This window comes from Lampetra planeri, chromosome 21 (assembly GCF_965212315.1).
Source record: "Lampetra planeri chromosome 21, kcLamPlan1.2.h2, whole genome shotgun sequence".
NCBI lineage: Eukaryota > Metazoa > Chordata > Hyperoartia > Petromyzontiformes > Petromyzontidae > Lampetra > Lampetra planeri.
The window spans coordinates 12,215,645-12,276,592 of NC_136127.1; the positions used below are offsets into that span (position 1 = coordinate 12,215,645).

The following is a 60,948-nucleotide window of genomic DNA, read 5'->3' on the forward strand; positions in this document are numbered from 1 at the left end:
TTAATTGTTCCATGCCGTATAAACTATACATGATATACGCGTGCATGATCAGAATCCTTATCAGAATCATATTCTTTATTTAGACTGGAAGAATCCGATGAGCTATGAAGCTCTTTTTCACAGATGTCCATGCACACACGCCGATGACCAGATAATCATGAATCCGCCCGATCTCGTCACACATCGGAAGCTCAGCAGGTGTCGAGCCTGGATAGTGTTTGGATGGGTGGCCACCATCCCGGGGCTGAGTGGTGGGCAGCAGCAACATCCATTGTTGCACTGCACTTCTGTGGTCCCACTTGTATACTGCCCGACTTCAATTCACCGGACCGTACTGACCAGTGTGGTGAAGTATGGTCACACAAACCTCACGATCTGCAAAATATTTGTAAAAAATACATATATATAAGCAAATACTTTAATTTAACAGTTAAAACAAGGCAGTTGAGGGTGAGTCGTGACGTCTGATCTCGCGCAGCGCATGGCCGTCCGTGCGCAACGCACAAACCAAACGGAACAACGTGAAAGGTAGAGGTGCAGCCCTGCAGCTGCTTGCTTACACCACCGCTAGCGAGTAGGTGGGCCTCGGCTCGAGGAAGCTCCATGCAGGGATCTGCTGAAGAGGGCATTTCCCGCCCTCCTCTTCCACACTGCTCAGACGCCTCGGGAGAGGTGGGCGCACTCACACTTTACCCCACCGCACGGTGCCCCCCCCCCCCCCCCCCCCCCCCCAGTGTACTTCTGGGTCGACAGAGGCTGGGGGGCGGGGCTGGGGGGTGTAATTTAAGAAACTTGCCCAATGCGCATGTACACACGACAACAACCCCCCCCCCCACGATTTTTCTAACAACATTTAAACGTAATGCCATAATGACAAAAGGCCGAAGTAATTGCCCGTGTGGCATTGGCCATGGTGCACAATGCCCCTTTGCCTTGGGGAGGGCCCCGGGTGCATCTTTGTCCATAATAAGGTCAGAGCCAGCGGTTGACCCTTCTCGAGAGACGCCTGCCCGGCCTCCCTGGACCACGGTGCCCTGCCAGCCCCCCCCCCCCCCCCCCCCCCCACTGCCGCCGCAGGCTCCCTTCCCCAGGGCTCCCTCTGCGCCGGCCATCCAGCGCTTGGTGCCGAGATCGCTGGCGCGGGTCACAGTTCAGAGCGCTGACAACAGCGTGGATCCCCATGCAGCCTCAAAGGGGGCACCGCATTCGTGGGCAAAGCGAGGAGCGCATCGAATATCTATCTGCGGCTCAAATGCAATTGTCGCCCTTCGCCCGCACCTCCTATTAGCACGGTTGGCTACGCACGGTGAGAAAAAGGTTCAACACACGTCCGTACAAATCGTGACAAACAGAACAAGCGAATTAACGTACGCAAGTTAAATTCTCTCTCGTGTCTCTCTTGTTTACATCTCTCTTCTCTTGTCTCACTGCATGTTTCTCTTCTGTTATCTCGCTCAGATTATCTCAATTAGAAGTAGAGGGAGGGGCGGCTCCCCGTGTGCCAGCACCATCACTGTGGTGTAATGATCAGCAAACTCGACTTGCGATACAGAGGTTGCCGTCTGCAGTTGAATCAATGGCACAGAGTTCTTACCCCCCCCCCCCCGCTCGCATCCTCTCTGTCCACCCAGCATTGCCAATGGGTATGTACACCGCAGTCGATCGGCAGCAGTTCGTGTGTGGTGGGCGAAAGTGTGGGTACTCCCATCTCTTCCGTGACATATGGCCTGCGGCATCTCGAGAAGGTCAACCATCCTCCAGAGTCGTGGTCCCCAACCTTTCTGGACCCGCGGAGCAATAAAAACCCGCAATCACCACGCAACAACAACAACAACATCAACAACAACAACACGCGTCTTCGAACGTTTCACTGTGTACTCCAAAAGCGCTAAAACTGTCTTTACAAATCCACGAAAGCGCTTAACTCGCTTTGTAGTGACTCCTGCGGATCGTCGTGCGATGGCCAATCAAAAATATACCGAGTCCAGTGAGAATAATCTCAGTGAATAAAATCTCAGTGTGAAGAATCTTCCTGAGAAGAAACTCAGTGAAGATAATCTCAGCGAGAAGAATCTCAGTGAGAAGAATCTCAGTGAAGATAATCTCACTGAGAAGAATCTTCGAGAGAAGAAACTCAGTGAAGATAATCTCAGCGAGAAGAATCTCAGTGAGAAGAATCTCAGTGAAGATAATCTCACTGAGAAGAATCTTCGAGAGAAGAAACTCAGTGAAGATAATCTCAGCGAGAAGAATCTCAGTGAGAAGAATCTCAGTGAAGATAATCTCACTGAGAAGAATCTTCGAGAGAAGAAACTCAGTGAAGATAATCTCAGCGAGAAGAATCTCAGTGAGAAGAATCTCAGTGAAGATAATGTCACTGAGAAGAATCTTCGTGAGAAGAAACTCAGTGAAGATAATCTCAGTGAAGATAATCTCCGTGAGAAGAATCTCAGTGAAGATAATCTCACTGAGAAGAATCTTCCTGAGAAGAAACTCAGTGAAGATAATCTCAGCGAGAAGAATCTCAGTGAGAATAATCTCAGTGAATAAAATCTCAGTGTGAAGAATCTTCCTGAGAAGAAACTCAGTGAAGATAATCTCAGCGAGAAGAATCTCAGTGAGAAGAATCTCAGTGAAGATAATCTCACTGAGAAGAATCTTCCTGAGAAGAAACTCAGTGAAGATAATCTCAGCGAGAAGAATCTCAGTGAGAAGAATCTCAGTGAATAAAATCTCAGTGTGAAGAATCTTCCTGAGAAGAAACTCAGTGAAGATAATCTCAGCGAGAAGAATCTCAGTGAGAAGAATCTCAGTGAAGATAATCTCACTGAGAAGAATCTTCGAGAGAAGAAACTCAGTGAAGATAATCTCAGCGAGAAGAATCTCAGTGAGAAGAATCTCAGTGAAGATAATCTCACTGAGAAGAATCTTCGAGAGAAGAAACTCAGTGAAGATAATCTCAGCGAGAAGAATCTCAGTGAGAAGAATCTCAGTGAAGATAATCTCACTGAGAAGAATCTTCGAGAGAAGAAACTCAGTGAAGATAATCTCAGCGAGAAGAATCTCAGTGAGAAGAATCTCAGTGAAGATAATGTCACTGAGAAGAATCTTCGTGAGAAGAAACTCAGTGAAGATAATCTCAGTGAAGATAATCTCCGTGAGAAGAATCTCAGTGAAGATAATCTCACTGAGAAGAATCTTCCTGAGAAGAAACTCAGTGAAGATAATCTCAGCGAGAAGAATCTCAGTGAGAATAATCTCAGTGAATAAAATCTCAGTGTGAAGAATCTTCCTGAGAAGAAACTCAGTGAAGATAATCTCAGCGAGAAGAATCTCAGTGAGAAGAATCTCAGTGAAGATAATCTCACTGAGAAGAATCTTCCTGAGAAGAAACTCAGTGAAGATAATCTCAGCGAGAAGAATCTCAGTGAGAAGAATCTCAGTGAATAAAATCTCAGTGTGAAGAATCTTCCTGAGAAGAAACTCAGTGAAGATAATCTCAGCGAGAAGAATCTCAGCGAGAAGAATCTCAGTGAAGATAATGTCACTGAGAAGAATCTTCGTGAGAAGAAACTCAGTGAAGATAATCTCAGTGAAGATAATCTCCGTGAGAAGAATCTCAGTGAAGATAATCTCACTGAGAAGAATATTCGTGAGAAGAAACTCAGTGAAGATAATCTCAGTGAAGATAATCTCCGTGAGAAGAATCTCAGTGAAGATAATCTCACTGAGAAGAATATTCGTGAGAAGAAACTCAGTGAAGATAATCTCAGTGAAGATAATCTCCGTGAGAAGAATCTCAGTGAAGATAATCTCACTGAGAAGAATCTTCGAGAGAAGAAACTCAGTGAAGATAATCTCAGCGAGAAGAATCTCAGTGAGAAGAATCTCAGTGAAGATAATCTCACTGAGAAGAATATTCGTGAGAAGAAACTCAGTGAAGATAATCTCAGCGAGAAGAATCTCAGCGAGAAGAATCTCAGCGAGAAGAATCTGGATAATAAGAATCTGGATAAGAAGAATCTCTATGAGAAGAATCTCAGTGTCTACAGCCAGTTCCACGGGGCGCTTCCCACGGCCGTGAACCGCGGCTCTCGACAACGAACTCATTGCATCCGTCAATAACACCGTGGTCTTGTGAGAGGAGACATAATCGGCGACGTTTCGGACAATGCCCCTTTTTCAGCTCTCTCGAGCTGCCCCAGCAGTCGAGTGTGAGTGAGCACTTGGAGGGCTGCGTCTTTGGCTTTTACCTTCCTGACAGCTTTCCACGCCGGCCTCTCAATGCCCCCCTCCTCCCCCAGCCCTCACTCCCCAGCCCCCACCCCAGCAGCCCGCGCCATCGGGGATCTGATTACGGAATTGCGATCGGAGACGCGGCTCGGGCACACGTTGCCAAGCCCCGCGTACTGTGATCACAGTAATTGGCGGAGGAATAATTGGGACTCTTAACGCAATTTGACGACTCGTTTCTGGTGTAAAAGGCGCACGCCCGCGCGCATGTGTGTGTGTATATATAGATAGGGAGATGGATATTGGAAAGCAATAATTAGTGGCATTTTCACGACCAAAATATGTGCAACAGAAAGTAATAAAACACGTTGCAGTTGTGTGATGATCACACACGGACCTAGAAAACAGAACGTCGTTTTACTTTCATTAAACAGCAATTCCTCCTGCGAAGCGGACACTTGTTAATGAATTATTTAAATTAAAATAAAGTGGCGTGGATAGAGGAAAATTAGTTTTCGGTAAATGTATAGCCTTTATAATGAAGTTAACTACTCGGGAAAACGTCTCCGATTAAGCTGGCTCCTCGAGAGTGACGAGTTGATGGTCTCAATCCTGTCACCAATGGCTGTACACGTGAAATACGTGACATGGTGTATGTTATTATTGCTATGAAGCTTAATTACTAGGGAATTACTCTTTTTAAATGGTGTTGCCAAGTTGTTTTTTCCAGTAGGGGGCAATGTAGGCTGCGTAATCCCAATGGAGTTATTTGCGGGTCAAATTCCAGCATTTGGATGTTGTACCGTGTGGGGGGACTTTTTTTTGCTTTGGTAGGAAACAGGAGGACCTGGTGAAACCCCACGCAGAACAGGGGGAGAACACACAAACTCCACACAGAAAGGAGCCCGAATCGGGAATGGAACCCAGGCTCTTCTGGTGCTGCGTGGCACCAGTGGCACCACTGGTGCTGTGGGCACCAGTGGCGCCACTGCGCTGCCACACTGGAAGCCCGAAGCAGGCAGGGGCGAGTGCGTAGCGAACCGGATGGTCATCCATAATACAGGTTTGTTTATTGGGGGTTAGATCGCGTAAATATATAAATGTGTCGTTAAACCCGCCACCACCCAACACAGCCATTGTGTAAGGTTTGTCCCGTAAACAGAACGTGGCCAATTCGTTCCGAGTACAGCACACCGGTGTGTTGGAGAGCCAAAGCCACAACATTTACAATCTAAGTACGACGTTTCGCCAGTAATTACAACTAGCTTCATCAGGCGACAGCCAGATTTGTGCTGTACTAGTAACGAATTGTGTGCTGTACTAGTAAGGAATTGGCATGCTCTGTTTACGTGACAAACCTTCCTAATCGGCTGTGTCCTGTGGTGGCGGGTTTAACGACACATTTATATATTTATGCGATCTAACCCAAAAAAAATCTGTATTATGGATGATATTGGTTACGAAAGCCTACGTGGTAAACGGACGGTCATGTTTACATTTCGGCAAACAATCTCATCTCCTACATTCCATTCACTCCTCTGTAGATAATAATAACAATACTCATCATCATCAACTCGTTGTCAGTCTGCTTCTGCGCGAAAGCCCCCCCACGCTTTGTCGGTCATGAGAATTGTATGACCATACTTCACCATACTGGTTGGTGTAGTCGGGGCACCCAGGACCGGTTCAGATATCGTTACGCTACCCACTGCTCTCCATCCCACTGCAACCGCCTCCTGAGCAACAATTTGCCAAGCGCATTAGCCTCTGATGCTCAGATGTTTGGTGGTGGAGATGCAGGGTAATTCTTCTTTAGGTAGAGGGGCATTGACACTAGGATGTCTCAGTGATCCTACACACACACGCACGTACAATACATACACTATGTGCATACATACATACACACACATATACATACATACGCCCAAGAACAGACGCTCTGACTCGCAATCCATATCCCCGTCTCACATCCACACCCTTCTCACTTCTAATCCTCCACCCCTCTCCCCTCCCGCCACCACCTGAATTTCAAATGCGAATTCACTCACCGCACCTCGCTCATCATTGCCGAAACGTTTCATGAGACGAGTACGGGGGGGAGAGGGGGGGGGGGAAGTGGCTGAACCACGACGATTCCTGCACTGCGCTCGGGAGCCAGCAACTTGAATCGCATTCCTGGCCACGACGAACATCGCCCCCCCACCCCCCACCCCCCTACACCAATGCGCCAGGTGGAGTATGGCCATACAACTGCCACGACCGACACGGCGTGGAAGAGGGCATCGTCCATCAGTGGACGACGATGAGCTCAGCCTCCTCGCTGCAGTCAGCACAGATGGCCCCCGCTTGGTCGAGGATTAGGTGTCGTGGTGTCGTGGTGTCGTGGTGGTGGCGGTGGTGGTGATGGGCCCTCGTCACTTATTCCAGGGCTTCTTAATCTGCTATCGTGAGACAAAAGCACAATGCCGGCCGGGCTGAGCCGAACCGGTGCTTGGTCGTCACCCAGCCCGCACTGGTGAAGTACCGTCAAACAATCCCCCAGCAGAGGATTAACAGCGGTGGCTGTAAATGTGCATTGTTGTTGTAGTTGTACAAATGTATTCAATGTCCACGCGCCTGCGCTGCTCGGCGTGCGCTGCCGCTAACTCGCCGACGCTTGAAACTCCTCGCAGCCCTCGCGCGTGTACGGCGGGGGTCCGTCTCAACGTCGCAGCGACGTCCGGTACGACGTTCGCGCGCTCGCGGAGGAGCGCCGCGACCCGGCATGCGCCACCTTCTTCTCGCCCGCGCCGCTGCCCTTCCTCGCTTGAGCCGCGCGTCACTGCAGACGAGGGATGGGTGCAGCTTGGAGATGGCAGCGGGGGGTGGTGAGAGTGTGTGTGGGGGGGGGGGGGTCGTAGTGGTTTGTGCGCTGCGCGATGAACCACGCTCGCCGAGGTCGATTCCCGCTCAAGGTCACAAACACCGGTGACGATTATCTGAACGGGTCTTGGGCCTTCCCTAGGTCTACTCAGCCTCAAATGAGTATCTGGTCCGGTATGTAAACATTTCCCCTGGGGAGACAAAAGCGCCCGGGTGTAGTCCTGGCCACCCAACCCCTCGTGTGCCGTCCCAGCCTTTATAGGTAGTCGCTAACAGAACTTGCCCCAAACGCCTGTTGAGGCTATACGGGGGATCTTTGTCTTTGTTGTTGCGTATAGGTTAGCGCTCTGCGCTCCAAACCCGGCGAGCCGCGTTCATACCCAGCTCAGGGCGAATATAAATCAGTGTTGTCCTTCCCCCGCACCTCCGACAAGCACGGTCGGCTACGTACGATGCGAAATAAATTCAACATACATACATTCAGAATATCTGCACCAATCCTGGACCATTCCTGGACCTCCCTTAGGTCAACTCAGCCTTAAATAAGTGTCTGATGCCATGGCGAGACAAAGGCATCCGTGCGTGGTCCTGGCCTCACCAACCTCCTCGTACGTCGTGCCGTCCTTGGTAGACGCCACTGGCTAACGGCGCTTGTCCCAAATTGTCCGTGCGGCCTACCCGGGACAGCTTTGCCTTTGCGAGTGGGTGGGAGAGAGCGGCGCGTGTGTGCGAGGATGCAAACGGCGTCGTCTCGCCGGCACCACGAATGGCGAGCGAGTCAGGGCAAGTTAACAAGATAGACAACACTAACGAAGGATAACGAATCTCACCGAGAGGCCGCGTGACTGGGCGATGACCCTACGGAAAGGGAGAGTGAGAGAGGCAGAGGGAGGAGGCGAGCGAGCGGGCGGGAGAGAGAACGCGAGAGAGTGGAGGACAAGACATGGCCAGGGGGCACCAACGAGCATTTGTCAGTCTCATAACGGCGGAACAATGGACGCTGCTGATGACTGGAGGGGGGGGGGGGTGCACAGCGGAGGCTGGGGGGGGTGACGCGGGGAGAGGAGCGCGAATGAAGCGCGCTGGGGGTTTCGCCTCCGCGCGTGAGTGTTGTGCGTGCGCGTGTACGTGGGGAGCGGTGGCGCAGCGGTTAGCGTGCACGGCGCGACGGAATCGGCGACCCCGAGATTTATTCCCACTCACAACAGTGGCGAATGATCTGAACCGGTCCTGGGCATCCCCTTGGGTTGGCTCGGCCGCAAATAAGTACCCTGGTGCGGTGGACAAATGCGGCTGGGCGTGGTTCTGACCTCCCACTCCCTCGTGTGCCGTGTCGGCCTTCATCAGGTGCTCGCCAACAGCACCTATTCAAGGCTATACGGGGGAGCTTTGTATTTCTCATTGTGCGCGCGTGTGTGTGTGTGCGTGTGTGCGTGCGTGTGTGTGTGCGTGTGTGTGTGCGTGTGCGTGGGGATCTGTTAGGTCGATGCGTTTAATGAGTGAGCACCGTGAGGTGTGGATACATCGCCTGCGCACATTGACGGCGAGTAATTAATAATAGTCGTAATAGTAATTTCCGCTCGTTATTATTGTCGAATTATTGCGAGTGGAAACCTGGTGGGCAACGTGACGGCGGTGGGAGCGGCGGTGGTGTGGTTAGCGGGCTGCACTACGAACACCGGAGATCCGAGTTCGATTCCGGTCATAATGCTTTAAAAGGCCCACTCCGCATTACTTTATTTTTGCAGGAACTAATACGTGTATATATTCCATCAAGGTCCTTAACATCTTCTGATCTACAACTGCTCAGCACTGCCAGGTCTAGGTTGCGCGCTTTTGGCGATCAGGCTTTTCTTAGCGTGGCACCCAAGCATTGGAACGATTTGCCGCTTGAAATCAGGAAATCAGAGTCGGTAGATAGATTGAAGTCTGGCTTGAAAACCCATCTCTTTAAAGCGGCCTTGCCCATTTAGTTTGGTCGGTTGCCCCTGGCTCTGTTTTTGTTTCCTGCTTTCCACGCGTTGCGCATTGATATCCTAGGATGGAATACGCATTACAATATAATTTTTTATTATAATTATGATTATAACCGTTCACCAACTCATCCCGAACATGGTGAAGTATGGTCAAATGACTGACACGGCATGGGGAGGCCTTCATCCAGCAGTGAATTAATAAAGGGCCGCAAAATTACGATTCATCACAATCATCGTCCCTTCCGACAACTTAGCAGTAAACCATGATGCTGAAATAGATTTTTTTAAATATATTTTTTCGTATGTAAGTTGAACTTCTTTCGCACCGTACGTAGCCAACCGTGCTAATCGGAGGTGCGGGGTAAGGACGACAAACTGCACACATAAACGTGGCCATGCTATTATTATTATTATAATTTCACGATACGATGATAACTGACGTCTTATAGAAAGGACATTGGTATGGGTAGAGACAGAGAGAGATACCGTTAGCGTGAGACAAACCGCACGCGTAACAGGTTGGTTTAAAACAAATCAAAACACTCCGTACGGGTGTCTCCGTTGCCGCAAATTTCGTGCCCATTAAATTACGTTACTCTAATTAACATACATTTAAGAGTGCATCCTGCTACATACGTGTGTGTGTATTTATCCCCCCCCCCATTTCGTCATAAACGCACGCTAATTTCATTAAACAAATGTCTCTGCGTAACGTTTGGTCGTCAAGTCAGCCTCCTCGCCTTACGCAACATCCACGCAAGTGCGCGTGGAACGGAACGCATTCATCACCATTATGCAAGCGCCAAAGCATCGGCGTTTGCATCATATCCCGAACATAGATCGGCGCTCCGTAATTGACTGTCAGGGAGGCCAAGGAAAGATCGTGACGGACGCGACGATTGGGGTTAACAGCTGATGCTTCGCACCTCCTGCCACGTGACGCCGCGCGCACGTGTCTCACGGGATCTCCGGACTGCCCCCCGCTGCACTGCACCCTTGGGTGAGGGCCAGGGGTTGCACCCAGACTCCCAGAATACTATACTGTACGGTCAGTACAAGGACTGTGCACGTCTGTGGGTCACCACAGGACTCGAATTGGTGGCAGTCGCAGTGGTAACGAGAGGTAGCACTGGCAGTGTTCCTGGAAGCCACGGGCAGCAATGCCACATGGGCCCCCCACCCCCCATATTCCACCATTCACAGGCCCGCTGTGGGGTCCCCTTTTGTGCGAGGCCCCGGGGCAAATTGCCCATGTTGTCCTCCTCCTCCTCGCCTCTCCTCTGGGCAGCCCTCTATACTGGGTGTGGAGTGTGTGCCAGGCACAGGAACAATATCCCTGGGTCGATGGTGCGCCCAAGTAGGTGGGCACGTAGCCACACGTGTGCCGTAGGTGGGTGGGTGGGTGCCAGGCGGTGCATACATTTATCGGTCCGTCGACTAGGGCCGAGCCGGCTCAAACAAGAGTTCCTCTCTGGTCCACCAACTTCGCCCTCCTACCGGGAGGTGACAGGGGACCTCCCGCTCCGCTTCTCCGGCGCGGCGTGGACGACACGAGCGGCGAGCATTGCCGCGGTTGTCTGGGCCAGCGACACGGAGACCATTCCCTTATCCGGCACCGCAGCGCAGACAGTCCTCTCTATATGCCTCTTCTCGCTGTGGCTGTGGATACTCGTCACGTGTTCTACTCCAGTCTACAACAGCGAGCTGGCACCAACAATTGTGCGGTGAGAAATTGATACTTGCGCGCGTCCCGTACAGACAGAACCCGTCACCGGCATTTATTTCAAGACGGTGGCGCTGTGACGGTCCAACTTCACAGAACCCTGGGACAACTTGGGGCAAATTTTGGGTTAAACTGACAAAGGTCTTTGGTGTGCCATGTAATTGACCATACTTTTATATTCCACATGGATATTGCCGACTCGATTACTATTTTGGGTTGGGCCACTTGTTAATAGTCTGGCCCAAAAATGTTTCGTGACAGCCTCGGCCACCAGCGGTAAGTTGAACAAATTCTCCAAAAAACAAATCTGTCAAATGTGTATCCCACGCGTAATTTAAAACTACGTCAAACACCATCGTCAGGGACAATCACCATCAGGGCAAGTGTCCAGACAGTCGCAATACAGATGCAGGAAGACGCAAGGACATTGCTGTCCAACTATAAAAGTGGAATTGTGTGTGTGTGTGTTCTTTAAAGCTCCCTCGTCGGGGCAGAGGGCACGGGTTTGGGAATCGTGGACCTCGCGCCTTCGCGGTTTGGAATCGCCGAGGAGCCCCGTGTCTAATATTAAAGCGTTTCTATTTTAGGGGGGGTTTGGTTTAAAAAAAAAAAGGTACAAATACAGCCGTCCCGGCAAGCGACGGGCAAGCGAGTGGCTGTGGCGTGTCATGCGATGATCAGACCTTCAACCTTCCACACGCAGCCAGCCCACGAGGGGCCCAATCAAGCCCCGCTGACAGGCCAAATTACATTAGACTCCTTGTAGCTAGCGCAAATTACGCTGGCTGGGACGCTCCTCTGAGAGTGATTAGGGAGCGGGAGGAGAGCATGAGTGCAGGCGGTTCTTCTAATTATCACCGGATTGGCGAGGGATGAAGAGAGAGAGAGAGGTGGGTTGAGAGGGAGAACACGGGAGAGGGGGGTGGGGGAGGTAAGAGAGCGAGGGACGGTGGGCCGGGAAGAGAGCGTGCGATGCGAAGAGAGGGGGGCGAGACAGGAGTTGATGCACAGGAGGGACGGTCTGGAGAGACTCCCCCTCATGTGCCAGGCCTAATTAGTTACCTGTTTACCTGCCGTCGTATGTGCTTGGACCTTGCGTTGCACAACACTGGCCGGGTCGCCTGCCACTCCCAATGTGACACGGCCGCTCCTGATGGGACCCGTCGCCTCGCAGGAATAGCTCGCGACGAGCGGGGCCACACAGCCCTGCGCTCGACGTGGTGTGCCGGGGAGATCGTCGTCGTTGCGTGAGACCGGGAGGAGGAGGAGGGGGAAGTTGTTTTCGTTTTGCCGGCGATGATTTTTGGGGGTTTTGCCTTTAGCGCGGCCCTCTGTTGAGACGCGAGCCACGTGGTCGGAGTGGAATCACGACACAACGCCGCTTGGGTACACGTCACGTCGGGTGTAGATGCGCCCCGCATGGCAAAACGTACACACTTTATTCCATGATGTGTGTGTACATATATTGTTATTGTTTTTTATGTATTCCAGGGATTAAGCAAGTCATAGGCAGAGGGAACGCGTGAAGGCCTCGAGCCTGGACCCGGCCTGGAGTGGGGAAGTCGTCGGGGCAACGCGGCGATTTTAAGGTTTTTATTTTGTGTGCGAGCGTCAACTCCCGGAGTGATGCGACGTCGTGTTGTGTTCAAAACACGTTCGTAAAATCTTGAGTCGAGGACGTTTGTGGAATCTTAATTAAAAAAATAGAGGTGTAGCCCCGCAATTTCTTGCTCACGCCACTGCTGTCAGATGGCCAAACAACCAGAGGGAGCTCTCTAGAGACCCCGTAGACTCGTGGAGGATGTTTTGGCCTACTGTAGTCTGACGTTGGCCAGATGTCTGCCAAGAGATGGGTGTACCCACACTTTACCCCACCAAGTCGATCTACCGATCGACTGTGGTGGAACCCATTTCTCCTGCTGGGTGGACAAAGATGAAGGGGATTTAGGAAACTCGCTCCATTAATTCAGCCGCGCCGGGAGATCGAATCCGGTGCGCTCACCGTTCCACCCACCGTGGCAGCCTCCCGCGACAATTTCACGAATATTCGTCACGCGGCGGCGTGAAAACGCCTGGCAGGTGACGCGGGGTCAAACCGCGACCTCGCGGAGAGAGGACCGAGAGGGCACTCCGTGGCCGTCCCTGCGTCACGGCCACCCGTCCCCTCTCCCGTAACACGGCCGCGCTGATCGACTTTACCGAATAAAACCAAAGAGTATGGATTATTGCAGTCACGAAAACATCAAATCTAGAACGGAAGGATCCCATCGCAAATCTGGCAGATCAGTGCCGTGACCCAGTGTGTTGGGAGGCGGGTATCGTGCAGAGCTCTACCTCCGAGGTCCCTTTCATGAAGTGACCTCTGGTCACACACGGTAAAGGGGTCAGCGCTTTCCCACCCGCTCCGCTCGTCGCACGACGGTCGATTAAGTGTAGGACCAAATTTAATGTGATGGTTTTTTTTGGTATCCAGTCATTGGTGACCGGGCTGAAACTCACTGCACTCAACTCGCTGCACTTGAGAACCGGTTTAATGGCAGGTGGCACGAACCTCGATTAAAATCCCGGATCTCGGTGGTGCCGGCTCAGCGCTCTGACCTCTGACCCACCCAACCACCTCTACGTTCACGCAGCCCCTGCGATGCCATGTTTAGCGATGCGAACTTAAATTTAACGGTTATCGCGATAACTTTGTAACTGTGTTTCGCATTTATCCGTCTTTGTTTTTGTGCCCTGATGCACTTCAAGTTCGGGTAAAAGAGCGCTTCATTGTCATTCAACTCCCACTCGCTCAACAGCGGTCCTTGTCCCGAGCAAGGTGTCAGAAAACGATGGCCTCATCGTATCGCCATGACGTAAATTATTCCAGAAAACGTGTCACAAAGCGCTCGTTCAATGAGCTTCATCCGTTTCGATTTATTTTGATCACGATTGTGAAATTACATTTTTGTAGTTTCATAAACATTTTGTCAGGAAATGTAATCTTAATGAGCAACGGTCATCGGGACGTAACGATATTTTTCAAATCGGACGATGCTTTTATTGTGCATCCTGCGACGTGCTGCATACACGTCGTAGTGTCGCCCGATCCCGGCGAAGACCGTTTCACGATGAATGTTGCCTAGCAGACTCCGCAAATAATTAAATTCCAACACTTTTTTTATGATGAGAAAGCCCATCACAGCAGGAGATCGCGTGCAGGCTGGAAACAAATGTAAATAACAACACGCAGAGGTGTAGATGATAGAGTAGATGGGCGAGTGAGTGAGCGGGTGTGTGGGTGAGTGTGTAAATTTACAAATACACAAAATGGTGTGTTGCTCACAAACAGCAGGAGGGCAACGCATGAGTCCCAATTCACGTGGCTTGCGTGCATGTCACGCAACCACCCACATTGCATGTACAACGCTGTCAGCCTTGTCCAAACCACTAGCTCATGAGCTGATCGTGTGGCCGCGTTGTTGACTCTCGCGCTGAAGGAAAGGAAAAAAAACCTACGGGGCGGTTGGTATGGAGACCCGGAGCGATGGGCGCAGGCGAGAGCCGTGCTGCCTGACGTCACTCTACCTGTGGAGCGCCGAGCGGAGCCGAGGTGGAAGCTCATTTCTAAATTAGGCGACGAAAATAAATACACCCGAGTGTTTGCTCGGGGAGGCTGAGGAGCGATGGAGACGTTTACTGTACGCGAGTGAGAGAGCGAGCGAGCGAGGGAGGAAGGGAGTGAGCATCGAGCCTCTAATTGAGGTGTCGCCAGAGTGGCGATTACGCCCATTTGCCCCTCGAAGAGAACGCACCCGCAATCTGCTTGCGTGCCCACGTGTTTGACGAATACCACCCCACCCCTCCATTGTGAGTGATTTGTTGGCATTGTGAATTATGATCGTATTGTGTGCGCACTTTCGCGCACGCAGCGCAGGCTTTGCTGCGCTGCGAACCCGGCCACATCGGTTCGATTCAGTATTGGGTGGTCCTGAGCCTCCCCTAGGTCAACTTAGCCTCAAATGACAATCTGGTGTCTTGGGCAGACAAAAGCAGCTGGGCGTGGTGCTGGTGACACCACCCCATCATGCGCTGTCCAGCCTTGATAGGTGCTCGCTAACAACACTTTGTGTGCGTGTGGGGACCAGATGCGTAGCGATTAGCGCTACCAACCTTGTGACACAATTTCAATTCCCACATACTCAGCCATGGCCAACATCAGCGGTAGATCTCTAAACCGGTCCTGGTCCTCAGTTTGACTTGGCCATTAATGAGTACAGTATCTGGTGCGGTGTTTAAGCATCGGTACTGTGGGGTTCTGGCCACACCACCCCTTCGTGTACCGTACCGGCCTTCATAACTGCTCGCTAACAGCACTTGCCCCTACAGTCTTTTAAGGCTACACGGTGGGATAATTTTATTTTGTGCGCATACACACGTGTGTGTGTGTGTGTGCGCATGGGTCTGTGGCCATATGTGCAGGGTGCCTGGCCCGCTGCTTAAAATAATTAAGGGCCTTCGTGGAGGTGGGCAGGTTCAGAAGTCAGAGCTATTCCCGGTTCAACTTTTTACACGGATCTTCTCTGGTCCCTAGACTGTTTAACATATTTTTTTCATCAAGTCGTTTTAGATCTTTTCAATGGGGGGCTGGTTGATGCCCGGGTGCGGTCAAGAGATGGCTCCCTACTGGTCAACCATGTTATGTTATGCTAATGGTTCGTAATTGCTGCTTACTTTGAGAATGAGTTGGAGCCTCTGCTGCTGAATTTGGAGCATGCCACTAAGTGGTGGGGCTTTAATGTCAACAAGAAACTCCAGGATTCCTCGGCCACAGTTAAGCCCTCTCTTCTTTGTTCTTGCAAAACGTAGGCTACTTTGGTTGGAGGCACCAAAGTAACGCCTGCACCAGTTTGAAGCATTCAGGCTGGGCCTGCCTGTGATCCATTACACACAACACCTGGGTCTGTCCTGTGACCGCCTGTCAGCATCGAGCCTTCGACGCTTCACGTGGCCTCCAAGTGCACCTAGCGTGGCACAGGCCATGCGGTGATGTCATTACCATAGTGGTGAATGGCGGCTTTTGTTGTTTCCTTTTGTGTGTGTGTATGCGCGGGTGTATTGTGTGGTGCCTCGCATCTCCTGCCCACCTTCATAGGTGTTTGCTAACAGCACTTGCCGAAACAGTCTGTTAAAGGCGATACAGGAGAGCTTCGTCTTTGTTTATTGTTCATGGCAGCAGAGAATGTATTTACCATGATTCTACACACACACATATGTACCAGCTGCGCATTCACGTGCCTAATTATGCCACATTTTTATCGTCATCTATGACTAAGGGCAACGAAGGAGGGGGAACCTACGCAGCTAATGATTCTGAAATGTCATAAAAATATTTAAATTAAAGATGTAAAAAACACATTGTTCAAGCGAAGACAAAACACATTTGCATTGCTTTCCGCACGGCATCCAAAGCAAGCCTTGTTTGTCTGCGTATCGCATCGCATGCCAGGGAGAGAAGGAGAGAAAAAAAAGCTATTCGCACCTTCCGGAGAGGTGTCAAATCATCAGAAGGTGAGATGTCCCAGAGTGCGGTAGACACGGATAACATCACGTCTGCCTAATGGTTGGAGGCACCAGAAGAACGGCGGCCCGCTCCGCCGGGCACCAGCGCCGGGGAAGCCGGGTGCCGTCCCTCTCCCACGTGGCGCTCGGAGCCGCTGGCTCCCAGCCACCTCACCAGCGCCGCCGCCACCGCGAGTCTCCGAGTAGCGGCTTCCGACCGTCAGCGCCGAGCCGCTCTGCGGGTTTCGCGTGAGAGCCGCCAAACCCCCCCAACTCCCCCCATTGCCGCCGCCAGGCCTGGACGAAGGCTTGGGTCGTCACGCGGCAGCCAAGAGTGGCTGTCGTGGACAGATGTTACAGTTGGCTGCAGGACGCGGTGGTGACACGAGGTGTGAGCTTGTGAGGGATACGAGGTCTGTGTCGTTGGGGGGTGGGGGGGCGCGGGGGGGGGTGCGGTGGCCAGAAATGGAATTTTTCCATCGCCATCTTCGTCAGTTGTCGTCCATGATCGTGATCCTTGTTTGGAACTTTGTCGTTGGATCATCGTCAACGTTAAAATGACTGATTTGACACCGGTAACCCAAGTTCATTTCTGCGGCTACTGTCAGTGGCGAGTGATATCTCCACCGCTCCTGTGGCTCCCCCAAAGGCGAACCTGAAACTTCCAAAGCTGGGTGGGTGGTGGTCCAAAAATGCCAATATTTTTATGAATGGGTGTCTCAAGGGGTAGGCAATCACCCCCCCCCCCCCCCCTTCTATAACCCACACTGATGAGCGTAATGAGGTATGGTCAAACAACCACCCCCATGATCGACACGGCATGGGGAGGCCTTTATCCAGCAATGTGTTGACAATGGGCCGTAATCATTATTATACATATTGATACAGTGCAAATACTCCGTGTAATTTGGTAATATTAGCAGGCGGAAAAAACAACTGAACCACCACTCCACCCCCGCTATCGTAGCCGATTCACTTTCCTGAGCATTTGCCTTAATTAGTTGAGATTAACTGCTGAAACGGGAGCTCATACTCCCCAAATGTTTAATTTGCGGAAGAGAGCGGGGATTTGTCTCCTGCTGAGGATGGCTTCCCACCGCCGTCTCCGTCGGGCAGCATGGCGTTACCAAACTTGTGCACGTGCCAGCCAATACGTTCACAAGAAAAACCCTCGGAAGTTCTGTCCTTCGTTACTAAATTTTTGCCGCATTTTGTGCGACAGCAAAAGTGGAGTAAAATGCGCACGCGCAGCACGACGCCGCAGCGTATCTCACTCGCCCGCGACTGGGATATATGCGGATAGGTGAAACGGTCAGATATGTTACGGCATCGTGCACAAATACTGCACTGCGTCTGGGTGGTTAATTGGTCAGGGCGGGCATGTGACGGTCGGATATGCGACATACTGAACCACCGCCAAAAAATATCTCCTCTTAAACGTAACACCTTCCCCTTCTTTAGCACGAAATGTATTCAAACTTTGGCAAGGGTGCGCAAGTGTCTCCGCAGATCTCTGTCTCCCTGAGCTGGCGTTGAAGCCATGGCAGGGAGCGGTGCAGTGGAGCTCCCACTGGAGGAGACGATCGCACGCACGCAACACCGGCGTGATGCGGAACGCCGGCTCGGGAGAGACCCGCTGCTGCTGACGGTGATTTGGCGTGCGTCCCTGAGCACGCGGCCGTGGCTTTGGCCGCCCTAAACCTCTGCGTGACCCCCAAAATGTTGAGCCCTCCGGCAGGGGTGAATGGTCGCGGCCAAGAGTTTGCGTTGGGGCCATGAGCTAGCGGGCGGAAATTAACCGCCGTCTCACCCCACAACCGGCCCGAGCTGTCAGTTCGGGGGTCTCTGCCTTCTTGAGATTTGGTGTTTGGTGCCAAGAAGGGTAAAATAAATATATATTCACCAAACGCCACAAAACAGGATTACATAGGTGATTGCTGGCCCCCGTAAACATTTGTCCCTTGCCCTCACTTGGCAACAAGTCTCCGCAGCGTTTTACGAGCGATCGTTTGCGGTTGTAGGGGGATGGTTCGCCACCCGAGCGATCGGACACGCGCGCCCGCGAGCGTTTCGCTCCGGCGGGCGGGCGTTGAGTTAAATTGCAAATAACGGCCACTTAGAAATGCACGGAGCGCGCGAGATACTGTTCCGCACGCGCCAAGTAAACAAAAGACGACTGCGTCGTACGATCCAGCTCGACTTTTTCCCAAAGCGAGAAACGTTACTAAGCACACGGATGTAAGGCGCGCTCCGAGGGCACAACCGCACAAAGATGCAAGCAAACGCAAAAGCTCTGCCTCGGACGAATGTGAGATAAGAGTGGTGGGGTGACTGGGTGGTACTGGGAGCCAGGTCCATTGTAAATTGATCGAAGAAAATGGGGCGAGTTGATAAAAAAGCAATGTCCTAATGCCACCCATTCAACCTATTATTACATTTTCACCCGTTTAACCTGTTGTTAACTAAGCGGGGAAAGGGTGGATGGGAAGGGGATGAGGTGGGGGGGGGGTCCTGAAATCCATCCAGGGAAGTGAGACGAGGCTCGAAGGTAAGGCTCCCTCCCATACCTTCACAAAATTGTCCTTCCGTTTTGGTTTGGCACTTTTAAACGTGCTTTGTGTGATGGACAACCCGATGAATTTACGTTTAAACCTATTTTTGAGGCAACTTTAAGCGTATAAAATTGTATGCATTGTATGTCTTTGTGTGGTGAGCGGTAGAGGCGTGTGTGTGTTTTGCACAGGGCTTCAGCGTGAGACTGGCCAGGCGTGGTGAGCAAGAGGAAGCCATCTTCTTGGTTCTTTCGGTAAAGTCACGCAGAAGGGAAGTAATAAAATAATAGAAATAAAACATAATAAAATAAAATAATTCTCACGACGTTTCGGCTACAACGCAAGCAGCCGTCTTCAGGTGAAGAATGAGACACTACCAAGCTAGGAGCTTATATTTACACTAACATCTGCTGCTGTAACTTCTTCTAATGCGAAACGAATTCTTTCTAGAACTAGCTTAGCTCTTATCTCAGAGAAAATCCTCTTCATATGCACATTCTTTTTTTGTTAAGGCGCTCTTCCACCTCCAACCCAGCTTATATATACGCTCCTAGCTTGGTAGTGTCTCATTCTTCACCTAAAGACGGCTGCTTGCGTTGTAGCCGAAACGTCGTGAGAATTATTTTATTTTATTATGTTTTATTTTTATTATTTTATTACTTCCCTTCTACGTGACTTTACCGAAAGAACCAAGAAGATGAATCCCTGCGGTCACGAAAGCTTTAAATCGAAAAGAGGAAGCCAATTAGAGCGAACCCGCATGCCAGGATGCGTTACACAAAGGACAGTGAGATTGTGAAACTACCTGCAGCTACGGTTAATTAATTGACGACGACTTTAATCCACGACGCTGCGCAGCTTTTCGCTCGGGTCGTGCCGCGCGTTCCACCGATTTCCGACGTTTCGCCTCTCATGCCAGCAGCTTTAATGAAATCCATTATTATGATAACTTCTCTAAATATGTGAACCTGAAACCAAATGAACTTCACGGAATAGCACGTTAAAAATATCACAATTGAGTCCTGTTGCACAAGAAATATATTCGACTAAACATTGTACAATTGATGTGAAATGTAAATAACAATATACAGTCACGTGTCCATCCACTACTAGATGAAAGCTTCCCAATGCGGGTGTTGGTCGTGTGGGTTAATTGACCATACTTCACTAGACCGGTTCAGACATCATTCGCCACTGAGGCCTGATAATCATTGCATAAGCGCTAACCGCTGTGCCACCACTCCACCTGTGTGATCTCTATCTTTACCATATTTACATATACCTTGCAGTGTATCCTGGATTACAGAGGGATGATTCTAATCGTTTGACATTGTTCAGAAACAGCAACATTGACAGCAGCGCAATGGGCACACCTTTTTCAATGCAGGAAAGGTAATTCGTTCATTTCATTAGCATCACCATCACTGTCATTACTCCTCTATTTTCTTGCATAGATTTTGATGAATTGTCAGTGTCAGCTCAACTCTTGGTGTGCGCGTGTGTGCCGGCGTGTGTGTGTGTGTGTGTGGTATCGCCTTTTGTGTAGCCATCAGAACTGCGGAGACAAAAGTGGCCAGGCATGGACCTGGTCACCCAACCCCACGTGTGACATGCCGGCCTTCATAGGTGCTCACTAACAGCACTTGCCCCAACACTCTGTTAAAGGCGATTTGGGGGGGATCTTTGTCCTTTACATATGCCTCGAAGTGAATGCATGCTTGTGTATACATGGTCACGTGCACGTGTGTCAAGGCTCCTACACGTGTGTATACACGCTCGCACACGCGTGTGTATACACGCTCGCACACGCGTGTGTATACACGCTCACACACGCGTGTGTATACACGCTCGCGCGCATCGGTAAACCCGCGTGCGTGTATGTACAAGCTCGCGTGCTGCGCGCACCGTGCGCCGACGAGACGGCGGAGGCTCGGCTCCACGCGCGCGTCGCACCTAATTGGCCTCCCCGACTCGGACGCCGTTTCCCGGCCGTGCTCCCAGCTCCGCCTGCGATCGCCGCTGACGGCCGCCGCTCTGCTCGGTCTCCACCGCCGCCGCCACGGCACGAGGTTACGAGCCCCCATCCCACCCCTCCCGCTCCGGCCCATCAAAGCGAGACGTTCGTCACCACTCGCACTCGGCGTGCGCGCGCGCCGGATAATCCACGTCGCCAAATTTGTCGCGTCCTCTGCCTCCGCTCGTCAAAGGGGTCGAAGTATTGAGGAGGCGACGGTCGCAGTTCCTGGTGGAGTCTCGCTCGTTCCCTGCAAGTTGTTTGTTTTCACAGATGAGTGTCTGCTACGTCCGCGTTGGTTGTTTGTGGTTATTGTTGTCGTCGTCCGTCGCCATGCTCGTTTGTGAATTAGAATCTTTCTAGATTTGAAGTTTTCGTGACTGCAAGGATTCATACTCGTAGTTTTTTCGGTAAAGTCACTTAGGTAAAAAATGAAATTATTATTTTATTTTTATTAATTTTTATTTCATTTTTTACCTACGTGACTTTACCGAAAAAACGAAGAGCAATTAGAATCTTTGTTGACGGTCCGGGTCATAATTTCTCGGTACAGATGTCGTGGTTTACTCGCGTATCCTAGTGGCTTCCTTGGGCGGCTCGTGCTAACAATACCATTCCGCTTCTAATTATGATAATATTAATACGTTTTGTTGTTTAATATATCCATGCAAAGGTTATCCTAATTGCATACGGATTCATTTATCAGATTATTATTTGTTTAATGTCAATAACAATTCCTACCTTCCTGCTGAGCGAATCAAAACAATACTTTTTGCACGTGGAGAGCGTAAACTTGCGCTGTACCGCATTCCGATGTGCCGTCTTGTCGCGCCGCGTGCTGTGGGGCGCGGTGTCCGACATTTCGCTCCCCGTGCCGGGACGTGGTGCCGCCGAACGGCACGCGGTACATCCCTACAAACGATTTGAGAGAGCTGCTATAAGTTGGGAGTTTAATTCGTTACGGAATCCTTGCCAGCGGTTCTATCACTTGTGGTGTCATTGTCTGTAAATACCCGCACCGAAAGACAAAGCCCCGACGATGATTCAAAATTGATTGTTGGGTTAGGCCACGTCATGATCCGGCCACATTTTATGTTGTAAGCCCCTCCACCACCCAACATCGCCAAATGAAAGTGTCAACTGCACACGCAGTTAAGACAAAACATTTACCGGGAACCAATCGGTAAACTTGAAATTGATCGTTGTTCAGCTCACCAACGAGCGAGCTGACACAATCGTTTGTGGCTTGTCGTTTGTTGCACACTGGCGCTCTGCGTGACAGTTTAATTGGTTTGGCTGTGTCCGGTGGTGGAGGGTCTCACGAAACAGATTCGGCCCAAATCATTACGTGGTGGCCTAACCCAAAAAAATATTATAAATCGTGTTATTGGCTGTGAATGCCTACGTGTTAAGTTTACCTTCCAGCCACATAAATAGATAAAGGGTAGTAATCATCTGTGTGCTTCAAAGTTGGACATTGTCAGCATCATCGAAATCCCACATTGGCTGTGCTCTCTCTGTTTTGTCAACGCCCTGCAGGTGCGTGGTGATGTCACAGCAGTGAGGGCCCTCTCCATGATGACGGTCCCACGATGGTGGCTCGGTGAGACATCGTCAGGAGCACGGCGGTGCAGTTGATGGCGCGGGTGATGGCGCGGGTGATGGTGCAGGTGACGTCAAAGTGATGGTGCAAGTGATGGCGGAGGTGGTGGTGCAGGTTGGTGACACAGGTGTTCTACAAGTGATAGTGCATGTAATGGTTCAGGTGGTGACGCAGTTGACGGCGCAGGCCGTGGTTGCGGCAGCTACTCGCTTGGACCCAGCCGCAGCTTCCTGTCGGCGGCGGCGGCAGAGGAGATCGCAGTGAGCCGAGTGGCTTGGGCTGTTAATTCTAGATTTGAAGCTTTCGTGACTGCAAGGATTCATATTCTTAGGTTTTTTCGGTAAAGTCACGTAGGTAAAAAATTAATAAAAGTACTTGATACAGCAAGCGTGCTGTGACGGTTCCACCTGAAGACGGATGCTTGTGTTGCCTCCGAAACGTCGTGATTTTAATTTTATTTTTATTTTTTATTAATTTTAATTTTTTACCTACGTGACTTTACCGAAAGAACCTAAGAATATGGCTTGGGATGCCCGGGGAAGCCTCCGCGGTGCGACGAGGAGGTGCTCCAGATGAGAACGCCACGACGGTCGCGCAGAAAATGCACCGCTCGCTTCTGCTCTTCGCCAGGAGGTGCAAATCAGAAATCCCACAGGCTCGTTCGAATAAACCGACTTGACTCGTACGGAGACGGGCAAAAATACATTCACATTGCACGTTAGCCGAGCGATGCAGTGCAGATGCAAAACTACCAATCGCTGGGAGATGCGTGCTATGGATGTATGTTAATTGGGGGTGCGTCGCGCGTGTCGAACAGAGACACAGTGTGAGTTCTAAAGACGCTCTGCCTCTCGCTTCCTCGCTCTGTTTCCCCCTCTCCCTCTAAGCCTCTGTCTCCCTCCCTGCTGCCCTCTGTCTCCCTCCCTGCTGCCCTCTCTCTCGCCACGGTCAGCGGTGGCGGTGGACTGGGAGTTGGGGCCGTGGCTGCTTCTCTCTGTTAACCTGTCCCCTCTCTCTCTTCAGAGTGAGCAGCGACGGGGGAGCTGGCCTGGGTGAACGGCTGCGGATGAACAGCTACAGGTCAGCCGCTACGAGTGAACAGCTGTGGACGAGCGGGCCTGGGTGAGCAGCGACGGGTAAGTTGAGGCGGGTTAACTACAGTGGGTGAGCTGCTGTGGGTTTAGTGGGGGCAGGTGAGTTGTTGCGAGTGAGTGGGGACGGGTGAGACGTAGCGGGTGAGCGGCTGCAGGTGAGTGGGGGTAGGTGAGCCGTAGCGGGTGAGTGTGGGCTGGGGCCAGGTGATGGGTGGAGCGCTCTAATCAACCCCCCAGGGGTACCAGAAGCCCCCTCCCCGAGGGAGCGCCGGGCTCTGTGCTCGCGACGGCTCCACGCCGCTCGCCCCGCGCCGCATCCGTCGCCCGCGGAGAGAGAGGAGGCAGCCTTGGCCGCGAGTTTTATTAAGGGAGAGGGAGAGATGGCGGGGAGAGGTGTAACAGGTCTTGCGATCTGACAAGGACCTGGCTATTTAAAAGCGGTAAGCCCATTGTAGGTGACGTGCGTGTGCGTCATCGTGAGGAAGAGTAGCGGTGGCGCTCCGGCGTAAGCTCGGGGCCCCAAGCAGCTCAAGGAGGCACCGTATTCATGGGGATAATTGCTGCTGCGTACCAGTTAACTCCGTCGGCTCAAATTCGGACCTCAATTAACGTAACACGCCAATTAAAACGTTCATTGGGATTTGAACTCGAGCCGATATTTGACGCGCCCCGACGATTGTCATGAATCCGGGGCCCTTTGAGCCGTTTGGGGCCCGAAGCTTTTGCGTGGTGCCTCGTGCCGCCGCTGGCCAGTCGGCCTGCTCGCTGCGGATGTGTTTACTTCTCCTGCTGAGACGGACTTAACTACATTATTCGCTTCCCCTTTAAAGGAATTAACGTTTCTTTAAAGTGTTTGCGGGCTACCTGGTGTTTGCGTAATTAGTTTCCTATAGCCCCTTTCCTCCTGCTGCTTTTGTGTATATATTGTTTTTCTCCTCTTCCAGTCTGCGGAAATGGAACAGCCGGGAGTGAGGAACACGCGAGGGGCATGCGTGTGTGGGGAGCGGCGGTGTAGCACTACGCTGCGCTGCAAAGCCGGCGACCCGAGTTGGATTCCCACGCACGGCCAACACCAGTGACGAATAGCTGAACTGGTCCTGGGCCTCCGCTAGGTCGACTCGGCCTTAAATAAGTACCTGATGCGATGTGTAAACATCAGCACTGGGGAGACAAAGGCGGCTGGGTATTGTGCCGGCCACCATTCCTTTCGTGTGCCGTGCCGACCTTCATAGGTCTTCGCTAACAGCACTTGTCCTTGCAGCCTGTTAAAGCTACACGGGGGATCTTTGTTGCGAGCGTCAACTCGGCCGCTCGTGCAGTCGCCCACTTCACATCCCACCCGCTCCCTCGCCTTCACCTCTCCGGGCCCGCTAAACGAGAGGAGGGCATTTGGCCTACTCTTCCACGTTGACCGGACATGTTGGAAGGTGTCGGCGTACCCACGCCTTACCCCACCACACGCGCGGCCTGCCGAACGGCTCGCTGTGACGAACCCACTTGCACTGCGGGGGGTACATCGGGGTCACGGGGGGGGGGGGATTCCAGACGCCCGCACCGTCGGTTCAGCCGCCGTGCGGTGAGATGGAATCGAACCCGTGACCTCTGTGCTAAGCAGGCGGCTTCTAAAGAGGACTACGCCTTGGATAGCCGAGCCAGACTGCGTGAGAGCCACCGGTTTAACCATTACGCGTTTAACGGCATTGTCCTGGGACTCTCATCAGCTGGGCTGAGGAGATGAGAGATGAACTTCTCACAGTGGGGGGCGTGGGGGGGGGGTCAAGCGGCGGAGACGAGAGCTTGGAGGGCGCTCAGTGGACCTCAGTCGCCCCTCCCCACTCATTTCCTACTCTAAGCTCGTTTCACGGAACGAATTGACCTCGTTTTTTTTTCCACCACGGGGAGCGGCGACGCGGTGATTGGCACACCCTTGCGCCGTGAACCCCCGATGACCAGAGCGTGAGTCTTGGCCACGGCGGACATCAGTGGGGAGTGATGCCCGGACCAGTCCCCGGCATCCCCTCCGAGATCAACCCGCACCGACCCCGCGTGGCGAAGTACGTCGTGGCGTGGGGCGACTTCATCCAGCAGTGAATTGACAAAAGGGGTGACTGTTATTTCGGATTCTTATTATTATTAAGACCCCATATATACACAGAGAGAGGTGAATACATTGGCCCGAGGTTGATTCTCTCCTAGGGCAGCGGGAGCAGTGGAGGGTAGCGAACCCGCGCCTCGTCCGGCCCACGTCCCGGCACGCAGCAGCGCGGCTATCGGGTGCCGCGCGGGCGGAGTGGCTTCACCGGGGCCCGTGGGCCAAAGGGGCCCAGGTGCTGGGCTACAAAGAGAGGGGATGTCGCACGGGGGGGGGGGGGGGCGGTGGGGGAGGGACTCCCCATTGGCACCACCGGTTACCCGCGCCAGCCACGCTGCACCACGCCGCTGGGCCCGGCTACCCGGCGGTGCGGCGAGAGAGAGAGAGAGAGAGTTGCTCCCCCGTCCCGGCGCCCTCTGGGCTCCGGGCACCGGGAACAAATTACGATTACGGTAATGCCGCGTGGCAGGGCTAAGTGGGGCTGCTAATTACGCTTTGGCAAACAAGGGAGGCACGGCGGCGCTGGTGAGCGGCGGCGCGGTGCGCGGGCCCTCCCTGTGAGATGCTCTGCTGCGCAAACACTGATTAAAGTGACGCCTCTTGCCAATCGGCGGGAGGGTCGCTCGTTCTCCTCTGCTGCTCCCACGGTCTGAAACTTCCTTTGCGCCAGCCGTAGGGGCAGCAGGGTGGCGTAGCGGTGGCGCTCGTGCATCGCAGCAGCCCGGGTTTGATTCCTGACTGGGGTGTCTCTCTGTGTGGAGGTTGAGTGTTCTCCCCCTGTTCTGCATGGATTTCTTCCAGGTTCTCTGGTTTCTTTCCAGAGCTAAAAGCCCCACACAATGTAACCAAACATCCCATTGTTTAAGCAAAATCACTCGCAAATTACTCAGTTGGGTTCACACAGCGGCATCATCGCCCCCCGTACTGCGAAAACTTGGCAGGACCCTCCTGAAAAAGAGTCTTGAGATTCTCTCCTAGGTAAAGCTTTGCTCGGTAAACAAGAGAAATAACTAATAATAATTATTCACGGTGTCGACTCACTGTCCCTGTTCAGGTCCAGCCCCAAGACTTTCATGTCCTGCGCCTGTGACTGGCGTGGTTCTCTACAGCGTCTTAAAACCCATATATTTAAACTTGTCTATATAAACCCAAATATATAAACCTCGCTATATTAAACTGGCTATATAAACCTGGTATATTAACCCGGCATCATAAACCCGAATTGTATTCTGTGACCCCTGGAAGGGATAATGATTCCACAAGCTGTAAGCTTCCTTGCCACGGTTTGATAAAGCAGAACGCAACTCTCAGAATCTTTATTTATATTATAGGAGGAGGAATCCGATGAGTTATGCTAATTTTCACAGATGTCCAGTGGAGGGGCAAGTCAGCCAGTTCCATTTACAACCGGATTAACTGAACGGCCCAGTGCAATGCAGTTAGACTTCATGAAGTGGCTAAATCCTCTATACCGTACCCAATGTTGCATATGTCTTGTGTTCGTACATGTCTGTGTTTTTGAATGGATCATCATTATCATCATGACCACCACTATCAGCTATAATCTATCCACTGCTGGATGAAGGCCTCGCTCAGCCGTCACAGGCTCCCTCCCTCCCACGTGGTTTCCATGGCTGGTTGGCCAGGCTAATCGGTGCCCCGTGCTGCTGATGAGCGATGCGTGCATTGTGAGTGGCGACAGTGTCCAGAATTACAATAAAAATAGGGAAACGGGTAGAGCAACCTCGGTCCGAACCTTTGTCAACAACGCACGAGCCGGCTAGGTTAATTATTTAAATGTCGTCCACCACCGAGTTGTTGTTGTAGAGCTGTGCAGCGGTGGCAGCAGCGCGACTACCGCGTCTGCGCGAGCGTCGTGTTTCTGTGGGGGGCAGGGGGTGCAGGTTAGGGGAGGCCAAGCGTGCGCTTGACCGAGCCCCGGATTTCACGCCAAGTCTGTCGACCCTAAGCCGCCTACATTGTTAGCGTGACGGGCCGCCCCCTCCCCTCCCCCGCCGAAGCCTCTTGGCCCCCCTCTGTCTCTTGGGGGCCCTCGCTGCCCCTTGCAAGAAAGGGAAGTGGATTTTGCCGAGCCACCTCTCCCCGCGGCCGCCGCTGCCCTGTCATTCTCATGCTAATGGCCTCACAATTAGCCGGCCCTCCATCGCGGCCTCATTAGCGTATTGCCCGCTAATGATTCTCCATTCTCGATGCCTGGCAGGCGGCTTCTCCTCCGCCCGGCTGCCCTCGGGGGGGGGGTGGGGGAGAGCGTCGTCGTCCGCCCGTCCGGGCCGCGTGTTCCGCCACCGTCGCGCCCCGGGGCGAGCGCCGAGCGGCGATGAGGTGGAGGTGGAGGAAGTCCGTGCGAGCGCCAGCGCCGCGGACAGATGGCGGCGGCGGGGCGGGCGGCGGTCCGATGTCGCGCGCTTTGTTGGGTCTACGGGCGGCCTCCTTCGCCCGTAGCCCCCACGACGTGCGTCTCGCTCCATTTGTCCCGCTCTGTTCTCCGGGTGTAAAGATTAGAGGACGCGCATAATGCAGGAGGCTGCGCGCGCGCGTATGCGTGTGTCTGTGCGGGGAGCGGCAGCAGCAGCAGGGGCTGTTTGATCTCGGTCTATACCCTCCTCGTTCTGCCTCCTGTGGCTGCCTCAATTAGAGCGGGGTTAATCTACCCACCTGTGTGCCCCAGTTTAATTATCTCTTAAAGAGGCATGAAGACATCGATTTGTCAATTGAAAAAAAAATAACAACGGGGTTTTGTTTTTGGGTTTCTTTCCGACTTCGGTGTGTGTGTTTTTTAGGCTCGTTCTGCGCGGCGTCCAACGTTTCGGTACCACCTGCTGGGAGCTCCTTGGAGAGCAGGACAAACATGCGGTGTGGCTGGGAAGCACACACGCCTGCGCACTCGGAGAGTTTCTCATCCCGTCGCCTGGCACCGTTTGTGGCGCACACGTCCAGCTCCGTGAGCCGACGGACTTCCGGAGAGGAAAGGAAGATTTTTGTAATTGTGGCCGAGTGTTGTTCCTCTCGAAATCTTTATATTCACAGATTGAGAGACAGAGAGATGGTTTTGCATTCTTCGAAGGTGGATAAGACCTTACTTTTTTCCACGTGATGATGAAAGCTCTGCCATTGGTCCACATTAGCCTGGGGTGCTGCGCACGTTCACAAGAGATGTTAACTACCTCGCCTGGTATACAGAAGGTCGTGGGTTCGATGCCAACCCTGACACCTGCTGTATAAATAGAGTTCGCATGCTCTCCCCGTGGACTTTTTCTCCAGTTCCTCCGGTTTTTCCCTCCGCAATTAGAATCGGCATGCTTTTAGAGTATTTGGTTACTAATAATTTCCACGTGATGAGCCACTTCGTTGTGGCCAGGTTGCCTCTGAAAAAGAGCAACGTAGCTAAGTGGGCCTTACCTCGTAAAATAAAAAAAATAGTTGAGTTTAGTTTTAACCCATCCTGTGCATCTGGGAAAGCGATCGGATTGTTGCGTGGATCGTTTAGCGTGGCCGATAATTTCTACGGGAGCAGTAAGTCATCGTGTGACCTTCCTGAAAACCAATTATGCGCTAATGTACTTTATGAGCGCGTATTTATTTTGTAAACACGGCGTTACCGATCAGACACCGCAAAAAGAAAACGCCACAGCCTTCCACGCGAGCTGGGAGATCCCTCGCCATTCCGAGCCCGGTGCCGAGTGATATCTGAAGCGCTCTTGGGCAGTACTACCCCCTCCCCCAACCCCCCTTCACCGCCCCACGCACATCTGCACGGTGAAGTATGGTCAAACATCCCCCATGGCCGACACGTCATGGAGAGATAGAGACCTTCCATCCAACATTGAACCAACCACGGATTCTGTAATATATGGTACGGTGCAAATTATGGTGGCATAGCGTGGCATCATTTGATATGGCATCAAGTTTCAAGTTGATTTCGTTTCACCAGGCGGAGACTCGAGAGACCAGGACGTGAGCTTCATTTGCAAGGGTGACGCGGGTCACAATTTGACAAGCAAAACAAATAACATCAAATATAGCAGTACGGCGAATAGAAATCGGTGCAAAAACAACTGCAGCACATGAGATAAATGTGGCGTGATACAAATGTGGCGCGGCATCGTAGCGTAACGTGGTGGCACGGCGGTGCGGAGTGGTGCAGCGTGGCGATGGAGCGGCGAGTCCCGGCGTCGCGTGGCGCGGCGGACCGCGTCGTCGCGTGTCGCGGCACGCGGGGGTCGCTTGTTTTGTCACGGCGCGGCACAGCATGGTGGGACGTGGCGCCCGGCGGGCGCGGAGGAGGGGCGGCGTGACACGAGGCGGCTGGCGGGAACGCTCATGGGCCACGACAGCCGGGGTCTCGGGGGGGGGGGGGGGGGGCCCATCGGGCAGGGGGCCTCCGTGCCCCCACCCCCACCGCTGTCCGCTCTGCGGCGGAGTCGCTGGCCGCGCCGCGCTCTTAATGCGGAGCTACGTCTGCTGCCGCGTAGGGGACGCGCTCTTGTTTATCCGTCGGCTCGCTCTCCCTCTCGGAGCTTTCGTCGTTTTGTTTCTGTCCGCGCGGCCGCCGCACAAAATTCCCCGCACGCGCGTGGTCTGCACGGCGAGCGTGAGGGTTCAGGGTTCACTGGTGGGCGAGGCCGCCGGCGGGATGTCCTGGCCCAATTTGTGTCGTTGAGACGCCCCTCCAATGCCGTTCGGTGAGCGCGGAGAAGCGACGAAGGTTTAGTCGTTATTATCTATGATGTAAAAAATAGGCGTTGTTATCATCATCGTCAGCCTTTGTCGAGCCACTGCTGGATGAAGGGTTCGGGTATAATATGATGGTATACAGACTAGATATGAGAGTATACATACTAAAGCTACACACAATCAGGTTTCAGGAGTGTTTTTTTGTACCAAACAATAACAATGAGAAGTTATTCTTTCTTGCACACATCTCGAATTGTCGAATTGTTGGCTTGAGACTACCTTGGGCGGAGAACATGAGTAACTGGCCGATGAACAAACACGACCACAGCTGGCACCGTTTATAAATCGGTCGCAAATTCGCGTCACCGGCAAGAGAAAGTCACGTGGGTGATGTGCATCATCGTCGTCGTCGTCGTCAGCCATGGTCAATCCACTGCTGGCTGAAGGGCTCACCGAGCCGTCTGAACCTCTTCTCGACCCTGCAGAGTACTCGTAACAACCCGCCACGAGCACCAGCTGGTTTCATGGCTCCATCCCCTCGGCGGCCTTCCGCCCCAGGAGAGAATAGAAACCTGCGGTGGTGTCGGTGTCTGTTCCGCATTGTTCGTTCAACACCGGTGAAGGACAGCAGACACTGAAAACAGTGGGAGATGCTCAATAAATTATAAGGCGATGACATGGGGTTTTTTTTCTGTATGGTTGTGTATATGACTATATAGGTCGGCTCATCCTCAAATGTAGTACCTGTAGCGGTGTGTAAACATCGCCACTATGGAGACAAAGGTAGCCGGGTGTGGTGCTGGCCACCCATCCGGCCCCTCGTGTGCCGTGCCGACCTTCACAGGTGCGACTCCTCTAACAGCACTCGCCCCAACAGTCCGTTAAGGCTATAACGGGGGATCTTTGTCCTTGTTATGACTAAATACGTAGAGCGATAAAGCACCTTGAATGTCCCCATCTCGTCATTTCTCGAAAGCCAAGGAACGGTTGAGCACGGATTGTGCTCAGAAGGGCAACCACCATGCATACCAGGTGCTACAGGATGCTGCTGCTCCTGCGGGGCTAAGTCGGCGCAGCAGAGGGCATTGCAAGACATCCTTTCATTTTTAGCACAGTACCGTACTTCTATGATGCCCACACCATATTTAATTATTGCAAGTTGACGAGCGTTGCTATCGCAGGGACCCCTCCTGTAAAACGAGTCTTTAGATAGAAGACGTGGGATGCGGGCAGCGGAAACGACTGTGGGCAGCGCGGAGATTTTAAACACGACGGACGGGCGGTGGGGGCAGCGCTGTTGTCACGTGGCTGCTGCTGCTGCTACCTCGAATCCAGCGCTGCGGGGGCAGCTGCAGCAGCAGCAGCGAGGGTTGGTGGGTCACCGCGCACAGATGCCGTTAAACTCCCTTTCCGTGGGCGTCGAGGAGGAGCGATGAGAAGGGAATACGGGCAAGTGGACTCATCACCATCCGTACGGGGGATAGAGCGTTGCCCCCTTGCACGTGTGCGTTCTCTCCAGGTGCTCCGGTTACCTCGCATACATATACCAAACACTCGTCGTTAATTGGCTGAAACATCTCGCAATGCAAACCCGATGTGGCAGGAACCTCCTGAAGACGAGTCCTGCGGCTGGCTCTGCGTGGCTTTCCTGCGTAAATCACGGCGATGCCTCGACTTGCCACCTTCGAGTTGAAACTAAGACGTACCACGATAATAATTATTTCGCAGTACCCTAAGATGGGAGAACTACATGTGATCGCATTGTCTTGAGCGGTGTGTTATTGTTGTGATTAGTACGCAACTGACAGAGAGTAAATTTTGTTGCAGATTTCCCCTGGACAGCTGCCTCAACAAGAGGATGGCTCTGGGAAAACCGGGACAGGTGGCAACCCCCTAACAATGCCACTGAGATGCAGCGTTGAATGGCACGGTGTGTTAACGCGGTCGCGTTTCAAATTTATTTATTTTCCAGATCTGTGATGGGGGGGTGGGCGGGGGGGGCTCACCCCCCTTGCTCGCTTCTTCCCTGACTTCCTCACTCAATTGCTCCTTCGCTCCATCGCTCACTTCTTTCGCTTCCCTCCCTGCACTCTCTCGCTCGCCCACTCACTCCCACAGCCGCCGCCGTGAGGCCGTTATTTATTCACGATGCCATCCCTTGTGCCCAAGCGTTGGCGCGAGACGCTCCGTGCCACGCGGGGCACGTGGGGCGAGCACGGGCTGCGGGTGCCCAGGGTGGGCCGGTGGGAGGGCAGGCGGGTGGGTGGGTGGGATAGCTGAGTGGCTGGGTGGGGAGGTGGGTGGGTGAGTGGGATAGCTGAGTGGCTGGGTTGGTTGGTGGGTGGGTAGGCGGGTGGGTGAGTGAGTGGGATAGCTGAGTGACTGGGTGGGTAGGCGGGTGGGTGAGTAGGATAGCTAAGTGGCTGGATTGGTTGGTGGGTAGGCGGGTGGGTGGGTGGGTGGGATAGCCGAGTGGGTGAGTGGGATAGCTGAGTGGCTGGGTGGGGAGGCGGGTGGGTGAGTGGCTGGGTCGGTCGGCGGGTGGGTGAGTGGGATAGCTGAGTGACCGGTGGGTAGGCGGATGGGTGGGTGGGTGAGTGGGATAGTTGAGTGGCTGGGTGGTTGGGCACTGATGATGGGGTCTGGTGGAGCCACCCTCCAGGTCATGGGGGGTAGAGTATTTGCTGCTACAAGTGCTAACGGGAAAAGCCACTTGGTTGACCTATCAATTGTAGCCAGGTCACTTCTAAACCAAGAGCTCAGTGGGCCTTACCTGGTAAAACATTCTACGTATTCTATGGTTCTTTCGGTAAAGTCACGTAGATAGAAAAAATAGCAATAAAATAATACAAATGAAAATAAAGTGAATAAAAATAATGAAACATAGTTACATGCGTGGGCCTCTGTGTGCCTCCTGTGGTTATTCCCCTTCACGTGCCCCTCCCCTCGCCCCTCCCTACCCCCCACCGATCAGTTAAACCTCGATGAACTCCAGTTTAATCATCACTTCATCTTTGTTTTTTTTCTATTACATTAGTATTTTGTAGCCCTTCCCCGCGATCTGTAGAACTCGTGCTGTTTTTCGAATGCCACTGAGAGTTTCAGGTGGAGAGCTCCTCCATGCTCCTACATATTGTGCAACACCTCCTGAGAATACCTACGGCAAAGACAAAGATCCCCCGTGTAGCCTTAACAGACTTTCGGGACAAGTGCTGTTGGCGAGTAGCAGCACCTATGCAGGCCGGCACAGCATACGAGGGGGTGGGTGGCCAGCACCACGCCCGGCCGCCTTTGTCTCCCCAGTGGCGACGTTTACACACCACACCAGGTACTCATTTGAGCACACACAGCCACTAACCCTGTCTCCCTCCCTGTCTCTTGTGAAAATTAAACGGTAATCAAGGGTCTGTATGTGTCTCAGTCTGCAACATCGTGGATCTTCGTTCTGCAGCTCATGGGGCGACTTGATCGTTCTGCGCACACTCAGCAAGATTTGGACCTATCGGTCAACGGTCCGTCGGCCTGGAGCTCACCTACCTACTCACCCACCTACTCACCCACCCACTCCTCTACTCAGCAGTCCTCCGGCCTGGAACTCATCTACCTACTCACCCACCTACTCACCCACTCCTCTACTCAGCGGTCCTCCGGCCTGGAACTCACCTACCTACTCACCCACCTACTCAGCGGTCCGTCACCCCGGAATTCACCGCCACTGCATGGTCGAGAATCTTCACGGACATTTAACAAGTTCAGTGGAAAATGCAAGACGGAATTGTTCAATGGAGCGTACGATGTATGAATATTTCCCACATGCTATGCGAGGTTAGAGTTGCGTGTTTGTAAATGTACTAACTAAAAACAGCACACGCGCGTGTGTGTACAGAGAGGAGGGTCGCAGCAGAAAGAGAACAGGTGAGCTCAAAGCGAGCGCACTGCAACAATAACCACCTTTAAGTGGTGGTGACGTCACCGCGACGCTTGTGCCAGGCTATGTGCACGTTGAGGCCACGTGAAGTGTCGTGCGCCCGCTGGCACGAGGTCACGGGACAGACCCAGGTACCATGGGTCGACTGACTGAGATGGCTGGCCGATGCACCACCTGTGCCCCCTACTGTGCCAACTTTGCTGTGATTTAGCCACCCGGCGGCACTCCGCTCGTTGTTGTGAGCGTGAGCTCCGCTTGCCCTCCGTTGTTGCTGGAAGGCGACTGCCTCCAATTGCCCAGTAGCAGCGTCCTTCACGAGAGGGATTCTGCAATTTCTGTGCCGTTAACTCGCCCCAGCCACGAACTAAACTACGCAAATACAACAACTGCACTCAAGAAGAGATGCATTTGTGTCTTGGAACACAAACACCAATTATAGAGAGAAAATAATGTTTAAATAACCCGCGTTAGCGAGTTCACGACGCAGTGCGTAAATTGATAGAATAGGAATGCAATCGCAATGTGTACGGCGTGGAGAGGTGGCGCAGTGGTTAGCACGCTTCGCTGTAAACCCCCGCCACCCGAGTTCGATTTCCAGCCACGACTAACATCGGTGGCAAATGATATCTCACTGAACTGGTCCACGTGGCCATTCCCACTCCCCATCTTCACCAACCACGTTGACCAGTGTGGTGAAGTGTGGTCACCACAACCACCACGTCCAATGTGGCCCGGGCAGGCAGTGGATTCACAAGGGCCGCGATAGGGGCACTGGAGTGGAGTGACAGGACGGTCGACCATCTGTCTGTCCATGACCTCTACTTTATCATGGGTGCATTTTATAACATGTAAACTAAAACGTGTTCGCAGTCGCGGCGTGATGCATCTACAACACAGTCGCTTTGTCTCGATACCAAAACCCTCGCTTGCAAATTCATGCACGTTACACAAATCGCGCAGATGAGGATCGTGGTGACACAAGTGGCTCTCTGCACCCCCCTCCGCCTTGCCCCTCGCCCCCCCCACTCTTCTCTCTAATCTCTGCGGGTACACGAGACCGAGTGTGAGGCAGGAGACCTGACACCATGCGACATTCGTGCCACGGAGTTTCCAGACTTCTCTCTCCGTCTGTCTGCTCGCTCGCGCGCGCACAGAGAGAGGCCCTCTCGCTCGCTCGCTCGCTCCCTCCCTCCCCTGCCTTCATCTCCCCGTCATCTCATTATATTGAATTTCTCCGTTGCGCAACACCGCAACAGCTTGCAGTCGTCTGTCGGCGGGCGAGAGACGGAGCAAGGGTCGAGTTGAGGAGGGTGGCAGCACGGTTGGGGAAAGGATGACGGCTGAGAAGAGAAAAACGCAAAGTCGCCAAAGTCGTTTGCAGGATTTTTTCCCGGCAAATATTCGTCGCGTTACCGCGGCGGCGCGTGAGGTGGCGGTTGAAGCAACGAGGGAGGCGAGGTCGGTAGGGGTAGGTGGGCCTGGCTGGCGTTAGTCGGCTAGGGGCAGTCCCGGTAAAACACGCAACGTTGGTGGACGTTGGGCCAACGTTGGTGGACGTTGGGCCAACGTTGGTGGACGTTGAGCCAACGTTGTTGGTTGTTGAACTAACGGTGGACGTTGGGCCAACGTTGGTGGACGTTGAACTAACGTTGGTGGACGTTATGCCAACGGGGGACGTTAGGTCAACGTTGGTGGACGTTGGGCCAACGTTGGTGGACGTTGAGCCAACGTTGGTGGACGTTGGGCCATCGTTGGTGGACGTTGGGCCAACGTTGGTGGACGTTGGGCCAACGTTGGTGGACGTTGGGCCAACGTTGGTGGACGTTGAGCCAACAGGTTTGTATGTGTTCTGGGGTAGAGGATTAAGCCCTCGTAGAATCTCACTAACGTCGGCAAACGTTCGATTGTGTATGAATTAAGTTTGTCATGACCATGTTATCTTATAAAGATGTGTACACAGGATGCATCTCTGAATAGCGATATTTAGGTTAAAGTCATAATTTAAACTGGGAGGAAAAGTAAGTGGGCTCGAGCAGGTCACCTCGCTTTGCAAAGGAATGACCGTCGCTGGTCAGGAATTGTTCAGGAATAATTGAACAGGAATAATTGAACAGGAATAATTGATCAGCAATAATTGATCAGAAATAATTGATCAGGAATAATCGCGGAATGGCAGCTCAGGGGGATGAAACGCTCGCGTGAAGGAGCCGGGTGGATTGTTACGTCTCTGGACCATGAGAGATCGAGAGATCTTCATCCAGCAGTAGTGGATTTACCATGGTGGGTGGCGATGTTAAACATTTCTAAAATTAGTTATACATTCACAAATTTACAATTATTCATACTCTTTGGTTCTTTCGGTAAAGTCACGTAGATATGAAATAAATCACGACGTTTCGGGCGCAACACAAGCGTCCGTCATTAGGTGGGAAAGCGTGGTCTGATGACGGACGCTTGTTTGTTGTGCCCGAAACGTCGTGATTTATTTTATTTTATACCTACGTGACATACCGAAAGAACCAAAGAGTACGGGTTCCTGCAGGCACGAAAGCCTCAAATCAAGATTACAATTATTCATTTGCAACTTTACATGAATCAAGAATCTCAGTTAAAGTTCTGACATGCAGTGATCGTATGAAACAAATTGGAGAAGGTGGGGGGGGTGGGGACTGCCCCCCCCCCAACTTTCCACCCCTCCATGTGGACACCTCGGTCTGGTTCGATCCGCGGCACCGCACTACCGCTGCGCGCGATCGCGGCACGGCGGTGCGAAGGACAGGGCGGTCAACTCCGACTGATCCGTCGCAATATTTGCCGAGCCATGCGTTTGACAGCTAAAGTGGCCCTGGTGGCGGCTACTACGTGGCGATCTACCAGCCCCCCCCCCCCACCACCACCACCCCCTGAGCTGTATGCGTCTGCCCCCCTTCCCTCCCGCCCCACTCCTCCTCCTCCTTCCCTCCCCCAACATCCCCCCGGCCTTCCAGACCTCCCACCGCCCACCACCGCCACCATCCCCTCCCCACGCAGCCCCCGCGCCCCGTGCCTGTGTGCGGCTGGGCCTGCGGTGATGCGACACGTCAGTGCCGCTCACAGTCTCAAGTCGGCGAGCGCAAACTAACGAACCAGCCCGCCCGCCCGATCAGCGGCGGTCTCTTTTCGCCGGGCGCGGTTTTTGAGCTGCGTTCGTAAAGAGGGCTTCTGTGAGCCGCGCGCAGATCGAGACGGGGAACTGAGCTCAAGGCGGCGCTCCCCTCTCGTCGTCGTCTCGCGCGGCGGAGGCTAAGAGCGCGGCTTGAGCCCTGTTAGCGAGGCTTCGCTTCAGCCGTCTCTGCACAGCGCGCTAACCACTGCGCCACCACCCCCCGCAGTCTATTATTATTTAAATGTTGACTTAAAACTTTCGTGACTGCAGGAATTCATGTTCTTGGTTCTTTCGGTAAAGTCACGTAGATAGAATATAAATATAAAAATGAAATCAAAAATGAAGATCGCTTGTGTTGCGATCGAAACGTCGTGAGTTTTTTGCTTTTATTATTTTCAATTTATTTTTATTTTCTATCTACGTGAAAGAAATAACCAAGAATATTATTATTTGTTACGCTTCTTTCGAGGAAGGACCTCACTGAGTCTCACGACCTTTTTTTATTATTAAAGACAGTTCTTCGGCTGAGCGTTCGCCGTGGTGTGAGATGCTGTCGCTGCTGCGTGCAATGCCAAATGAATAGTTTGCAGGTGATATCTTATTCGGCATTTGGGATGATTTGATCGGTACCAGTTTGTTTGTTATTCTGCCACGAGAGGAACCCTGCGAAGAGGGGGAGGACATACAAACTCCACATATGAAGGGCGCCCGAGTCGGGAATCAAACTCGGAGTTTATTTCTTTCAGGCCCAAGTGCTCCTGCGGCGCTGCGCTGCGCCCAATCGTTCACATATTTAAAGGAGCCTTTTACCCATTTACATTCCTACTTGCATTCTCAACAGCGACACTCCGATTATTGTGTTCAACGCTATTGTTGTGTTAAAGGCGACCCAGGGCACTTCGCTCACCGCTAGGCTCTAGAGTTGTACCGCGCGTTGCTCGGCATGATGTCCGACGTTCCAGAGCCGGCACACCTCCGATTAGCACGGTTGGCTACGTACGGTGCGAAAGAAGTTCAACGTACACCGCTTCCGGTATACTTCTCACTCGCGTGGATTTTTTTCCCCTCCACATTTTAGAATCAACATCACGCGTTTAGAGTTTTTGGCTACGACACATTGCCACGTGCTAAGCCACGTCGTTGAGCTGTCATTTGTGGCCAGGTCGCTTCTGAAAAGGAGCCGCATATCTCAGTGGGCCTTAACCTGGTAAAATAAAAACATATTTTCGGTTTATTTTTCTTGTTTTAGTGATGTGCTTACCTTTCCTAGACTTTACACTCATTTAGTTTTTCTGTATTTGTCGTAACTCTCTGACCCGCCCCGACTGAACATCTGTGAATAAGAGCTTCATCGCTAATCGGATCTCTCCAGGATAAAGAACTATTCTCACTGATTCTGACGCAGGCTACTGTGTGTCAGCGGCTCGGACTGACAGCGACACAAAATATTCAGAGAGATACGAATCCCCCTCGTGAGTGATTCGAAGGGCGACTACCACCCAGCATCAGGGCTTGCCAGGTGTTGTAGGTGCGGGGCTACGGATTGGCCAGGAGATGGCAGTGATGAGTATTATCTCAAAGGCATCTCGCTTGTCTATGGAGGGATCACGGCTCGAGGTGACATCGGCTCGCGTTCAGGGCACTGCGTGGATTGTTACAGCGCAAGATCGCGAGAGGCGGGAGCAGGCCCGGGAGAGAGGCCTTCATCCAGCAGCGGATTGATTGCAAGCATGAGATGACGATGATGATCGGAGCAAGGATACGTGTATGTTGAACTTCTTTCGCACCGTACGTGGCCAACGGAGGTGCGGGGGCAGGACAACGAACTACACACAACAAAACAACCTTAACACAACACTTTTTTTTAAAGATGTTTATTAGAAATGAGATGTGTCTACTTGTGCGATTTGTCTTTGTCCCATCGACTGATGAGTGTCGTACACGCCTCATGGCAACCTTCACATGTGCTGAAAGGTTTTTGAGCACGTGTCGGTGGACACGTGCCAAGGAAACTCAAGTTGAATGGAACTCTCTCGTCGAGTTCACAGGTTGGAGGAAGGAGCTCCAATAAAGGCTCTGTCACTGTCCGTCTCGTGCAGCTTTGTCAATCTACTGCTGGATGAAGGCCTCCCTGCTATCAATGTTCTTGAAGAGCTAACACGCACTGTTGATAATGATGACATCTTTATTATGATTATTCAATACAAAGAATATCAATACAAAGTGTGTATGATGATAGTTATGTCACTAAATTAATGTTAACAATAATAATATCCAATGTTATTCCTGCTCCCACATGGATTTGATGATAACGTCACTTCAACGATACCGAACCACCACTGTGCTTTGATGATCGTGAGGATGACTCAAACTCGGTCTTGTTGAGAAACAGCGAAGGCCAAATTCTAACTTCACAGCGACCAGGGCTACAGAGACACCCACGGGCTCGCGTTGTTCGGCAGCAGCAGCAGCAGTCCCGGATGTGGGGGTTGCGCTCTTGATGCTGCTGCTGCTGCTGCTGCATTAGCATTGGTGCGCAAGTGGACTCCAATTAACACAACAAACAACCAAACGACACACGCGTGAATAACACCGTTGCCTTAAAGTAACACACATATACATAGCCGACGTCACCTTTGTGTGTGCGTGTGTGTGTGCGTGCGCTACGAAGAAGGGTCATGGTCCGGAACGTCGCTTATTCGCACTGCGGGGTTGACGGATGCGTTGAAGTTGCGAAGCGCTAGAAAGCGACGGCACACGAGAGGAGGCGGCAGGGGATGGCATCGTCAATCGCACCTACGATTAGCGCGGTTAGCTGCGTGCTGTGCGAAAGAAGTTCAACATACAAGTGGGGGGTGGGTTGCGTAAAGAATACAAAGGCACGCGGGGTGAGTGGGAGGGTGCAGGGGAGAGAGAGAGAGGATGGGGGGGGGTGCATGAGCCAAGCGCGCCCCCCCCAACCCCCCCCCCCCCCCCCCCCCCATATCTTGACGGACCTCAGATTTCATTAGAGTCGATTGCGCCCCTTGTATTTTTGGCATCGCCTTGGCTCGGGGCGGTGCGCGCGAGTCGCGGCGCGGCCGTCGGAGAAGCTTCGAGAGGCGAAAGGTGCGAGCGCGGAGGGAGCAGCGGCGATCGAAACTCGGGGGGCCTCCGTGGGCTGCTGCGCGCAATTACGCGGCGGCGAGGAGTAATCGCGCCCGACAGCGGAGGGGTTGTTTTTTTGTTGTTGTTGTTGTTGCTGGAGCGGCGCACGAGCTCCTCTTGCGCGGCACCCGGAGAGGCGCGCGCGGCGTCTTTGTGGTGTAGGGGGGGGGGGTCAAACCCAGAACCCCCACTGTGTGTAGGGACAAGGGTTGGTGCAGATGTCTCGTGACCCCCATTTCATTCTCGAAAACTTTATCGGAATATTTGTTTGTGCTGATGGAATCCGATGATTTATAATGGTCTTTGGGAAAAAAAACAAGTTTGTTGGAAGTAAGCTTTATTTAAAAACAGAAATGAATATGCACAAACTTGGTACGGGCTCAATTCAGTGGGGGGTCACAAGACATCTGGACCACCACCCTGTTGAGATGCCGCTAACCCTACAGCCGCTAACACTACAGCCGCTAATTCGACAACGCCACACTGCACTCGTCGTTGAGAACAGACAAAGAAGCGTGGTGGGAGGAATATTTCGTGGCTTGGAAATGCGAGATGCTTGTCTCCCTCGCCTGGTACAGCAGGAGGTTGTGGGTTCGATCCCAGACCTGGCGATGCCTGCTGTCGTGTAGCTTATGTCCGCGTGTTCTTCCTCTGCCCGTGGTGGTCGCGTGGATTTTTTTTCTCGGGGTTCCTCCGGTTTAGCCTTCCACGTAAAAAAAAGACAAAGCGTGAGTTTAGATGATTTGGCTGCTGCTGCTAGAAATTCCCACGCGTGGTGGCGATATCGGCGCTCGTGTGTCGCCAGGTCGCCTGCGAAAAAGCTCCTATCGCTCAGCGGGCTTTCTCTGGTACACGAATGAAGGTTTCCCTCGCTGCGTGTGGTAGATACGTTCAAAAAAAGTCGCACAAAGCGAAATCTCCACGCGGGGACCACGCAGTCACAGAGTAGCGCGCACAGTACACGGATAACGTTGTTCCACGTCCGAGTGCATACTCGCACAGGAGTGAATTCAAACCGCACACAGCGAATTTTGGGCAGACACGCACAGTGCGAAACAGCGCAAACAGAACCCGCGTGGAGCGAGGGAAACCTGCAAATGCACTTCGCACGTGACACAATAGCAGAGTGGTCTTTATTAATTCGTGCATGTTGAACGTCTTCCGCACCGTCCGTAGCCAATTGTGCTAAACGGAGGTATGGGGAAGGACACAAACTCAACTAAATTTCTCCAGCAACATTTCGTGATTAACTGTTAATACAACTTCGCTTCTTGAGTGAGTAACGCCGTTTGGTTATTCAGGAGTTTGTTTGATATGCAATCGCTATTATTAGGTGAACTATTCATATTCACACAACCGGTCAATTCACGTTTTAAATGTTAATTCTCATCAGGCTCCGCGATGTGCAGTCTCCGACTCGCATTGTCCTCTGTGGCCTCTCTGTGCGCTAAGAAGGAGGCCCGATACGTCGCCTGTTCGCATCTTGTCCTCTGTAGGGCCACGGTGTTATTGGCGAACGCGGTAGCACGCGGGAGTGGCCACGTTTTCGAGGTGGTGGTGGTGACGACGACGACGATGATGATGGTGGTGGTGATGGTGGTGATGGCTTTGCAAGCCGAGTTTGATTCGCGGCCGCGGCTAACAAATCGCCTCGTGTGTTGTTTCCTCCGTTGCGGCCGGCGGCTGCATCTGAAGTGGTTGGCAACGATTTGCCTCGCGGGTGACGTTAAAGATCCCGTGACGTCTTGCGCAAGAGTAGGCCATTGTGTGCCCACGTCATTGCCCAAATGTGTTTATTTGTTTCTTTGAACTTTTGAGAAATTACCCGCGAATTACTCGATTGGGGATTGAGTAGTTGGCTTGACACTCCCGGAAGAAAAATAAGTCATGAATTTCTAAAAATAGATCATTGTAATGTTGCCGCTGATTGTGATGCTGATGGTGCCGCTGCCGTTGTTTTCTTTAGGAGCTCCGCAGGAACCTTGCAATACACAGAGCGCCTCCCCCACCGCCTTCGTCTCGTAGACATGGAAATAGTCGGGGAAGGAAGGGCGCGCATGCAGAGAGGGGATGGAGCGCAGTCGAAGTCCCCGGTCGGAGTGCGCGGCCCGCAATTAGCACGCGGCGAGACAACGAAGAGCACGTGGTGGGTGACGATGGGGGAGAGGGAACGGACCACGCCAGCGCGCACCTAACTCCAACCACCCACCACCACTCACCATCACCAACCACCCACCAACCACCACCAACCACCACCAATCACCAGCCCCTACACCATCATCACCACCAGACTGTTGGGGCAAGTTGTGTTCGCGAGCACCTCGGAAGGCCGCTCCAGAAGCGGTTCAAATATTCGCCACTGTTATTAGTCGTGAGCGTGAATGGAACCTGGTGCCGCCGGGTTCGTAGTGCAGGGCACTAACCACACCGCCACCGCTCCCCACCACCACCACGACCATCATCATCACCACCACCACTAACAGAAGTAACATAATCGCCAGCTCCTCTACCTTCACCACCACCTTTGCCACAACCACCACCGCCCACCCTTCATCCCCCCACTTATTCTCTCATTAATGGGGCCCTACGGGGGTTAAGTGCCGCTTTATGGACGTTCGTCCATTTGCATGTGGGTGTGTTTGTGCGTCTTTGTGTATGTGGGTGGGTGGGTGTGTGGGGGGGGGAGCGGTGGCGTAGTGGTTGGCACCATGAAATTAGAACCCCTCAACCTAAGTTTTATTTCCGGCCACGGCCAAATTTAGCAACGAATAACTGAACCCGCCCCATTAGTCTGCCCACCCTTTAGGTCGACTCAGCCTTAAAATAAATAACTGGTGCGACGTGTTACTAAACAAAAACACACCCCCACCCAATACTGGGGAGACAAAGACGGCCGCGCGCGTGCTGTGTTGCCCCTCCTCCGCCACGCGTGCCATGCCGCCCTTCGATACAATAGGTGAGATCGATACAATAGGTGAGATCGCGGCGAACAGCATTTCCCTTCATGGTGTATGCATTTAGGCTGTACGAGGTGGTGGGGGTGGGGGTGCCTTTGTCTCTGCTTAGTCACCACGCATTCAAATGTCCCCCACGCTTCCCTCCCCGCTGCTGCCGCTGCCGCTGCTCTCTGATCGTCGCGATAAGGGCCAGCGTTTGATCGTCCGAAGGAGGCCGAGACTTGCGAGGAGGAATCGTCTTGCCGAGCCGCCGCTGAATCGCTAAGGTCGCCGTCGGCCCGGGGAGAGTTTGTGATCGACAAAATACATGATCGGGCGCCACCATCGCGTTTCCCTTGCCGTCTTTGTCTCTCCCGTCGGAGACGGCGCGCGGTTCTGCAACCACCGACTCGCCACAGTGCACTCCGCACGGCGAGTCCAAGCAGTCGAAGTTTATCTTTTTTAATAAAACAAAATCGCAAAGTCCCGACTGGACAAACGTTCTTCGAAATGTTTTGCAGACAAATGCGCGGCCCTGCAACAGCTTGTTCACCGCCGCTGCTGGCGGAAGGGCCTCCACTCACAGGAGGGAGTTCTTGAGCACCCGTCTGGATGGTATTTGGCCTACTCTTCCACGTTGGCCAGCCGTTTTGGAAACTGGAGGAGTTACCGTACACTTTACCCCACTGCAGACCACCTGTCGATCGACTTTCTACGGCGTATCCGTTCAAACGGAATGATTAGTAATTCCAACTAAAATGTGAATGCTCGTCAATCCACTGCTGGATGAAGGTCTTCCCCAAGTCGCCACGTTTGTTCGACCCACGCTGCTCGGTGCGAGCCACGGGTCCAGTTGAACACATACCTCGCTCCCCACTCATGTTCGTAGCATTGGTCAGAATCGAACTCAGGTCATAGTTCAGTGCGCGAGGCACTGCACGGCTGCAAGCAAATCAGCCACGAGGTGCAGTTTTCACCTCGAGTGCACCTAGCCTGGCACGAGCATTGGTGGTGGCGCCACCGCAACTTAGTGGGAGATCGGCGGCTGCTGTTGGTGTTGATGCCGTCAATAACAACAGGTCATCGTCACACAACCGCGCTGCTTTCACCCGACATCTGTGGACATGAAAGAGCTTTATAGCTCATCGGATTCCCACCGCGAACGCCAAAACCTCGCCGCAGAATCTCCCTCGCGCACCACGAACCCCCTTCATCTGCAGGACCGCGCGGTGTCCTTAAATAAAACCTCACCTGTGAAAACCCGCACTCGGCGGTCTCCGTGGGTTCTCTCACCTGGCTATAAATAAAGGCGCAAAAGCCTCGAAACTCCGCGAGGTCAGATTGTCTGCGCGCGCGCGGGCGACGCGACGGCACCGCGCCACGCACACAGCCTCGCGTCCTGTAGGGGGTTAGTTTGCCCGTCTGGAATCAACCCGCTCATCACGAGCCCATCGCTCCTCGGGGCTCTGCGTTTTGTCGCCTAAATTTTGTCGGCGCAGGCCCCCGCGCGCGACTCTCCGCGCGCGCGAGATCGACCGACGATCAAACGGGGTTCGAGTTAAAGTTGAGCGTTTTACACAGACTGAGATGAAGATGATGTGAATTAATCATCTTGAAGTCGGACATGGTTACATTATCAGTCTAAGGGTGACCACCAACGAGAATAATTTACATCGCGGGATGTGCGCCCGCGTCTTCTTTGTGTATTGTGTTATTTTTATCGTGCTCACAAATCCACATGCGTCTCGAATCATTAGCACCCACTAATTAGCGAACGGGGGAGCCAATCAGCGGCGGGGTAGTGGGGTGGACAGTCATAAAGGCTGGGAACGGGGGCGTAATGAAGTCACACGTGCACCTCGAGCGGTGCCGAGTTGTTTCGTTGTAGGTGCGTGCGCCGGATGTACACCGGGCCTAAAGCAGAGCAGCAAAACGCACACAGCGGCTCCTCCACATGCCTACTAACCACGTGTGACTCAAACGGGCGTGCGTGCATGTCCGCCTAGCCTACACGCCCGCCAGCCCCCGCGCGCGAGAGAGAACGAACGAGCGCACGAGTCGAGGCAGGGTCCGCTCGACTCTCACGCTCCGCTCTCTCTCTGTTCCCCGTCGACAACAAAAGCAAAAATCTCGGCGTCGCTCTGGCCGTGCTGGTGACGATGATGGAGGGATTCGCCCCCGCGTGGTTTCCCGGCGGCATGGGCGGGCACCAGGTGTCCGCGGGCTGCCACCAACCGCGCGACGCAGCCAATCACGCGCCGGGCGGCGCCTTCGAGGCGCAGCGCGCGACCAATGACGCGGCGGAGGCGTCGCGACTCCACGCCGAGGCCCCGCCACGCGCCCAGGACTCTCACGGGGGGTCCGCGCGGCGCAGCCACAGCGCATCATCATCCGAGCGCTCCTCCTGCGACTCCACGCGCTTCTCCGCCTTCGCCTCCTCCTCCTCCTCGGAGCCCAGCTCGGCCGCGCGGATGGCGTCCGGGGCAATGTTTCCTTACCTGAGCACCCACCCCGCCTTCGCAATGTCCGGCGGCGGCTACGGCTCGCACCCGTCCTACCTGTCCGGAGCCGCGTCCTTCAACTCGGGCATGCCCGCCTCGGCGCGGAGTTACGCGTACCCGCACCAGATGGGCCACGGCTACCATCACCACCACCATCACCACCACCATCACCAGGGAGGAGGAGGGCCCTTCCACCCGTCCGGCTCGCCGCAGCCCGGCGCCGTGGCTGCGCACGGCAGCGTCCAGGCGTACCTGTGCAACCGCGCGCTCTGGCTGAAGTTCTACCACCACCAGACGGAGATGATCATCACCAAGCAGGGCCGGTGAGTGCGTCGCGGGGCGCGCGGGGAGCGAGCGCGCGCGTGCGTCCGTGGGCTTTGTCGTGGTGGCTATGTGTAGCTGTGTGTGCTGTGTTTGTGTGTACATTTATAAAAGATAAATGTAAGCCCCCCTTCCTTCCTCCTCCCTTGTTAATCCACTCGATTAACGTGCAATTCGCTCGTGGGGGCCGGGGGGGGGGGTCGTTTGGTCCATACTTCACCACGCTGGTCACTGCGGGTTGGTGCAAGGTGGCGGGTGACGATGGACTGCTGTTGGGATGTGGATTGCTGCTACTTGTTGCGACTCAAACTCGGGTGTGCCCAAAGTTCACGGCGCGGCGCATTTCGACCGCGCACTGCGCAGCCGCTTGAGCCCGTTACGAGCTCGCAGGCGAGCCCATTCCGCGCGGCTCTCTCCGCTATGAATGAAGAACGTTGAACTATTTGCTTGGCGCACGTTCTTTGCAGTCGCAGTTGTATGTGAGATAGAGATGGTTAATTTCCTAACAAGAAACGATCGAGTAAACTTGTGGAGGTGCCTTCGTGCAAAACTAAAAAGCGCGACCGCGAACGCACGAATCGGTTCCAGGGCTAAGGAAGCGCTTCGGCGCACTCACGCGCCTGAGATGAATTTCAGGCTTCGAGTTCAAATGCGAATGGACAGTCGCTCGCGACTTAAGACAAAATACAGCCCTTTGCAAATCCACTGCTGGATGATAACCTCCGCACGCCACTCGGGTTGTTCGGTCATGGGGGGGAGGGGAGGGGGGTTATCTGACCACGCTTCACCACGCTGGTCAATGCGGGTTGATGGGGCGAGGGAGCGGAGGGGGAGACGCACTCGGGACCGGTTCAGGTGTCGCTCGCCACTGATGAGAGCCGTGAGTCCAAGTCGGGACGCCGGGTCCAAAGCGCAGCGCGCGAGCCTCTGCGCCACTGCGCCACCGCGCCACCCCGTGCACTAGTTGCGGCACTCCCCACACGACTCTGGCGCGACTCTGGTTGCTAGCGACCTCGCCAGTCCTGGGCGGGTGGGAGGCGGGGGGTGAGTCCAGAGCGAGCGCGGCTCGGGTTGGACTCCCGCCTGTGGCTGCGCTGTGGCGTGGAGGTTAGCGGTGGCGTCATGGTCAGCGCGTTGCGCTACGAACCCGGCGGCCTGCTGCTCGTGGACCTCCTCTAGGTCGACTCAACGTTAAATTAGTAGCTGGTGGGGGGGGTGTATGAAAAAAAAACATCGGCACTGGGGAAAAACAAAGGTGGTCGTGGGTTGTGTTAGCCACACGGCAACCTCTCGCGCGCCGCGCTTCGTCGGAACTCCCCAGCACCCCTTGGCCCCAGCGGCAGTCCATTGAAAGGCTACCCGGGGGACCTTTGTCGTTGTCCAGGAGGATGTTCCCGTACCTGGCGTTCAGCGTGTGCGGGCTGGAGCCGGCCACGCACTACACGGTGTCTGTGGACATCGTGCTGGCCGACACCAACCACTGGCGCTTCCAGGGAGGAAAGTGGGTCCCGTGCGGCAAGGCGGACTCCAACATGCACGGTGAGCCCCCCGCCGCCGCGACGGCGACAACAACAACGACGATTAGAACAACAACAACAACAACGATTAGCACAACAACAACAACGACGCCGAATGCGAATGTTACAACAAATCACAGCACAGACACCTCGGCTACAGTTCCGCTAGGATTGGGGGGCAGTGGACGAGGCGTCTTGTGGGGGGCCACAGTAACAGCGATAGACCGCGAAGGAGAGTGAACCTGGGGGGTGGGGGGGCAATGTACGTGTGTATGTTGAACTTCTTTCTCACCGTACGTAGCCAACCGTGCTAATCGGAGGTACGGGGGGAGAACAACACGCTAGACATGGGACGTTTGGTGATGCAGGGCCCTGTCGCCAGCACTCACCTGCAATCACCTACAGCAAGCACAACAATAACAACCAAGCACAACAATAACAACCAAGCACAACAATAACGACAACAACAATAACAACCACATCAGTCGCAAACAAAACAATGGCGACAAAGCCACGACAACTACAACTCACACACAACACGACACACAACACGACGACACACAACACGACACACGACACACAACACACAACACGACACACAACACGACACACGACAATGCATTGTTACGACAACCTCAGTCCAAACAAAATAACGGCAACAGCCACAACGGTTACTGCAACATTACCACAACAACAACTGCAACAACAACAACTGCAACAAGAGCATGCAACGACCACAGAGGAACAAACAACCACAACGAGCGTCGACCCACGTGCTGCAGTCACAGCAAGTCGGGTGGCGATCGCAACGCGCGAATCTGCGTGTGTGTGTGGGTGTGTGTGCGAGTGTGTGTGTGCGTGCGTGTGTGTGCGTGCGTGTGTGTGCGTGCGTGCGTGTGTGCGTGCGTGTGTGTGTGTGCGTGTGGGTGTGCGTGCGTGTGGGTGTGTGTGTGCGTGTGCGTGCGTGCGTGTGTGTGTGTGTGTGTGCGTGCGTGTGTGTGCGTGTGCGTGCGTGTGTGCGTGTGTGTGTGCGTGTGTGTGTGTGTGCGTGCGTGTGGGTGTGTGTGTGTGCGTGTGTGTGTGCGTGCGTGTGTGTGTGCGTGCGTGTGTGCGTGTGGGTGTGTGTGTGTGCGTGCGTGTGTGTGTGCGTGTGTGTGTGCGTGCGTGTGTGTGTGCGTGTGTGTGCGTGCGTGTGTGTGTGCGTGTGTGTGTGCGTGTGTGTGTGCGTGCGTGTGTGTGGGTGTGTGTGCGTGCGTGTGTGCGTGCGTGTGGGTGTGCGTGCGTATGGGTGTGTGTGTGTGCGTGTGTGTGTGCGTGCGTGTGGGTGTGTGTGTGTGTGGGTGTGTGTGTGTGTGCGTGTGGGTGTGTGTGCGTGTGTGTGTGTGCGTGCGTGCGTGTGTGTGTGCGTGCGTGTGGGTGTGTGTGTGTGTGCGTGTGTGTGTGTGCGTGCGTGTGGGTGTGTGTGTGTGGGTGTGTGTGTGCGTGTGTGTGTGTGCGTGCGTGTGTGTGTGTGGGTGTGTGTGTGCGTGCGTGTGGGTGTGTGTGTGTGCGTGTGTGTGTGTGTGCGTGCGTGTGTGTAAGTGCGTGCGTATGCGTGCGTGTGTGTGTAAGTGCGTGTGCGTGCGTGTGTGTGCGCGTGTGTGTGTGAGTGCGTGTGTCTGTGCGTGTGTGTGCGTGTGTGTGTGTGCGTGTGTGTGAGTGTCTGTGCGTGTGTGTGCGTGTGAATATGCGTGTGTGTGTGCGTGTGTGTAATTGCGTGTGTGTGGGTGTGTGCGTATGCGTGCGTGAGTGTGTGTGCGTGTTTGTGCGCGTGTGTGTGCGTGTGAGTGCGTGTGTCTGTGTGTGCGTGTGTGTGTGTGCGCGCGTGTGTGAGTGTGCGTGCGTGTGTGCGTGTGTGTGCGTGCGCGGTCGATCTCTCAGGGGTCGACGTCTACAACTTAATACCTGCGGCTCTAATGACATTAAAGCGCGATTGTAATCACGGAAGATGATTACTAATTGTTCGAGTTAGTCGGGACGTCGTTGCGTGCTACGGTGCGGCTGCTGGCCACCGTGTGAGTGAAGTGGGCGCGTTCCTTCGTTTCGGTATTGGGCGACGACGCAAGGAGGTCGTGGAGAGTAAAGATGGGGACGAGTCGCCCGTGGCACTGAGAGCCAGGGGCACGGGGTGGGGGGGGACACACACACGCGGACTAAGACACGGAGAAGCGAAGACAAGGCTTAGCACGCGGGGACTCACGGGAGAGATGGAGACGACGCGTTGGGATTGAGGTGGACAGAGATGAGGGACACGGGGGACACACACGCAGAGACGGAGCGGAATGCAGAAAAGCCCGGGGCTCTGCTGGATCGCACTGAGCCCGAACGACGCAAATGAAATCCGCGCCTCTCGCATTGGCGTTGAACTCATCCAGGTCACAACAAATCAGCCGGAGCGGTTAGCGCACGATTCTGAGCGCTCGCGGAATGATGCGATCCCGTTGCGATTTCCCGTTGCGATTTCCCGTTGCGATTTGCCGCAGGTAACAAGACGTACGTGCACCCGGACTCCCCGAACACGGGCGCGCACTGGATGCGCCAGGAAATCACCTTCGGCAAACTGAAGATCACCAACAACAAGGGAAGCACGAACAGCGGGCAGGTACGGCGGCCGTCCTGAATTAAGTGTGACGCTGTAGTCGAGTGTGGTTGTAGTCGAGTGTGCTTGGAGATGTAGTCAAGTGTGCTTGGACTTCCCTTTGAGTGTGGCTGTGAACGCGGCCACCTGAGTTCGATTCCGAGCCACGGCCAACAACCAGAGGCGAAAACATTAAAATTAATAAAAGTAAAATTAAAATAAAATAAAAATCACGACGTTTCGGAAGCAACACAAGCTTCCGTCTTCAGGTGGAACAGTCACAGCACAGCTATGGTGAGTTTGTGTGGAGTGGGTGGATATTGGTGACCTGTTAGGCGTTTGTCATTTCACTGTAAATCGTTCGGAAAGAAACGAGAGTCGGGACTGCACTGGTACGCGTGCAGAATGAGCTGTGTACAAAGATACACGTGGTAGTGATGGTGATGATGATGAATCTAACGCAGATGTGAGTACTGGTGATTCCGTCCCTGTGAACTCATGCCTTGTGTTGGTGATGGTGATGATGACGGTGATGGTGATGTTCGCACGACTATAAACGTCGATGTCTCGTTGAGTGTGGATAATATCGACGATGGTGATTCAGGCGAATGACATTTCGTTGAACGTGGACGGTGACGATGGTAATGGCTGAGACTGAATCATGGATATGTGTGGATCAGGTCTGACTTCTCGTGGCGGCGATGTTTGATGATGACGATGATTGTGACGATGATGATGATGACGGTGATGGCGATGTTTGATGTTGACGATGATTGTGACGATGATGATGATGATGACGGTGATGGCGATGTTTGATGTTGACGATGATTGTGACGATGATGATGATGACGGTGATGGCGATGTTTGATGTTGACGATGATTGTGACGATGATTGTGACGATGATGATGATGACGGTGATGGCGATGTTTGATGATGACGATGATTGTGACGATGATGATGATGACGGTGATGGCGATGTTTGATGTTGACGATGATTGTGACGATGATGATGACGACGGTGATGGCGATGTTTGATGATGACGATGATTGTGACGATGATGATGATGATGATGACGGTGATGGCGATGTTTGATGATGACGATGATTGTGACGATGATGATGATGACGGTGATGGCGATGTTTGATGTTGACGATGATTGTGACGATGATGATGATGACGGTGATGGCGATGTTTGATGTTGACGATGATTGTGACGATGATGATGATGACGGTGATGGCGATGTTTGATGTTGACGATGATTGTGACGATGATAATGATGACGGTGATGGCGATGATTGATGATGACGATGATTGTGACGATGATAATGATGACGGTGATGGCGATGTTTGATGATGACGATGATTGTGACGATGATGATGATGACGGTGATGGCGATGTTTGATGTTGACGATGATTGTGACGATGATGATGACGATGATGATGATGACGACGTTGTGTTGGCAGATGATCGTGCTGCAGTCGCTGCACAAGTACCAGCCCCGCCTGCTCGTGTCGCGCGCGGGAGAGGCGGCGGCGGCGGCGGCCCTTCCGGAGGGCTCCGAGCAGAGCCGCACGCACTCGTTCACCTTCCCCGAGACGCAGTTCATCGCCGTGACCGCCTACCAAAACACCGACGTGAGCATCGCCAACACCACCACCAACACCACCACCACCACCAACACCACCATCAACACCAACACCACCACCAACAACACCACAACCACCACAACCACCACCAACACCACCACTACCATCAACACCAACACCACCACCACCACTACCATCAACACCAACACCACCACCAACACCACCACCACCAACACCACCACCAACACCACCACCACCACCACCACTACCATCAACACCAACACCACCACCAACAACACCACAACCACCACAACCACCACCACCACCAACACCACCACTACCATCAACACCACCACCAACAACACCACAACCACCACAACCACCACCACCACCAACACCACCACTACCATCAACACCAACACCACCACCAACAACACCACAACCACCACCACCAACACCACCACCACCATCAACACCAACACCACCACCAACACCACCACCACCAACACCACCACCACCACCAACACCACCACCAACACCACAACCATCAACACCACCATCAACACCACCATCAACACCACAACCACCACAACCACCACAACCACCACCACCAACACCACCACCACCACCACCAACACCACCACCACCACCAACACCACCACCACCATCAACACCACCACCAACACCACCACCACCAACACCACCACCACCATCAACACCAACACCACCACCAACAACACCACAACCACCACAACCACCATCAACATCAACACCACCAACAACAACACCACCAACACCACAACCACCACCAACACCACAACCACCAACACCACCATCAACACCACCATCAACACCACAACCACCACCAACACCACAACCACCAACACCACCATCAACACCACCAACACCACAACCACCACCAACACCACAACCACCAACACCACCACCACCACCAACACCACCACCACCGCCAACACCACAACCACCAAAACCACCATCAACACCACAGCCACCAACACCACCACCACCAACACCACAACCACCACCAACACCACAACCACCAACACCACCATCAACACCACCACCACCACAACCACCATCAACACCACAGCCACCACCACCACAACCACCACCACCACAACCACCATCAACACCACAACCACCACCACAACCACCAACACCACCACCACAACCACCACCAACACCACCACCATCAACACCACCAACAACACCACAACCACCACAACCACCATCAACACCACAACCACCACCACAGCCACCAACACCACCACCACAACCACCACCAACACCACAGCCACCAACACCACCACCACAACCATCACCACCAACACCACCACCATCACCACCACCAACACCACCACCACCAACACCACCACCACCAACACCACCACCATCAACACCACCAACAACACCACAACCACCATCAACCACCACAACCACCATCAACACCACCACCAACACCAACACCACCACCATCAACACCACCAACAACACCACAACCACCACAACCACCATCAACACCACCACCAACACCACCACAACCACCATCAACACCACCATCAACACCACCACCACCACCACCATCAACACCACAGCCACCAACACCACCGCCAACACCACCACCATCAACACCACCAACAACACCACCACCACCAACACCACAACCACCACAACCACCATCAACACCACAGCCACCAACACCACCACCAACACCACCACCATCAACACCACCAACAACACCACCACCAACACCACAACCACCACAACCACCATCAACACCACAGCCACCAACACCACCACCAACACCACCACCATCAACACCACCAACAACACCACCACCACCACCAACACCACAACCACCACCACCATCAACACCACCACCAACACCACCACCAACACCACCACCACCGCCAACACCACAACCACCACAACCACCATCAACACCACAGCCACCAACACCACCACCAACACCACCACCACCAACACCACCAACAACACCACAACCACCACAACCACCATCAACACCACAACCACCATCAACACCACAACCATCACCACCACCACCAACACCACCACCAACACCACAACCACCACCACCACCATCACAACCACCACTATCACAATCATCACAACCATCACCACTATCACCACAACCATCACCACTATCACAATCATCACAACCATCACCACTATCACCACAACCATCACCACTATCACCACAACCATCACCACTATCACCACAACCATCACCATCTCCACCATTACAATCATCACAACCATCACCACTATCACCACAACTATCACCATTATTACAATCATCACCACAACCACCACCACCGCCACAACCATCACCACTATCACCACAACCATCACCATTATTACAATCATCACCACCACCTCCATCACCACCACCACGGCAAACTACCACCGCCGCTACGACCACCACCACAGCCGTCACCACCACCTTCATAACCACCGCCACTACCTCCATCACCAGCACGGCCACCAAAGACAAAGATCCACCGTATAGCCTGCAACAGACTGTCGTGGCAAGCACGCATGAAGGCCGGTCCGCCCCAGAGCGCACGGCAGGGTTTGGAGTGGAGGCGATTGAGACCCCCCCCCAACTCTTAGCAGGGTCACGCAACAATTGTCGCGCTAATCACCCGGTTGACCTGTCGGTCGCGAGGTCGTTATCCTCGTGTCTGATCATCCAGCAGTGGATCAACTGGGGTGGCAGTGTAATAGCCACGCATTGTAGACATTCACACGTTGGGCTGTCGTTTGTGTGATCGTCAGGTCGCATCTGACAACAAAAGCTACGTAGCTCAGTGGGGCCTCGCCTCGTAAAATGAAAAAAAAAAACGATAGTCTCGAAATCGTCCCCGGCGGTGGCGTAGGTAGGTGTGGAGGCGAGCCTGGGCAGGCGGCGTGGTGGTGGTGGTTGTGGTGGTGGTTGTGGTGGTGGGGGGGGGATGGAAGCTCGGCGTCGAGCGCCGCGCTAAAGCCCCGGGGCTCGGCCCGCTGCTTCTCGTCCACAGATAACGCAGCTCAAGATCGACCACAACCCATTCGCCAAGGGCTTCCGCGACAATTACGACGCGTAAGTAACAGCGCACGACGACGCACGTGGGCGCCGCGCGCGCCACCCACGTGCGCCTCGGAGTCGTACAGATGATGCTTGCCACTCACTCGGCTTTCGGACACGTCGCGGCTCGGTGGTTCGTCCAGCACAGAGAGATATATATTTATTGTTTTGGTAACAGTGAGATCTCACGTTGCATGCTTGCCCCGACCATCATCACCATCATCATCGTCATCTCATCCTCTCTCCCGAGCCGTCCCTCGCGATCCTGCGCTGCAACAATCCACGCAGTGCCCTGCACGCGAGCCGATGTCATCTCGAGCCCTGATCCCTCCCTTGGCTGCCACTGCCCCCGTCACTTCCTTTGGACCACCGACAGACATCGCCATCCTTTCTCGCGGCGTGTGCTGCCCAAGTCCGTTTTACTTTGATAATTATCAGTCGGAACAATGCTCGTCGCCTTCCGTATGTTCACAATACAATTGTCGCGTCTAAAACGCGACTGCATTTCGATGCGTTGTATAGCAACATCGAGCGCGTTAACCTCGTGGACGGAGAGAGGGTGGCTGGGGGTCGGCGTAGAGAAAAAGAGAGTTCTGGACATTGGGAGCAGCAGAATAGAGCGAGCGACCACCCACTGGGCGAAACTTGCCCCGTGCGTGTTCATAACGAGAATAGGCGTCTACGGCTCGCGTGGCGTCGTCGTGAGTGTCGCGACATCTGTTGGGTGGAGAGCGATCGCCACCGAGGCGAGAGAGTCGTGCCTGCGCGTGCTTCTCACGGGGAGGGACGCACGGAGGCAGCTGCTGCTGCTGCTGTGATTGTTGTCGGAGTCGAAGGTTGCCCAACATCGCCTACCGACGTGCACACGTGCGCGCGTTCGTACCACCCACAGGCACGGCTTACACGTGGGGTCTTGTGTGTGTTGTTGTTCACGTGGCCTCAAAGTGCACCTAGCCTGGCACGAGCGCCGTGGTGACATCGTCACCACTTATTGGCGACTGGCGGTTGTTGTGTTTACGTGCGTTTGTGTGTTAATATCGTTGTTGTTGTTGTTGTTTTTGTTGTCGTTGTGTGTGCTTGTTGTTGTTTACGTCTTCTCTGTGTTTGTCTCTGTGAGAGCGTGCTTCGGGCGTGGTGCTGGACACACACGTCCACTCACAGCACTTGCCCCAACAGTCTGTTAAGGCTATAAGGGGGAGCGCTTTGTGTTTATTTGTGGTTGTTGTGTAAACGTGTACTTGTGTGACAGTTGTGTTTGTGTGTGACAGTTGTGTTTGTGTGTGATAGTTGTGTTTGTGTGTGATTGTTTGTGTGTTTGGTGTGTGTAATTGTTGTTGTGTGTGCACATCCATGTCGTGAAGAGTAATAGCGGAGTGGTTTGCGCACTGCGCTTCGAACCATGGTCGCCTGAGTTTAAATCCGATGCACGGTTAACATCAGTGGCCACTGGTTTCTAACCATCGAACAAAAGACAGCCACTGCATGGCGCGGCCGTCTGGAACGCGCTCGCTTCCGATATGAGGAAACCACTGGCGCTACGCACTTTTGCATCAGACTTGAAAACTCGTTTCTTTCGAACTACTTTTTGTGTTTCTTTGTTTGTCCTTCCCCCGCACCTCCGATAAGCACGGTTCACAACGTAGATACATAACATACAACGTAGATTCATAACACACTACGTAGATACATAACACACTACATAGATACATAACACACTACATAGATACATAACATACAACATAGATACATAACACACTACCTAGATACATAACATACAACATAGATACATAACACACTACCTAGATACATAACACACACACGACGTATCAGAACTTCCCCTGCGGCTCCTCCCGCATGTCTGCCCGGGTCTGAAACGAGCGCCTATCGCGGCGCATAAAGTACGAAAGATGCACGAACAGCGTGCGCGCCCCGCCGGTCCCAAGAGGCGCCCGCTGACACCACGCCGCGTGTCCCGTCCGCGTGTGCGCGCAGCATCTACACGGGCATGGAGGCCGAGGGGCAGAGCCCCTCTCCCACCAACTCGCCACCCTCCACGCAGATCGTCCCGGGGGCTCGCTGCGTGGCGCCGGGGCAGTACCTGCTGCCCCCGTCCCTGGGCTCGGCCATCGCCAAGGCTCGCTACGGCGTGGACGGGGGCGAGCGCGCCGTGCCGCAGTCCCTGGGCCTCTTCCCGCAGGCGGACGACCCCGGCTCGAGCGCCGCCGCGGCCGCCGCAGCAGCAGCGGCCGCGTCCCAACGCTGGTTCGTGTCCCCCGCCTACGACCGCGAGCTGGCCCCCTACCCCTACGGCGTGAACATGAAGCCGCTGCCGTTCCAAGCGAGTGCTCACGCCCTCACCTACTACTCCGAGGCCGCCTTCCCCAGCAACGGCTGGAACTCGCTGTCCCCCTATCCGTCGTACGGCGCCGCCGCCGCCGCCGCCGGCCCTCTGGACGCGGCCGACTTGCGCGACGGATCCGCCTCGAGCGCCGCCGCCGCCGCCGCGGTGACCAACGACGCCGACGTTTCGCTGTCCGGCCTCCACGGCTCCGGGGCGCCGCCGCGGGACGGGGAGTTGAACCGGACGCCCGAGCAGCGCGGCGGCGGCGGTGGCGGCGACAGCTCGGGCGTGGAGGCGCCGTCTGACTCGAGTTGGAGCGAGACCCCCGCCGCCTACCGCATGGCCCCCCCCGCCGACTACGAGGCGGGGGGCGCCGGGGGGATGGGGGCAGCGAAGCGGCGGCGCCTCTCGTCGGACTGCGCGGCCGCCTCCGCGGATGTCCTGGGCCACGGCGGGTCCATGTACCCGCACCACGACGCGTTCCGTGCCAAGGTGAAGGCGGAGGGAGAGTACCTGGGGCTGTTCGTTCACGGACAGGAGTGACGGAACGACGGTCATTCATTCGCTCATCCGATCGATCGTTCAGTCGTTCGTCACCCGACCCCTTCCCGTTTCCCCACTCCCCGGGTGCCTGTCCGTTGCTTCTTCGTGCCGTCGATTCGTGCACTCATGCCGTGATGTAATCCTGCGCACAGACTCTGGTGAACTGTGAATTGCTTGTTTGTTAAATGACAGTCATAATCCTAATCCCTCCCTTAGGTAACTTATATTACGAGTCGAAGGAGCGGGGAATGAATGTAATGTATCGTGTCGGTTCTCCAAGCGGAGTGTGTACATTTACTGTGACGTGTGTACAGATAATAACGAAGATTATACGAGTTGCCCACGTGGCTTGGAAGTTACCTCTGTTGTTGCGAGCGACCGGTTGAGTTGAATTGAGTTCTATCGACCTCCCTGGAGAAGGCTTTTGACTCGTGGAGACCACAGTATATGTGTGTGTGTGTGTGCGCCGTACTCTTGAAATCACCGCTTGAATTTCCCTGCCAAGGCGAGTGGAGCGATGAGGATGGAGGAGGATCGCGTGTTTTAGTGAGAGTCGTGTGCCGCGCGAGTGATGGGTGTCCTCGAGTATTTTAAACACTTCGCTACCCCGTAACAGCTTCTTTCAATTGCGTCGTCGCTAAATCCGGGAAGCCACGAGACATTGAACACAACAATAAAATAAATCTTATCTCGTACAGTCCACGCGTCTGCGGGCTTCACACCTCGCTCTCACATCTGAACCCAACACCTCACACCATCCCCCCCCCACACACCTCCCCCCCACACACACCCTCCCCCCACACACCTCCCCCACACACCCCACCCCCACATCGCACCTGCCCTCCCCTCGTGCACAGGTGAAACCTTCGGTGCTCTGTGAGTCCTTCCTGTATCGCTGTCGGAACGTTTGCGTCGTTCTCACCGTGTATATATTTTAATAAATCTGTACATTTGTTGTGACGTCTACGGCCCACGTGTCCGCTCCGTTTGGCGCTCACGTGCGCGCGCGGCCCGATGGTTCACGTGAGTTTAATTACAATCAACAACATTTAATGGCGTTCAGCGACTAATCACCACCACCACCAGCATCGTCGTCATCACAGCCACAACCAGCACAACGGGGCTGGCGCTACGAACGCCGCCGGGCCGAGTTGGGCCTCCCGGCCGCGTCTGCGCGTCAGCGGTGAGCACGAGGCGAGCGAGGTGGGCCTGGAGCGGCCTCGCTCGCATGCGCACCGCGCAGCGCAGCGGCGAGACAGACGCGTGGACGAAGCGTCCGTCGTGACAGACGGCGCTGTTGTTGGCAGTGTTGGGAAGTCTTCACGCAACAGTCTCGTCGTCTGTATGGGAATGACAATTATTGGAATAAAGTACAGCGCCGATTGTCGGACCACTGCTGGATGAAGGCCTCTCCAAGCCGTGTCGATCACGGTGGGCTGTTTGACCATACTTCCCTACGCGGGCCAGTGCGGATTGGTGAAGGGGTGGCCGGGGAGGGGAGGGAGCACAAGTCCGGTTCGGGTATCACTCGCCACGAGTGCGTAGCCGTGGTCGGGAATCGAACTCAGCCCGCCGGAGTTGCGTAACGCAGCGCGCTAAGCAGCGCTCCGCCACCACACTTACACACACACACACTGCCATTCGTACTATATATATGTGTGTGTGTGTTTATCATCATAATTATTAACACGTGACGAATAATAATAGCAATAGTTCCCTGCCATCATCGTACGGCTCGCGCAGTCATCGTCGTTCTAGCGCATCGCAGTCACAGCGCCAAGTAACAGCGCGTTGTAGCGGCGCGTTATAACGCCGCGTTATAAGCGGGCGTCATCAAAGCGCGTTATGAGGCCGCGTTATAAGCGGGCGTTATCAAAGCGCGTCCGCACACGCGCGCGACGATGCGCCCGGGGCTGCCCGAGCCCGGCTCTCTCGCGGCGGAGATCTGTGACCGGGCGTTGCGCTGCCAGGCGCGGAGGAGTTAGAAGCCGTGGCGGGTCGCGTCTCCGAAGCGAACCGAGTTCGCGGGTTCCCGGCTCGCCCCGAGCGCGCACTCAGAGAGGCTTCGTCCTCTTGAACTAAAACTCCGCACGTGACAACAATATCACTGTAGGTTTAACACGTAGGCTTTGATTATGAATAGCACTGTAGCCATTACAGTTGTGTATATATAATATATATAATATAGAATCTATATATATGGATGTGTGTGTAATAGGCGACGGTGTCGGGACACAGCCGTTCATCATCGCAAAGCGGCGAGCATCCCATCGCATCATGTCCCTACTATGAAGCAGGACCATTGCCCGAAACGTCACCTATCATTATTATAATAATAAATGATGATTTGTTGGACCTTTTAGGGCACCCACGCAAAGAGACCGCGTTTATCGAATTCACTTTTTTTTAAATAAAATCTAAGAATCGATCCCGCGGCGCACTCCGCACGGCGACTTCGTTGCGCGAGGTTCTGAGCGCCGCCGCGATCTCCACAGAACGTGGCGGCTCGCACACTCGCAAAGTGTTCTATATGTAGTTATAACATGTTTATATTTGTGTGTGGGGAGAGGGGAGGGGTGCAATGATGCCACTCGGCCAAGACTCGCGCCCTCGTTACGCGTTCGTAGCGAGTCTCTATAACGGAATAAACAACAACAACAAACCCGACATCACCACCACAAGCTCGTAAATACATTGAAGGAAACGCGGAGAAGGATTCGCCGGTGGTCGTGCTGCTTCCATCGCGGCGTCTGCGGTGTTAGCGGAGGGCCGCGCACAGAGCGGTGGTGCAGTGGTTAGGGTATTGAGCTTGGAACCTTCACTGGAACTTCCGCGATGCTCCCACCATGTCGCCATCCCGCGCTCAC

General features: G+C 53.8%; 1 protein-coding gene and 1 long non-coding RNA gene across 7 annotated transcripts; both read left to right on the plus strand.

Moving 5' to 3' along the window:
• Positions 1-16,786: 16,786 nt before the first annotated feature.
• On the plus strand, positions 16,787-43,981 carry LOC144724704 (uncharacterized). 6 transcript variants are annotated; one of them, XR_013586561.1, is made up of 7 exons: positions 16,787-17,983; positions 19,079-19,141; positions 20,434-20,513; positions 22,441-22,618; positions 23,528-23,640; positions 32,213-32,315; positions 33,807-39,545. It is a non-coding gene; the product is annotated as an uncharacterized LOC144724704 (long non-coding RNA). The 6 variants fall into 6 exon arrangements; XR_013586564.1 differs by lacking the exons at positions 19,079-19,141; positions 32,213-32,315; positions 33,807-39,545 and adding exons at positions 42,572-42,751; positions 43,750-43,981; XR_013586559.1 differs by lacking the exon at positions 19,079-19,141.
• Positions 43,982-45,372: 1,391 nt separating this feature from the next.
• On the plus strand, positions 45,373-58,839 carry LOC144724772 (T-box brain protein 1-like). Its single transcript, XM_078604159.1, has 6 exons — positions 45,373-46,365; positions 47,748-47,902; positions 50,403-50,521; positions 51,966-52,136; positions 55,151-55,212; positions 57,190-58,839. The coding sequence occupies exons 1-6, from the start codon at positions 45,701-45,703 to the stop codon at positions 58,079-58,081; spliced, it is 2,064 nt and encodes a 687-aa protein (XP_078460285.1). The 5' UTR covers positions 45,373-45,700; the 3' UTR covers positions 58,082-58,839.
• Positions 58,840-60,948: the final 2,109 nt, after the last annotated feature.

Coding starts and splice junctions, on each gene's coding strand:
- LOC144724772 (XM_078604159.1), top strand. CDS start 45,701: ATGATGGAGGGATTCGCCCCCGCGTGGTTTCCCGGCGGCATGGGCGGG. Junction 47,903..50,402: donor GGCGGACTCCAACATGCACG/GTGAGCCCCCCG, acceptor GATTTGCCGCAG/GTAACAAGACGTACGTGCAC. Junction 52,137..55,150: donor CCGCCTACCAAAACACCGAC/GTGAGCATCGCC, acceptor TCTCGTCCACAG/ATAACGCAGCTCAAGATCGA.